Source organism: Cololabis saira, chromosome 8 (genome assembly GCF_033807715.1).
Source record: "Cololabis saira isolate AMF1-May2022 chromosome 8, fColSai1.1, whole genome shotgun sequence".
NCBI lineage: Eukaryota > Metazoa > Chordata > Actinopteri > Beloniformes > Belonidae > Cololabis > Cololabis saira.
Window position 1 is genome coordinate 4,592,756 of NC_084594.1, and position 70,428 is coordinate 4,663,183.

Sequence of the window (70,428 nt, forward strand, 5' to 3'; positions counted from 1 at the left end):
AAATGTCCTGATCAGTCAGACATGATTCCTCTCTGTTTTTCATATGGAATCTGGCTGAATTATAGAAAACCTCGATATTAGGAAAAAGTTCCTCTAGGTCAGGGGTTCTTAACCTTTCTGACCTTGGGGCCCAATTTTTTCAGTACAGAGTGGCCCGGGGCCCATTAAATATTAACACTGTATAGCAGGGGTATTCAACTAAAACTTTAAGAGGTCCATTTAGAGAAAATTTACTCAAGCGACGGTCCAGAACATCATAATAAATATATATATATATATATATATATATATATATATATATATATATATATATATATATATATATATATATATATATATATATATATATATATATATATATATATATATATATATATACGTGTGTGTGTGTGTATATTCAAGTAGCCTCATAGTTGTATCAACATCTGCATCTGACTGTTATATTAAAAAAAAGTACATATTTGCCAATTAACATGTTTAACTTGAATTAAACATATTTTTTTCTCTTAAAAATAAAGTAGATTTTATTTTATTTTTCAAATGCTATCTTATTTTATTTCTCTACCAGCATAATCTTATGCCCCCACTTTCTGTCGTTCAGTGACAGAACTGAGCTCTAATTTCTCCTGTCAGGACTTAAATCTGGGCTGGATGGTGTCAGGTTCTCATATGCATGTGGAGGTGTTCATTGATGAGCCTGGAACGATATTTAGTTTTAATTATGTTCACTGTGGAGAAATCTGCTTCACAGCTGTATGTGGACTCAAACATGGATGTTTTAAGATGGTCAGTTTATTTTTCTGTGACTTCAGTTCAGACTTGAGTGGATATGTTTGATGAAAAACTTTGTGTTTTGTTTCAGTGGCGTTTCACTTTCGCACTTTGAACGCCACGGTCTCTGAACGTATGAGACACTGGTTTTGTCCCAGTGGGAAGACTGAACAAGGATGAATCTGTCCATTCCGGGTTGCATATTTAAAAATACAGTGAGGACAAAACTTAGTTTGATTTTACTTTAAGTTATTTACATTAATAAGTTGTCAGGACTCAGTGTGTCGGGTTCATCCGAGCCTGATCAGCTGCGACGGGCACAGCCCGCACCGCAGCTCTCTGGTCGCGCTGCAGCAGTTACTTTCCGATGCTTTTTTGAAAGCCCGAACAGTCCAGTCCAGCAGACACGACAGTCCACGCATCTACATCTACCATCCTTCAGCAGTAACGACGGAGCCCACCGCCCGAGCGGCAGCCTCAGCCGACCTCCCCGGCCGCGGGGACGCGCCGGGATAAATGATCACGCCGCGCTCGCTTGCTCTGGGCGCAGACCCAATTAATTGATCCCTAATCCTGGCGGATCTAAACCTACTCTGTGCAAAATGAAGGATTCTCTCTGTAAAGACACACCATTTCTCTTACTATTACACGTACAGCTAGCTGAGTGTCTTCTTCTCCTCATTTGGTTGGGAGTTGCTATGCAGTCCCGCGGCCCTCGCGGCCCACACGTACAAAACTGAATTTTTTTTCGCGGCCCACTAGATGGCGCTCGCGGCCCAAGTGTGGGCCACGGCCCTATGGTTAAGAATCACTGCTCTAGGTCAGGGGTCGGCAACCCGGCTCTTTAGCGCCGCCCTAGTGGCTCCTGGAGCTTTTTCAGAAATGTTTGACCTTTTTTTTCCCTTTTTTTTTTCTTTTTTTCTTTTTTTCATCTTTTTTCCTTTTTTCTTTTCTTCTTTCCTTTTTTCCCCTTTTTTCTTTTTTTCTTTTTTTAATCTCGACATTTCAACTTTTTTCCTGAAATTTTCACTTTTTTCTCAACATTTCAACTTTTTTTACGACATTTTGACTTTTTTCTCAACATTTTGACTTTTTTCTCGACATTTTGACTTTTTTCTCGAAGTGCATAATGAAAATAAATCTCCCCCAGTTCTAACTAATATAGAAACATGCAGCATGTGTTGTCTTCATTCTAAGGCTTATACAAGACTTTTCATTTTTTGCGGCTCCAGACATATTTGTTTTTTGCGTTTTTGGTCCAATATGGCTCTTTCAACATTTTGGGTTGCAGACCCCTGCACTTGGTTAACTCCCTTTATGTTTTTTGTCTCTTGAAGAAAGGATTTGATACTTTCCGCAGCGTAAGCCTTTCTTTCCTGACTGCTAGTAATTTTTACAAGAGACACGTCACTATCAGACACACACTCTGCTGTCTGACTACACCTGTACTTTACCTGTTTGCCTGTCTTTCTCTAAACACACTCTACTCAATCTGGCATCACTGTACACATTTTTAGGGCCCGAGCACTTACAGTGCGAAGGCCCTATTGTATCTGTAGGAATTTTTCTTCTTTCTTTCTTTCTTTTTCCAACGAAAGGAGGGCCTTTTTTCCCCCTAAACGTTGCCCCAAAAGTCACCAAATTTTGCACCAACCCAGGCCTGGCGATAAATGTGATATTTAATGGTTTGCATTAATGGGCGTGGCCTAAGGGCTCAACAGCGCCCCCTAGAAAACTTTGTGCCTCAAGCCCCACAATACGGTTTGACATACATGCACGAAAATCGGTACACACCTGTATCATGTCGCAACTTAAAGAAAAGTCTCTTGGCGCCATGGCCGAAACCCAACAGGAAGTCGACCATTTTGAATTAATCGGGTAATTTTGGCGCAATTTATGCCATTCCTTCGGTCGTTTTTGCGGCCCGAACCGTAACGTGCACCCAGGTGTGTTATATATCAAAACGTGCGTCTCCATCCTGCGACGATGCGCATTACTTTTCTCAGTCAAAAGGGTTACTGTGGCGACGATAGACGCCAAAAAAGCGCACCCCCCCTTCTTCTGATTGGTCGATATTTGATAGTTCCTACTTTCTGCCATAACTTTTGAATGGTTTGATATAGAGAGTCATGGGTGGTTTCATCCGCTAAATGTCCAGGCCTGAAGAATTTACATCAAGTCATACAAGCTTCCACTGCAGCCTGAACGTGCACAAGGGCGCGAGGGCCCGTTCATCACTGCTTGCAGCTTTAATTATTTTAGTTTTTACGTTTACGTGGTACAGGAGTTTTCATCATCCACACATCTTCAACCTGTTCACTCCGTGTGTTCCCAGTCTCACCTGCCTCCTCTGCCTGCATCTCCCCCAGCTCACCTGTCTTTACTCTCTGTGCCTCACCAAGTTCCCCAGTGCTCTCTACCCTTGTCTCATCCACACCATTTACACTTGCCGACTTTCATCTTCAGGACATTCTTTCCCACCGTCTGGCCAGTCTCGGTTCTACGAGGGTGCATCAGCGTTGCACCCTCAGTTTATGTGTTTGCATGCTCAGTTGAAAAGACGAAAAAAAAACTGACAAGTGCACGCGCTTAGTGTCCGTCACTCATCTGCGTCCAGCGAGCAGTTTCCTGCACCAGCAAGACGCTGCTCTCTGCTGCTCCGTTAACACAAAGTAACAATGGATATTAAGAAGTGGTTCAAGCACAACCACGTTATATTTAGGGCCCGAGCACTTACAGTGCGAAGGCCCTATTGTATCTGTAGGAATTCTTCTTCTTCTTCTTCTTCTTCTTCTTCTTATTTTGACAAATGTAAGGCCTTTTTGCCCCCTAAACGTGCCCAAAAAGTTACCAAATTTTGCACGCAAGCCAGGCCTGGTGAAAAATGTGATATTTAATGGTTTGCATTAATGGGTGTGGCCTAATGGCTCAACAGCGCCCCCTAGAAAACTTTGTGTCTCAAGCCCCACGATACGGTTCGACGTACATGCATGAAAATCGCTACACACCTGTATCATGTCGCAACTTAAAGAAAAGTCTCTTGGCGTCATGGCCGAAACCGAACAGGAAGTCAGCCATTTTGAATTAATCATGTAATTTTGGTGCAATTTATGCCATTCCTTCGGCAATTAATACGGCCCGAACCGTAACGTGCACCCAGGTGTGTTATACATCAAAATGTGCGTCTCCATCCTGCAACTACACGCATTACTTTTCTCTTTCAAAAGTGTTACCGTGGCGACGATAGACGCCAAAACGGGCGCCCGCCCTTCATCTGATTGGTCCATATTTGATAGTTCCCCAAAAGTCACCAAATTTTGCATGCAAATCTGATATTTCATGGTTTGCATTAATGGGCGTGGCTTAACGGCTCAACAGCGCCTCCTAGAATACTTTTCTCTGCCATAACTTTTGAATGGTTTGACATAAAGAGTCGTGGGTGGTGTCATCGGACTCGGTATTGAGTCCTTGACCATAATTGGCTTGAATTAGCCCCGCCCCTTCTTCTGATTGGTTGTCCCTTTTTTCTGCTATAACTTTTGAATGGTTTGACATAGGAAGTCGTGGGTGGTGTCATTTCTGATATGCTTATTGTGAGCGGTGGCCATGAGTGCGAGGGCCCGTTCATCGCTGCTTGCAGCTTTAATTATTTTTGTTATTTATTTTGTATGTTTTATTTTCTGTTCCTAGATTGTCTGATGGGTGAGGTAGCCCAGACTAAATGTAGCATTTTCTTTGTTCTGCAGCAATATTGCTGCAAAAATACACTTGAAAGACACTTTAAATATTATTGCTTGACTGGTATCATTCCCTTTGAAATGACTGTCATGTTTAGTGATGGTTTTGAGCTGTATATGTCAGTGTGTGACATTTCCCCCAGTTTGTGTTTCTGTTCTGCCCCGCCTGTCTTCCATCTGCCCTGATTGTTCACACCTGTGTCTCGTTACCCCCTTGTGTATATCTGGTCTTGTCTTTCCCTTGCTCCTTGTGGTTCCGTACTGTTTGCTCCCTCCATGTTGTCCCATAGTTTTGTTATTCATGATCCTGGTTCTTGGTTTGATCCTGCTCTGCAGCATTTTTTGTTCTTTTGATTTTGTGGAATAAACCCTTTTTTGGAACTCCTGCCTCTCGCTCTCCTGCATCTGGTTCCTCATCCAACCACCCGTGACAATATAGATCAAATTAGTTTGAATTTCTATGTTTTATTTTCAGGGTCAGAAACATCTGTTGCTAGATTGTCTGATGGGTGAGGTAGTCCAGACTAAATGTAGCATTTTCTTTGTTCTGCGGCGATATTGCTGCAATAAAGCATTTGAAATACACTTGAAATATTTTTGTTTTGCTAGTATCATTCCGCTTGAAATTATGGGAAAATGCATAATTTAGTGTTGAATAACGTGCCAGGCATGTTCAATTTTCAATTCAATTCAATTTTATTGATATAGCGTCTAATACAACAAAAGTTGTCTCTAGACGCTTTCCAGAGACCAGAACATAAACCCCCGAGCAATTATTACATAAACAATGGCAGGTAAAAACTCCCCTAGTGGGAGAAAAACCTTAAGCCAAACAGTGGCAAGAAAAACTCCCCTTTAGGAGGGAAGAAACCTTGAACAGGACCAGGCTCATAAGGGGGGACCCTCCTGCCGAAGGCCAGACTGGGGGTCGGGGACGTCAACAGCACAGCAGGCAGGTGGAAGCAGCAACGGGATGACCGGGGGTGGGGACAGCAGGCCAGCACGCAGCTCCCGAAGCTCCAGCCCAATCATCAAGTCCCAGGTTGGGGTGCAGGGTCGGTGAAAGGTTGAGATGGGGCAGGGCCAGGGAGAGGAGTCTTGACGGACAAACCTTCTCCCCCGCCCAAAAGGGGCCGTTACCCTGCCCCTCTCACTCCCACGCTGCAGGATCCGGTGTTTTGCATTCAGAGATGCTCTTCGCCACCGGCAGAGGATGCTGCACCAAGAAAAAAGAGAAAAAAGAGAAGAGAAGGGGGGGCCAGCACAATAAACTACAGGAACGACTCTGACACACTAAAGTTTACACTACCTAGAGATTTACCAACACCAGCTAGAGGTTTACTAAACACTAACTATAGGCATTACTAAACAGAAAGGTTTTAAGTTTAGTTTTAAAGGTGGAGGTGGTGTCAGCCTCCTTAACCCAGATTGGAAGTTGGTTCCATAGTAATGGTGCCTGATAGCAGAACGCCCGCCCTCCAAATCTACATTTGGATACCCAAATGTGCACCCCTTCTGATCTGAGATGCGATGCAGCCCTAGTCATCATTTTCTAGAACCGGCCCTGCATCTGGCTCCATAGCAGCCCCCCCTTGCTCGTCGGCCCCCGGCTGCGGCTCCTCAGTCTCGGTGCGCTGCGCACCAGCAGCCTGTTCAGCGGTAGCTGCAGTACTGGAGTTGAAGGGGGATGAGGGGGGACGGCATCCCCCCCTGAAATAAAAACTGTCAAAATCATCCCCCCTGTAAAACTGCCATCCCCCCTTTCCATCCCTTATGTCATTTCATCAATGAATGTGGTTTTACTGCTATTTCAACATTTAGAGTCATCACCAGAAAAATAACTTATTTGACAATTTTCACCTGTTTCAAGTAAATTTTCACTTGAAATAAGTAGGAAAATCTGCCAGTGGGACAAGATTTATCTTCTCATTACTAGCATAAAAATCTTCTCTCCACTGGCAGATTTTTCTACTTATTTTAAGTGAAAATCTACTTGAAACAGGTGAAAATTGTTGTTTTTTCCAGTGACGAGTCTCGTTTTAAGTGTAATGAGATTTTTTTTTTACTAAAATGAGACATTTTAACTAGAAAATAAGACAAATATTCTTGTTAAGATTGTGAGTTTTTGCAGTGATCCATTTTACTTATCCTGTGAAGGACAGAGTCATATTGATAAGTTCAGAAAACGGTTTTTTATTGTTGTGTTTTGATGTATTTGATGTAAGCCCAGTGGATATTTAAAGCTTACAGAAGGCTGCATTTAATTGCTGCTATGTCCTTCCTGCAGTATTTCTGCAGGTGTTTTGGTCACTGCTATTATTTGTAATGTTGTGCGTCTCGGGTAGCTTGGCTGTCCAGTTATCGAAGGCTAATGATAATTCTATTAAAGAATTATTAATAATTAATAAAGTGGACTATTTATCAAATTGTATTATCAAAAATGATAATTCTCGTAGGGGCACCACTCCGGGGGCCTTAAATCCGGAGAAATTTGATAACTAAACAGCAGAAAATCAGTCTCATAATGATTTGAATTATCCTGCAGAACAGCAAATCTTACTGTATCTTACAGAATAACAGTGAAGGCGTGATGTCCGAACACTAGGCTCTGCTTAAACAAATCAACTTGTGACCAAACTGCATGAAACAACAGAAACCACTCAGAAATCAATCAGAATTTATTTACATACAGGTGTCAAAGATGATAAACGCAACACCCCAAATAATTCTGATGGCACACTACGTAAACAGGGACAGAAATTATACAATGCAAAAGTTCCAGTCATCTGTGTGGGGTGTGACTAGTGTGTGTGTGCGTGTGCGTGTGTGTGTGTGTGTGTGCGTGTCTGCATGTGTGTGTGTGTGTGTGTGTGTGTGTGATCTCAGAATGGCTCGGGAATTTACGACCGAGGGGAGCGTCTGTGTGTGTGTGTGTGTGTGTGTGTGTGTGTGTGTGTGTGTGTGTGTGTGTGTGTGTGTGTGTGTGTGTGTGTGTGTGTGGGGGGGGGGGGGGGGGGGGGGGTTAGTACGAGAGGAAGAGAGGGAGAGATGCAGAAGAAAAGTAAAATAATAGACACTCTTAAATAATTCCTCATTACCAGAAATCCAAGACCTTCTGATCTTTCCCACACAGAAATGCCCCAATGTGAAACTAAACTTCACACGTGCGCTCTGGTCATCCAACCGGGAAATCTAGAAGGGCCTTGTTTTCGGTTGTCGAGAAGCATGTCATAACGATCCAGCAATGTGGATGCAGCCGTAAACAAATAAGAAGATAAACAAAACACTTAAGTTAATAAACACAACTATGACGGGATCAGCAGTCCAGCTCACAGCGTAAACTAACTTTTAAAGTGTATCACTAAGTTTTCTCTGCCCAGACACCAAAAACAGCCTCTTACGTGAACCTTTGCAGTTGAAGAAAAAAAGGGGTGGTCGGTCAGCGTTCCCTGGGGAACAGCTGGGTGTTTACGCTCAGCAGGCGATCCTGATAAAGCGGCTATCACTCCCTCCTGTGTCCTTGCTGCGGATGAGGGGAAAGGCAGCTGGATGAGGGGACAGCAGCTGGGCACAGCACTTGGCTTCCTTCAACTTCGGATCGGCGTCGCGTTCACGTCGAGTCAATGCAGGGTCCCTAGTTCGGCTTTCTGGGCTCGGAACTGCGTGGGTCGCTCGTGCAGCGCTGCAAAACGGACGCTCCTTCGTTCACGAAGGAGAAAGCCGGCCCTTGGCTACAGCAGAGACCTGTGGGTGAGAAGGAGGAAGCAAAAAAAAGAGAGAAGAGAGCGGAGAGAGGGCGGTCTTCTCTTTTATAGCTGCATACAGGAAGTTGATACCCCTTCCTGCAGCTTGGGGTCCTCGTCCAATCAAAGTGTGGTGCCTTATCACCAAGAGGGTCACATATGCAAATCCTGGTGTCCATGGGGTTTTTCCGTTCTCCAGACCACGCTGGAGGTGTCGTAAACTCAACATGAGGCAGGGATCGTGAGACTTTAGCTTGGCTTCGGCCCTTTACTGGTCCAAAATAAATGTTCACCCAATCATAAATGTCATGAATTCATAACCATATGGACGGTGGTCCAACATCCCCCCTTAGATTTGACGGCGGGAATGCAGGGTCTGGTTGTCAAATCTACCAACGGTACAACAGTCCATGTGATGCAGTCCTGGTTGGCAGAGGGGCACAGTACTTAAAAGTTCAGAGGTTAGCATAGCGCTGGAGGCTTTGTCTGGGCAGAGGTGAGGCACGTCTGGGCAGACGGAAATACGCTATGCTATACGAGACTAGGGTATAAAACATAACAATAAACATAAAACATAAAACATATAGAAACGATAAGGGATTCGATTATGCAGTTCAGTGTCATTACTAGCAGAATGAGGTAGATAAAGATAAAAAGAAGGGAGGTTAGTTAGGTTACGGACCCTCGATACGTAACTGCCAAAAGCAGACCAGGCTCAGTGGGTGTTCACTACGTGTTAATCCCTTGGCAGAGCGGTGCTGAGGAAGGAAACGGATCGGAGGGTGTCCGTCCTGTAACAGAACCGACCTCGGGTAACGGAAGAAGAAAGTCTTATTCCCTAACAATTTAATCATTCTGCGATTAATTGCTAGACCCGGAAAAACAAAAACAGAACAAATGAAATAAAATTGTGAGTGTAGGCCTGAGTTTTACTTCCCTAACACCCCAAGATCCCTGCCCCCCCTTTTTTTAGGGGTGGGGGGATTTGCACTTCTGGGTCAGAAGTTGTCAGTCAGCTGCAGACGAGTCATGCAGCTCGTTCAGTGCTCTGGCCAACAGGGTATATATGGCACCCCCCCGGCCTGCTGATCTACGTTGTCTGCGCCGTCTCTTGGTCGGTAACCTGGCGTCAGCACCGGGCCGGAACACCTCTCGGTCACTCTGTGGACCGTTCTCAGAATCTACGGTGGGACGTCTCTGTGTTTCCCACGCCAGCTCAGCGTACCCGCGGATTTCTCGCATTTTGAGATCTCGCCTCCTGCTGCAGTAAAGAGTTACCTTACATCGCACGCTTTCATGGAGGTTATGTAGGAATAGAGACTTAAAATGACGATCATTCTCCAAACCGGGAGTGTTGCGTCCCTGGAAAAATGCAGCTCTCAGACGCCAGTAATAATCTTTGGGGGTTTCTGACTCCTGGTGCTTAATTGAAGAAGCAGCCAGAGTAGCTGAAGCCCAGTCGGTTTCAGAAAAGTACTCCTCTAGCAAAGCCTGACGGAGTGCTTCATAGCAGTCTCTGGTTTTAGCTGGAAGGGATCTTATGAAAACACGAACGCTCCTGGCTGTGGTTTTCCAAAGAAGCTTTACCTTCTCGCTAGAGGATGCATGAGGTAAATCTCTGAGGCAATCCTGGACCTCATCGAGATAATTCTCAATATTTGACCCTGGATCATCCGGGTCAAAGTGTTCTATGTCATTGGCCAGGGACTCAAGGTCACGGAGACGCAAGCCTTGTCTATGTGGCGGGCCAGGGTCGTCTGGTCCACCAGAACATTCCTGATACAACCGGTCCCTGTGCCGAGAAGAATAATTAGTTCTTGTCTGGTGTGGAACAGGTAGGTCAAAGTGGGGGTTTAAACCACCTGACACAAGTTTTTGTCCATCAGGGAAAGGCTCCCGGAAATTTGGATTTACGGCCTTCAGATTATAAGGCTGGCCGCATTTCGGGCTCAGCACCTTATCTTGAACACGCGGAGCAGTGGGCCTGAGGGTGAACGGGGGCGCACGCTTTAAGTCTGACCCCCCTTTCCTCATTTTGCACCTGGGTGGCTGCACTTTCATTTCATCCCAGGTGATAAGGTCTGGAACGGTGTCAGTAGCGTTTGGGCTACTGGCTGTCCCCCTGGGCTCAGACGGGATCAGCTGGTTAACTGCTGGATCCTTTCTCTGGCCCCCTGCTGGCCGTGGGTCAGTGTGAGATTGGTCACGCCTTTCATCACACTGCTGCAAATTGTTAATGATCGGGACACTGGAGAGTTGATCTACTTTAATTTCTGATTCGAGCCGTGGCTCGCGGTTCACATGCTTGTTTTCAACCCAGTGCGGCTCCATTTTCTCTGAGCTTCGAGTGGACCCGTTACAGGAGTCCAGTGACTGCTGACGGAGGTCCAGCGACTGCTGGCGGAGACTAAGCGACTGCTCATTGAGGCTTAATGCCTTCTCACGGAGGCTAAGTGCTTGCTCACGGAGCAGCCATGACTTTTCATGGCGTTCCTCCACGTGGCTGAACTTATGTGACTGGAGCTGGGTTTTGCAACTAAGCACATCGGAGAAGAATGCTTCTCTGGAAGAACTTTTAATTAAAGAGATCAACTCCTGTATCCTATCACCAGTGTTACGTTCATAATTATGGACGTTATTCACCTCCTCTGAGGCGCATCGACTAGTTTCTCGGATTCGTGCTTGAGCCTCTCTTAACAGGCTTTTCAAGCGTTCAATCTCTTCCTGCGCCTCGCAGTGCGCCAACACTTCCCCCTCGTATTTTTGTCGCCACCTGTGTTTGTTTTCCCCAGCCTGGAGTTCTGCCTTACGTTGCCATAGCAACGTCAGTTTACCCAGGACGTTGGCTACACGGGCTTTTTTATACGGTTTCTTGGCGAAGCTAGTGAGCTCTGCTATCCTCCCTTCGCAGGTCTGGAGGTCATAGTTATTTATTATGCTCAGCTCATCTCTGGGTATTTCCATAATACGTGCAATTACTTCTTGAGTGTCGGTAAGAGTGACGCTGGGGGAAGCCTCGGCCCCCCCTTCATGGTTACCTGGGCTAGTCATCGTGCGTCTGGCCAGGGGACCCGGGACTGAAGGGTACCTGGCGAAAAGCTTCCTATTCAAACGGAACTTGCCTGACGGTCCTTCTAGTCAACCTCTGGTCACCTCTGATGGCTCTGCGTCCAAATGCGATGAGTTTCCTGCCTTGTACACCACACGCAGTTCACGAACCGGACACCAGTGTTTCGCTTGCGACTCTGCCAAGAGATTAACACTCAGTAATGAAGTAGATTCACGTTATCACCCAGATTAGGAGGAATGAGACAATAAATGAAGCACGAGAGACTGAACCAACTGATCTGTGCCTGAAAGCAGTTGGGTTCTTGGTTATCATAAAAGGAATCGAGATAACCTTGGAAGCAAAAAAAAAATTAAATAAAAGAATCAATAAGATGGATTGAAATTTGAATGCCACCCAAATTAAAGATTCAATTTAACAAACACGGTAGAAATTAATCCGAAAGATTAATAACTCACATGGGGTAATCCCGACAAAGTTCTATTAATAGAATTTAAAGAACTTGAAGCAAAACCAACCATTAACTTCAGTGAAGCAGTAGCCTTAGCTTCAGTGAAGTAAGGTTGCAGAGGAAAATTAATCAAACAGATTAATAAAGTAGTGATAAAAATAAAAGTTCAAGTTAATAAACTTAAAGAACTTAACAAAACAACCAACCCTTAGTGAAGCGAGGTTGCCATTAACAGGTTTTAAAATAACCGTAGGAATCAGATAATGAGAGGGGAAGAAAAATGGAAAAATAAAAATATTTTCTTTCCCGATCAAAATTAATGTTCTGTTATTTCATACAAAATCAGTCACAATGTCGTTATTAGAGCCTCACACGGGGCACCATTTATGTTGTGCGTCTCGGGTAGCTTGGCTGTCCAGTTATCGAAGGCTAATGATAATTCTATTAAAGAATTATTAATAATTAATAAAGTGGACTATTTATCAAATTGTATTATCAAAAATGATAATTCTCGTAGGGGCACCACTCCGGGGGCCTTAAATCCGGAGAAATTTGATAACTAAACAGCAGAAAATCAGTCTCATAATGATTTGAATTATCCTGCAGAACAGCAAATCTTACTGTATCTTACAGAATAACAGTGAAGGCGTGATGTCCGAACACTAGGCTCTGCTTAAACAAATCAACTTGTGACCAAACTGCATGAAACAACAGAAACCACTCAGAAATCAATCAGAATTTATTTACATACAGGTGTCAAAGATGATAAACGCAACACCCCAAATAATTCTGATGGCACACTACGTAAACAGGGACAGAAATTATACAATGCAAAAGTTCCAGTCATCTGTGTGGGGTGTGACTAGTGTGTGTGTGCGTGTGCGTGTGTGTGTGTGTGTGTGCGTGTCTGCATGTGTGTGTGTGTGTGTGTGTGTGTGTGTGATCTCAGAATGGCTCGGGAATTTACGACCGAGGGGAGCGTCTGTGTGTGTGTGTGTGTGTGTGTGTGTGTGTGTGTGTGTGTGTGTGTGTGTGTGTGTGTGTGTGTGTGTGTGTGTGTGTGTGTGTGTGTGTGTGTGTGTGGGGGGGGGGGTTAGTACGAGAGGAAGAGAGGGAGAGATGCAGAAGAAAAGTAAAATAATAGACACTCTTAAATAATTTCTCATTACCAGAAATCCAAGACCTTCTGATCTTTCCCACACAGAAATGCCCCAATGTGAAACTAAACTTCACACGTGCGCTCTGGTCATCCAACCGGGAAATCTAGAAGGGCCTTGTTTTCGGTTGTCGAGAAGCATGTCATAACGATCCAGCAATGTGGATGCAGCCGTAAACAAATAAGAAGATAAACAAAACACTTAAGTTAATAAACACAACTATGACGGGATCAGCAGTCCAGCTCACAGCGTAAACTAACTTTTAAAGTGTATCACTAAGTTTTCTCTGCCCAGACACCAAAAACAGCCTCTTACGTGAACCTTTGCAGTTGAAGAAAAAAAGGGGTGGTCGGTCAGCGTTCCCTGGGGAACAGCTGGGTGTTTACGCTCAGCAGGCGATCCTGATAAAGCGGCTATCACTCCCTCCTGTGTCCTTGCTGCGGATGAGGGGAAAGGCAGCTGGATGAGGGGACAGCAGCTGGGCACAGCACTTGGCTTCCTTCAACTTCGGATCGGCGTCGCGTTCACGTCGAGTCAATGCAGGGTCCCTAGTTCGGCTTTCTGGGCTCGGAACTGCGTGGGTCGCTCGTGCAGCGCTGCAAAACGGACGCTCCTTCGTTCACGAAGGAGAAAGCCGGCCCTTGGCTACAGCAGAGACCTGTGGGTGAGAAGGAGGAAGCAAAAAAAAAGAGAGAAGAGAGCGGAGAGAGGGCGGTCTTCTCTTTTATAGCTGCATACAGGAAGTTGATACCCCTTCCTGCAGCTTGGGGTCCTCGTCCAATCAAAGTGTGGTGCCTTATCACCAAGAGGGTCACATATGCAAATCCTGGTGTCCATGGGGTTTTTCCGTTCTCCAGACCACGCTGGAGGTGTCGTAAACTCACCATGAGGCAGGGATCGTGAGACTTTAGCTTGGCTTCGGCCCTTTACTGGTCCAAAATAAATGTTCACCCAATCATAAATGTCATGAATTCATAACCATATGGACGGTGGTCCAACAGTAATATATTATATTATTTGTAATCAGCACAAATTATCTGTCCCCATATGATCAAATCGATCAATTTGCTGGTTAAACTACAACTTCTGAGCTTTCTAACAAGCCCCTGATTGTATCTGTGTGTAAAGTACTTGTGTCAATAAACAAAAACACAAACACAAACGTAAAGTTTGAAATGACTTTTCCCCGGCGCGCTTCTGCATTAATTTACAGCAATAGTGTGTGATCCATGTAAGTGGTGTATAAAATTAACAAATGGAAACTGTACATACATTCTGCACATAATTTACCTACTTGTCGAGTAACATTGTCTGCTTTCAACTGACCCCAGGTGACCGTGGCTACCCACTGAAAACCTGGCTGATGACCGCTCTCACCAACCCCCAGACTGACCAAGAGCGGAGGTTCAATGACCTCCGCTCTCGTACTCGCTCAGTCGTTGAGAGGACAATCGGCCTGCTGAAGGGACGGTGGCACTGCCTGGACAGGACTGGGGGAGTGCTGCTATATCGACCTGAGAAGGTGTGCCGCATTGTGATGGCATGCGGCGTCCTCCACAATGTGGCACACCGGCACGCAATACCACTGCCAGAGCAGCATATCCCCCCACCAGACGAACCAGACGCTGGACCCTTTAATGTACATCTTACCCGGGAGGCCATTCGGGCCCGGCAACATGTGCTTTCAACGATATAAAGAGGCAAGGGCACATAATTCACTTATTGAACAAATTTATTAAGGCTCTACTAATATCTGTGAGTACGCCAATCAGTTGGTCCAGGCGATCAGTGATTCCGCTGATTGCTCTCACGATGTCCTCTTGTGAATCCAGCACAGCACGAGTGAGGACAAGGCCGGTCGGGCGGACATCAGCAGGCGGCGGTGGCGGCGCACTGGAGGACCCCATGACGCCGGAGACACCGGCGTCCCCGCCGTAGACACCAGCGGGGACGACGGTGGAATCCCCCGAGTCTGTGACACGAGGCCTAGGCCGCGTGTCCCCTCCTATCTCATCGTCTGTTTGGAAGACAATAAATGGAGTAATTAAACAAACACGAGTCAAACTCTTTGATATCCTCGCATATTTACGTATGAACTTTTATCTTATTGGGCTGTGAGCAGGCTAGTCTATGACCCGTATAATGAACACATTTGTTGTGAGTTACAAGAATTAATGGAGTGATCTTCTCATTCATTAGTAATTTCAGAAGGGAACTTGTGCTTATTTCATTACAATTCAGACCGAATGGGATAAGCACTCATTTAAATAACATATATAGCCTATTATTTATTTACCTTGGGGGTAATCGGAGTCACCCGCATGTGCTCCCACCACCCCTGTGAGAGCAGTGTCACTGACGATTGCGGCGACCCTCTGCTCAAAAGGGGTGAGATCCTCCTCTTCTTTCCCCCCGCCTGTTTTGGCCACACTTTGGTGGTGGGCAGCCGTCGTCCGCTTCACCTCCACCTTGATGTCGGACCACTTTTTTTTTAGTTCTGCATGTGTCCGCTGCTCCGACCCCACATTATTGACCGCCTCACACACACTGTCCCACTCACTACTCTTGCGTTTCCTCATTATGCCCGAGGACAGCGAGCCAAAAAGGACTCTCTTCCTCGCCTCTACCTCACTGAGGAGCGTCTCCACCTCACATTCCGTGAAATTTCTCTTCTTCCCTGTCTTACTCATCGTTTTCGTCTTATCTCCAGGCAGCTCCACCACCCGTCCCAGAGTGGACACTGAAGCCATCTGAAGACGCTGGGTCCCCCCCAACTGGGACAGTCCAGATGTCCCCCAAACAGCATGGGTTCCTCCAGTAGCCAGTCCAGAGAGTCCGCCACTCCCTTCCTCTGCTTCCTCAGCAAGCTCCACACAGAGAAAGCACTCCTGTAGAACGCCTGAAGCGACGACATGCTCGTCTTCTTCAGGTCCATGGAGAACAGAGACAAACCCAGTCCCAGTCCACCCAACCGCTGCAGGATGCAGCAGGATAGAGGTTTCCACAGCAGGTCTGTAGGCCCAGTGAGCATTCTCTGGATGAATTGAAGGCGGAAGGCAGCGCCTCTGCTGGCCAGATGGACCAGACCTTGTCCACCCTCCTCCTTTGGCAGAGACAGGACACACTATGGCAATGCCCAATGCAGCCTGTCCCAAAGAAAAAAAACACCAGCACCCTCTGAACCTGTGATAAAAGGGAAGACGCTGGAAGACGCCACAGAGCAGAAGCCACCAGGTTGTTAATGACCAGAGCCCGGCCTCGGTAAGACATATTGGGTGACAGCGACTTCCACCTCATGAGCCGACCTTTAACTTTTTCTAAAACGTTGTCCCAGTTTTTCTGCACAAAGGTCTGGTTGCCCAGAAACACTCCCGGATACTTCAGTCCTCCAGTTTTCCAGACCAACCCTCCAGGTAACCTGAGCCGACTCCCCAACCTCACCCCCACCACGACCGCCTCGCTCTTCCCCCAGTTCACCCTGGCAGAGGAAATGCCCCCAAACCGGGTCACAGTGTCCACCAACGCGTCAATGTCTCGTTGGGTGCTGATCAGGACAATGACGTCGTCGGCGTACGCTGACAGCTTGAAGGGGATGTCACAGTGAGGAAAACGCACGCCACTCAGATCCCTCCTCAGCCTGCGGAGCATTGGTTCTATGGCCAGAGAGTACAGCATGCCTGATAAAGGGCAGCCCTGTCTGACCCCCCTCTGGACACTAAAAGGAGCGCTCAGGCCACCATTAATTTTCAGAACGCTCGCAATGTCACTGTACATGACCTTGATCTTGGCTATGAACCCAGAGTTGAACCCAAAAGCAGCTAAGGTTTCCCAAAGATACTGGTGTTCAACCCGGTCAAAAGCCTTTTCCTGGTCTATTGAAATCAGACCAGTGTCAACGCCCAATGAGCTTGAGACCTCCAAAATATCTCGAATCAAAGTGACATTGTCACTTATCAACCTGCCAGGTACACAGTACGTCTGGTCCGTGTGTGACGGAAGCCATCACCCCCCCGAGTCTGGTGGCCAGGACCTTGGACAAGATTTTATAGTCCGTGCAAAGTAAGGACACTGGTCTCCAGTTTTTCAGGTCCTGTAGGTCTCCCGTCTTGGGCAGCAGCGTGATGACAGCCCTCCTGCAGCTCAGAGGCAGCCGTCCCCTCTGCAGACTGTCTGTGACGACCTCCAGTAGATCTCCTCCCAGCACAGACCAGAAGGATTTGTAAAAGTCCACGGGGAGACCGTCCATGCCAGGAGCCCTCCCACTCTGCAGGCTCATCAGGGCAGCAAACAGTTCAGGTTGGGATACTGGAGCTTCCAGCTTGGCGTTATCTCCAGCATCCACCTGAGGGAGACCCGTAAAGAAGCTCCCGCACTCCTCCGGGATCTCCGGCAGCTCGCTCCTGAACAGTTCTCTGTAGTAATCGGCTACAAACGCCCTGATCTCAGAGGCGTCTGAGATGGTTGACCCGCTGCTGGATCTCACTGAGTGCATGATCTTCCTCTGCCCGTTTTTCTTCTCCAGCCCGAAGAAGAACTGAGAAGGTGCGTCCATCTGGGAGACGTGGAGGAAGCGTGACCGGACCAGAGCTCCCTGCACTGTGACACCCAGCATGTTGGCCAGAGCAGACTTTTTTGACTTGAGGGAATCTAAAAGCCCTCGATCTCCTGTAGACTCCAGCAAATTCTGAAGGTCTACCACCTGAATCTCAAGCTCCCTCAAAGATCTGGCTATGTCTCTAGTGACATTGCGAGTGAACTGTTGACACAGCTGTTTGACCTGTGCCTTCCCAAAGTCCCACCACTGCTGTATACCATTAAAATGAGATTTGCAATCTCTGTGAGTGCTCCAAAAGTACTCAAACGCTAGTCTAAAATTCCTGTCTTGAAGCAGGGCGGTGTTAAAATGCCAGAACGCACTCCGTACACGGACATTCTTGACATAGACGGAGGCAAACACCAAGCAATGGTCAGAGAAGCCCACCGGGTTGATGTAACAACTCTTAAAAATGTTCAACTCGTGTTTAAAAACGTAAAGCCGGTCCAGCCTGGCCAGGGATAACACGTTGGCTTTGCAGTGACTCCACGTGTACTGCCGCTCATTCGTGTAAAAACTTCTCCACACGTCTGAGAGTTCGTGTGCTGCAGTCAGCCGTCTGAACCGGCCTGACGAAGCAGGACGAGGCTCCCGGTGATTTCTGTCCACCGTCGGGTTCTCAGTACAGTTAAAATCCCCCCCTAAAACCAAGTAGTCACTGTGACAGCTTTTGATGGTGTCACATAAAATCTCGAGCACTGCCATCCTCTCCACCGCGCTGGTGGGTGCATACACGTTTAAAAAGATAAAAGAGACGCTCTCGTACTGGGCTCTGACCTTAAGTAAAACCCCGGGGACAATCTCCTCCACCTGGCAGGAGGAAGGTAAGAAACCCTTGGAGAACACAATCCCCACCCCTCCACTACGGCTGGACTTGTGGCTCAGCAAAACTTCCCCATCATGTCCTGTCCTCCAGTCACTCTCATTGTCTGCGGTACTGCATGTCTCCTGGACCAGCATCACGTCTATCCCCTTAAGCTCCATCAACTTAAAAAAAGCAGCTCTTTTGCCGTCATCTCTAGCCCCATTCAGGTTAAGAGTGCCCACCTTGAAAGAAAGAAAGAAAGAAAGAAAGAAAGAAAGAAAGAGAGAAAGAAAGAAAGAAAGAAAGAAAGAAAGAAAGAAAGAAAGAAAGAAAGAAAGAAAGAAAGAAAGAAAGAAAGAAAGGAAAGAATTTTTTTGATTTTTAAAATACCTTTATTCCACAAACATAGAAAACTTCAAATCATTGAAGCTCTCACAAAACACAAACTATGCAACACAAAAAAGAAATACAAAGCACAAAAAAATTAAAACGCCAACACATCATCAAATATTGAACACCAGCTCGCCGTCGACCACAGAACAAATAACGTCATTAAAACACCATCTCAGGATAAAATCCTCCATATTGAACATCACCTTGAAAAATCTAAAATCCACCCAGACCCTGGCTTTTAAATTAGACATAAAAATAGGCAACACTTCCTGTCCAGATCTGTCCTCCACCCGGTTTCTCCTGCTGCAATAAATGGCCATTTTGGCCTCACCCGTCAGCAGGTTTATAAGCTGCCACCTAGAGGAGTCTGACTTTCTATATTTCTATATTTCCTCCAGTCACTCTCATTGTCTGCGGTACTATGTGTCTCCTGGTCCAGCATCACGTCTATCCCCTTAAGCTCCATCAACTTAAAAAAAGCAGCTCTTTTGCCGTCATCTCTAGCCCCATTCAGGTTAATCTAAGGAAGGAAGGAAGGAAGGAAGGAAGGAAGGAAGGAAGGAAGGAAGGAAGGAAGGAAGGAAGGAAGGAAGGAAGGAAGGAAGGAAGGAAGGAAGGAAGGAAGGAAGGAAGGAAGGAAGGAAGGAAGGAAGGAAGGAAGGAATGAAACCCCAAAATCCTTAACCGTCGTCTCTACTTTGTTTATGTCACTTTGATTCCTAACAAAAATGACCACGTCATCTGCATAGGCCGATAAAATGTGTCTCCTGTTAAAATCTTTTAAAAACATGCCTTCAGTGAAATTACGGATCTTACACAACATGGGTGAATATAACATTCCTGAGAGTGAACAGCCCTGTCACACCCCCCTACACACTTTAAAAGGGGCACTCAGACCACTATTAATCTTCAGCACACTCTCAATGTCCTGGTACAAAACTTTGATCATAGCTATAAGACCTGGGCTGAGGCCAAAACCCTCCATTGTTTTCCAAAGGTAAAGGTGCTCAACCCTATCAAAAGCTTTTTCCTGGTCTAACGAAATGAGACCAGTTTCAAAGCCCAATGAACCAGAGATGTCCAAAATGTCACGAATTAAGGACACATTGTCCAAAATGGACCTACCAGGCACGCAGTACGTCTGGTCCTGATGGACGACCAGGTCCATCACCTCCCTCAGTCTGTTGGCCAGCGCTTTGGACAGAATCTTGTAGTCCGTGCAGAGGAGAGATACTGGACGCCAGTTCTTGATCAGTTGAAGATCCCCTTTTTTCGGCAGCAGAGTTATCAACGCTCTCCTGCAGCTCAGCGGTAGGCACAAGTCTTTAAAACTCTCATTAAAAACAGACAGGAGATCTTCACCCATGTCTTTCCAGAATTCTCTGTACAACTCCGCAGGAATGCCGTCGATGCCAGGAGCCTTTCCTCCCTCCATGCCCTGCAGTGCCGCGAAAAGCTCCTCCAGCAGCAGAGATTCCCCCAGCCCAGCATTCATGTCATCAGGGACTTTTGGCAACTCGTTGCAGAACGAACCAAACAGTTCTTTGTCATCCCTGTACTCACTGCTGTATAGCTCGGAGTAGAACCCCACTGCCCGCCTCCTTATGGCGTTGGCATAGATAGATAGATAGATAGATAGATAGATTTATTATAGTACCCTTGGGTAAATTTGGTTCACAGTGAGTGCCTCATCATACAATCTAAAACCATACACTCAACAACACAGGATAATATAAAGTGACAACAGCTTTGGCTAAAAGAACAAAGAACAAGAAGGACGGCCCCAAGATAAGAATCAAAATAAGTTAAAACATCAGTAGACTAAAAACACAAAATATTAAAACCAAGCAAAAGGATAAAAGATGTGCCTTTTCATAAAAACAAGATAAAGGAAACAATACAAAACATAAATACAAAGTTATGTTGCAGTTCCCTCACTTATTTATGGCACTGATGGCTGCTGGTACAAAGCTATTTCTGTAGCGTTTCGTTTTGCCAGCAGGTACCCTGAACCTCCGACCTGATGGGAGCAGCTGAAACTCACATTTAAGAGGGTGGGAGTTGTCTTTTAAAATGGAGCCAGCTATCCTCTGTAACTGTTTAGAAAACAGAGTTTCTGGCTGAAGCTGAGACTCTCCAATCAGCTTGCTCGACCATTTCACAATTTGGTTTAAGCAGTTTTTGTTTTTAAGGGACGCATTTCCAAACCATGAAGCAAGACAGAAAGATAAAACCGATTCTATAAAAGCACGATAAAACAAGGTCAGCATGGTCCTGGAAATGTTAAAAGAAGACAGTTTTCTCAAACAAAACAGGCGCTGGCGTCCCTTTTTGTACACAGCTTGACAGTTTTCCTCAAAGTTCAATTTGTTGTCGATGACAGTTCCCAGATATTTATATGTGCTGACACACTCCACTGTCTGACCCTGTAAAACTGTAGCCTCTTGGTTGGGAGCACTGTTTTTACGAAAGTCAATGATCATGTCTTTTGTTTTAGAAATGTTCATTTGAAGATAAGACTTACTGCACCAGTCAAGAAAATCATTGACAACTGGGCCGTGGCTCGTCTCATTGTTTTTCAGCAGGCTGACAATAACCGTATCGTCAGCATACTTTAAAATAGTTCTATCCTCTCTGCTGCTACGGCACATATCCGTATAGAGGATGAACAAGAGAGGGGAGAGCACACATCCTTGTGGGGAGCCAGTGGAGGAAGAAACCTGCTCTGAAACAGTTCCATTCACTCTCACTTTCTGTCTCCTGTCAGTTAAAAAGTTCAGAATCCAGCCCACAAGATTTTTGCTCATGTTAAAATGTTCTAAAAGCCTCAAAGCTAAAACATGGGGTTGAATTGTATTAAAAGCAGATGAAAAATCAATAAATAAAAGTCTTGCAAGTGTTCCTTTCCCCTCCAGATGTTTAAAAAGCAAATTTAATAAAGTGACTGTGGCATCTTCTACCCCTCTGTTGGGCCTATAAGCAAATTGCATGGGATCCAGGTCATGCTCAGTTGTCTTCAGAATTTCTGATCTTACAAGTTTTTCAAAAGATTTCATTACAATAGATGTCAGTGCGATTGGTCTGAAGTCATTAAGGGTTTTGGGAGAACTGATTTTTGGGGCAGGGATAACCACAGCATCCTTCCAGACTACTGGCACGTGCTGCATCTTTAGAGACTGATTAAAAATATACTGAAAAATAGAGCTCAGCTCTACTGCACAAGATTTTAGCAAGCGGCCACAGATGTTATCAGGACCATGGCTTTTATTTGGTTTAAGGGAAAAGAAAGATTTTTCAACGTCCTTCCTGGAAATAAAAAAGTGCTGATCATCAATCACTTTATGACTCACTTCCTGTGTTTCCTGACTAAAATCAAAAGCATCAAAGCGAGTATAAAAACAGTTAAGAGCATTCGCAAGTTCAATGTCCGTCTCAAAGCCATCAAAAGAGATGATACTGCTGGTTTTGGAGTGTTGGAGGCCTGCAATGGCTTTCATGCTCGACCAGGCAGATCCAAGATTATTCATAGCCATCTTTTTCTCCAACTTCAGTTTATAGTCCTGCTTTGCTTTTAAAATCCCGATTTTCACGTTCTTAGTGGCTGTGTGCAGCTCGGAGGCTGCTCCATGTTTAAAAGCAAGTCTCTTATTCTGTATACAGGCCTTAACTGACCTAGTGACCCATGGCTTATTATTGGGAAATATTTTAACACGCTTACAAGGAATGATCATATCCCTGCAGAAAGCGACATATGAACAAGTAACATCAGCAAGTTCATCAAGATCATCACCACATGCTTCTTTAAATATGTTCCAATCAGTGCAGTCGTAGCACTCCTGCAAGCAAAGCACCGCCTCCTCTGTCCAGTCCTTAATGTCTCTTGTCTGGACCTTTTCCCTCTTTAAAACAGTTCTGTATGTAGGCAGGAGATGCACACAGTTGTGATCCCCTGAGCCCAGGGGAGGTAATGGGAGGGATTTATATGCATCCCTAACGGACCCATAGCAGAGGTCAATAATTTTATCCCGTCTGGTTGGACAGGTTACATATTGATGAAAGTCCGGGAGGGTTTTTTTAAGGGAGACATGGTTAAAATCACCCAGTAAGAGGATCGGTGCATCAGGTGAGGCAGATTGCAGTTTTTGCACTACATCATGGATGACACTGCAGGCAGAAGAGGCATTGGCTTTCGGGTGTAAATAGACAGTTATAATAAAAAGTTGCGGGAACTCACGGGGCAGGTAGAAAGGACGCAACGATACACATAAAAGTTCAACATCTGGAGTGCAGATGCGCTCTCTGACAGTCACAGATTTCGGATGACAGTACCGTTGGTTTACATACAGACAGACTCCGCCTCCCTGTGATTTCCCTGTTGCGTCGGCGTCTCTATCCAAACGGAATGGCGCGCCGAAGCCATCAATAAGCAGGTCTGCGTCCCGATCACGTTCAGTCAGCCAAGATTCTGTGAACGTCAGGATCCCACAGTCTTTAAAATCCTTCAGAAAGCGGACGTTTCCCTGAAGTTCGTCCATTTTATTCCGGAGGGACTGGGCATTTCCCAGGATCATGGAAGGCAGGGGAAGCCGGTTGAGCCTCAGCTTCCTCATACGTAACCGCACACCTCCCCTCTTTCCTCGCTTCCTTCTGCTTCTCTCCCTCCATTTTCCACCACCAGTTCTTATGTTAGGCAGTTTAAGGATGTGATCCGGAATCTGTGTCATTATATCTGACACGCTGGCCGGTACCATGTATTGAAGTCGAAGGAGTTCATTTCTGCTATACCGCAGCCTGTCTCCGCTGACAGTCCAGCTGTCATTCAGGGCGAGCAGTAGAAACAGTAGCCAGAAACACACCGTAGGGCGAAGAAGAAAGTCCATTTTAGCCACACTGTGCACCAAAAACTCCCCGAGAAGTTGAAAACGAAACATAAAACAGATCACAAACAAATAAACGCTTAAAGAGACCGATACGAGGACGCCAAACTCTCACTGACGGGTCGCTGCGTGCGCATGCGCCCCAGTACGTACTACTGTGTTAGAAGTAGTACGTACTGGGGCATCCCTGAGCATCCCTGAGTTCCTCCCCTGCAGCAGAGCGAAGAGCATGAATGGACCTGCTCTGTCCATTCTTCTTCTCGAGCCCGAAGAAGAACTTGGATGGTGCGTCCATCAGCTCCACACTTTGGAATCGTGACCTGACCAGCGCCCCCTGAGCTTTAGTGCCCAGTAGGTCCCTAAGAGCAGAAGTTTTAGACTTGAGATCCTCAATATGACCCCGATCTCCAGTGGAGTCTACTAGACTCTGCAGCTCCACAACTTCAGTCTCTAGATCTTGACCTGGTAATGTCCCGTATGACATTGAGAGTGTTGTCTCAAGCTGTTTTGAGCTGTTTTATCTCAGTCTTCCCACAATCCCACCACTGTTTCAAAGAAATAAAATCTTCCTGCCTGCTCCTAAAAACTCCCCAAAAAAACCTAAAAACATCCTTAAAATGTGCATCACATAACAAAGCAGTGTTAAAATGCCAATATGCACTTTTGTGCTTCAAGTTAGTGATTAAAACGTTGCAAGTGACTAAAAAGTGATCAGTAAAACCAACAGGAAACATTTTACACTCTTTAAAAATGTTAAAATGGTGCTTAAAACAGTCAAAACGATCTAACCTGGCCAGGGAAACTAAATTCCCCCTAGTGTGAGCCCAGGTATACTGTCTAGCATCCCCCTCCAACCTCCTCCACACATCCACCAACTCATGTTCTGCCAGCAGCTGCTTCAGTGCTCTCTGCGATGCAGCGTGAGGTTCAAGATGGTTCCTGTCCATAAAATCATTCTCAGTGCAGTTAAAATCCCCTCCCACAAATAAAAAATCCTCCACATTAACTTTGCTAAGAGCAGTACCTAAAACCGTTAAAAAGAGCACTCTGTCAGGTCCTGTGGTCGGAGCGTACACGTTCATAATTACTAAGTTAAAATGCTCAAAGGAAGCCCTCACCACCAACAGTCTGCCCTCCACCACCTGCTCCACCTCCAGAGATGTTGGAGTGAAACTCTTTTAGAAGAGGATGCCCACCCCCCCACTGGTGGTGCTCCTGTGATCCTCCACTCTCACCGCCTTCATGTTTTTGGTTTTCTGCAGGAACTGTTTAATCATTCCACCACTGTAACGCTTCTGAACCTGACTACCCATCAGCTTGGAGTCAGAAGAGTCTCCTTCATGGACAGAGTCCTACTCCATATCTGACCCAGACTCCTCCAGACTGGACTCAGACTCTGTGTGTCTCTGTTTCACTGTTCCCTTCTTCGCCTGAGAGCTTCCCCCACTGCTTCTGGTCTTCCTCTTCAGACGTGGAACTTTTAAGACCTCCTCGTCCTTTTCCATGTCAACGTCCTGACTCCCACTGTCATTTCCTCCTTCACCTATATGTCTGTCCTTCTGCTTTACACTCTCCTCCTTTCCTCCTCCACCATTTTTATCGTTATCGGGATAAATGCCAGAAATTACCGTGATACATTTATTAGTCCATACCGCCCATCCCTACTGGCCACCCGGGCCGGTAGCCCCGCTACCAAACCCACCCACACCTAAAAAACTGTCAGACACACCCGGGAAAATCCGGAGTAGAGAAAATAAAGAGAAAAGAAACACATAAAACACCCAAAAAGTTCGAAAGACGCACTCTCGCTGCAACTCACGCTGCACCTCCACCTCACTCCACCATTCACTCAGAGAGAGAGAGAGATTCACCTAGCTGGAAAGAACAATATTAAAGAGCGATTAATGGGGTTTTCCACAACAGAACAGATCAGACGTTTATGAAAAAGATATATCCATCAGGGATTATAATAAAGCTCATTCATCTGCAGCTCTGTGCAAAGGCCACCCGTAAATCAAAGCTTTAACGGCATCCACGTTTTTCAGTCAGTTCGTCAAGATCCTTTCATCAATTATCTACATTCAGGGTCACAGGGGTCTGCTGGAGTGCAGGGCTCTTTATTAACAACCACAGAGAAACTAAGGTGATCACCGTGCACAGAAATGACAAAGAACAAAGCCAGGTCTAAAGTGTCTGTAGTGCCTACCGGTGCGGACCGGCCCACTCTAAGCGCTGAATGTGCAGCAGGGACATTTGATACGAGCGTCCTCAGAGCAGAACTCGTTTTAAAGAGACAGTCCCACAGAGATTTATTTACCCTTGAAAAAGAAAAACACGCTTCTTGTATTTTCCGTTAATACCTTCAAAGAGATGGGAAATAAATATGGGATGTCCTTATTGTCGACGTCACACGTTGGCCCAGTAATCTGACTGAACACAGCGGAGGAGCTCGGGCAGTACTCGAGTTGTAAAAGAAAATCAGGAGTGGTGGTGTATTTTATCATATGGGGACAGATAATTTGTGCTGATTACAAATAATATAATATATTACAAATAATAGCACTGACCAAAACAGCTGCAGAAATACTGCAGGAATGACATAGCAGCAGTTAAATGCAGCCTTCTGTAAGCTTTAAATATCCACTGGGCTTACATCAAATACATCAAAACACAACAATAAAAAACACTTTTCTGAACTTATCAATATGACTCTGTCCTTCACAGGATAAGGAAAATGGATCACTGCAAAAACTCACAATCTTAACAAGAATATTTGTCTTATTTCTAGTTAAAATGTCTCATTTTAGTAAAAGAATCTCTTTACAGTTAAAACAAAACAAGACTCATCACTGGAAAAAACAACAATTTTCACCTGTTTCAACTAAATTTTTACTTGAAATAAGTAGGAAAATCTGCCAGTGGAACAAGATTTTTTTGCTTGTAATAAGAAGATAAATCTTGTTCCACTGGCAGATTTTCCTACTTATTTCAAGTAAAAATTTAGTTGAAACAGGTGAAAATTGTCAAATAAGTTGTTTTTCTGGTGTTATTTTTCTGGTGATGACTCTAAATGTTGAAATAGCAGTAAAACCAAATTCATTGATGAAATGACATAAGGGATGGAAAGGAGGGATGGCAGTTTTACAGGGGGGATGATTTGGACCGTTTTTATTTCAGGGGGGAACGATTTGGACCGTTTTTATTTCAGGGGGGGATGCCATCCCCCCTCATCGCCCCTCAACTCCAGTACTGGCGATAAGGAACCTGTGAACGGATCCATCTGAGGTTTATAACCAATTATCAATTATCGATTATAACCAACATGAACAGAGCGTTTTAGTTTTTAGCCTAGTGTCCTTATCTTTTAGTGTTTAGAGATTTTAGTGTTTTCATTGTTTTTATTACTTGCTTTGAGCCAGTGGCAACGGAATTTCGTTCCACTTACTTGGACTTTTGGAATGACAATAAAATGAACCTTGAACCTTGAATGCTGTTTGGATGTTCTGAACACACCTTGAATTCATTCATACTGGGCCGACCTCGCCTGCAGAACCCTGCACCAGTGGCCTGGTCGTCCTGTTTCTCTTTGCAACAACTTTTCTGTGACATCCACTGCCGATCCAGGAAGCAGGAACACACGGAGGCCTCACGTCAAGCACTGGAAATCTGCAACAAAAACCACAAACAAAACACAAAACCGACACGGAGCCAACCAAAACACGAGCAGCAATCGACCCAAATCTCGAGATCCGATCACAGTCTGAGCTAAACTACCGCTAACTAACCCCAAAACTACAGAGCAAGCGTGCAGGTGAACAAGCCAGTGTGTATGTCTATGTGTGTGTGTGTGTGTGTGTGCGTGTGCGTATATGATTATGTGTGTGTGTGTGTGTGTGTGTGTGTGTGTATGTGTGTGTATACGTGCGTGTGTGTATGTCTATGTGTGTGTGTGCGTGTGCGTGTATGTATATGATTATGTGTATGTGTGTGTGTGTGTGTGTACGTGCGTGTGTGTGTGTGTGTATGTCTATGTGTGTGTGCGTGTATGTATATGATTATGTGTGTGTGAATGTGTGTATACGTGCGTGTGCGTGTGTGTGTGTGTGTGTGTGTGTGTGTGTGTGTGTGTGTGTGTATGTCTGTGTGGCTGTGTGTGTGTGTGTGTGTGTGTGTGTGTGTGTATACGTCTGTGTGGCTATGTGTGTGTGTGTGTGTGTATGTATATGTTTGTGTGGCTATGTGTGTGTGTGTGTGTGTGTGTGTGTGTGTGTATATGTATATGACTGTGTGTGTGTGTGTGTGTGTGTGGCTATGTGTGTGTATGTGTGCATGTATAAATATATATATATATATATATATATATATATGTATATATATATGTGAATGTGTGCGTGAGTGTGTGTGTGTGTGTATATGTCTATGTGGCTATGTGTATGTAAGTGTGTGTGCGTGCGTGCGTGCGTGTGTGTGTGTGTGTGTACCTACTGGAAATCTTAATGAGTAACCATGACGATCAGAAAGCAGCTGCTGAGCTCTCCAAAGCCCCAATATGCTCTGATCCAGACGCTGAGGACGTTTCTGTCCACAACGCCGCGGTGATTTCTGTAGAGGCCGCTGCACGTCGCTTCGGATAAAAGTGTCTCCTGAATGTAATGAAATGTGAAATGAGTGTCGGGTGAAGGGAAAGAGGTCGGAGCCCTGATGAAGATCAAGTCAGCAGCTTTGGAAATGAAGTGCCACATGTTTCACCGAGATGCGACTATAGTTTGGGGCCCGATGCCAGCTTTCATGCGGGAAAGAGGGACTGAGACGGGAAACAGAGCAGCTGTGTGTGTGTGTGTGTGTGTGTGTGTGTGTGTGTGTGTGTGTGTGTGTGTGTGTGTGTGTGTGTGTGTGTGTGTGTGTGTGTGTGTGTGTGTGTGTGTGTGTGTGTGTGTGTGTGTGTGTGTGTGTGTGTGTGGACTGCCCCCTGCCTTTCAGGTCTGGGATTGGCTCCAGCACACCCACATGGACCAATAAGCAAAGATCCCGTATTAATTCCTTTTGGGGATTAATTAAATACAGGTTTTGGATACAACTCTGTCCATCTATACTTTTTGTTTTTGTTTTTGTCACTCTTCCCAGTGTATGTTAATTCTTTTTTATCGGGAAAAACCATTTCCAGGAGAAGCTTCAGTTAAAAAGTTCTTAATTCAGACCTTTTACATATTATGAACATTTTCTTTCTTTCCTTTAACAATTACTACAACATGCACCTCATTATGGTCATGCCAAGTAGTGGCATGACCATATTGCAATCGTCCAGAATGGCCCAAAGGGCAATGTTGCTAGCATTTTGCTAACAAGCTACAGTCGCAAAAGTCCCACTGCGCACCAGCGGGTGTACACCATGAGCTCTGATGTGGAAAAAAAAATGTTGCCCGACTCAGCACGCTGTGGACTTCAACATATTCAAATTTCATGAAGCTGTGATTTAAGAAAATTTTATGTCAAAATCCATGCCAAATGGCCCCATTCATTCGGGTGGGGTTTTTTACCACGGTGAAAAAAAAACCTATCCGTTAATGTAGCCTGAACCGGAACGTGCACCCATGCATGGCATATATCGTTAGATGCGTCTCCATGTTAACTCGATGGGCATTACTTTTCTCAGTCAAAAGCGTTACAGTGCGGACACTAGATGCCAAAAAGTGCGCCCCAAAATAAAGTTAAAAAAATAAATAAATAAAATAAAATAAAGTATTACATTTATTTAAAAAAAAAAAGTACTTAATTCGATAATTTTTTACGGAATAATAATAATTCACAGCAACATCCAGCTGGTCCAGACAGTGGCGCCACCAGAAAAATGAATATGTAAGTATATATATCAATAGAATATATCATAATATTTCAGGTATAAAAAAAATCAGGTATAAAAATATATAAATTAATAAAATAAATATATATGATATATTAAAAATATATATGATCTATATTATATATTAAAAATGCATATATATATAATTCATATATATATTTTTTTAGTTTTGGTTCCACCCCAAGAATTTAAGTGGCCCCATCTGGCCCCCCTTATGATACATTTTTGGAGGCGCCCCTGCATATCCAGATTTGGTTTTGGTTTTAGTAGTTTATTTGGTCGATCAGTTTCAATTGATACAATACATTGCATTTCATTTCCTTTCGTAGGAAAGAAATAATAAAAAAAGAAGTATAAAAAGAAGTAAGGAATAAACCGACCAAAAGGTGTAGGCTGAAGCCTAAGATTATTGTGCCTTCCCTTTTTAACTTTGTTTACTTCATAGTTGATACTAATACAACAAGTACAAACAATCTACAACAACAAAAAACAGCAAAGTAAACACACATGCAAAACAAGAAGGAAGACAAACGTAAATATGACAGAAAAATCAAGTAAAAAACAAACAAACAGAAGACGGATCTCAGAAAAACAACTAACAGATATATAAATATTATTATTACAACAACAATAAAAAAATCCGGTATAAAAATATATAAATATATATATTAATAAAATAATATATATGGTATATTAAAAATATATATGATCTATATTATATATTAAAAATGAATATATATATATATATATATATATATATATATATATATATATATATATATATATATATATATATATATATAATGTATTTATTATATGTATATTATGTTCGATTATATTGGATTTATTTATTTATTATTTATTTATTATCGTTTTAAATGTATTTATTGAACTACAGTTTTTTAATTCATTGTTTAGGCTGTTCCATATTTTAACTCCTGTAACCGATATGCATCTTTCTTTAGTATTCATCCTAGTTTTGGTTCTATTATATATGGCAGTCTCTCTAGCCTGGAACAGACGGGGGGGGGGTTTGCACCAGCGGGGGTTTGCACCTATGCAGAGCTCCAGGAGCGGACCCGCCCCCCCGACAGGCCGCTGGAACAGTCCGCTGATAGGCTACCTGTGGACGGCTGCGTGGAGCTGCACCGACCGAGCAGCGCGTTCCTGAGAGGAGACGACGCGGAAGAAGAGCCGAAACTTCCCCGCGTCCGCAGACTGGACGGAGGCAGAGACGCACTTCAGGGTCCGGGGGAGACGCGCATCATCCATCCGTCCATCCATCCGCGCATCATCCATCCATCCATCCGTCCGTCCGTCCGTCCGTCCGTCCGCGCAGCATCCTCCAGGCCTTGGCCGCGCACCTGACCGGGTCCCCAGACCTCGGGATGCGTCGGCCGGCTGCAGCGGCTGCGCTCGCCGCGCTCACGGCGCTGGCGCTGGCGGGGTCCGGCCACATCCCGCCGCCCAACGACAGACCCGTCATCGGTAAGATCCTCAACACCTGGCTCAGGCCCGAGCCTGACAGTGTTATGTAACTCCCGACAGAGGTGAATAATAATCCAGGTAAAGTCAAATTCCAGTCCAGCAGTTGTTCCAACCGGTCACTAAACCAGCTCCTCTGCAGGTAGGGCAGGGGTCGGCAAACCAAAATGTTTTAGAGCCATATTGGACCAAAAACACAAAAAATAAATATGTCTGGAGCCGCAAAAAAATGAAAAGTCTTGTATAAGCCTTTGAATGAAGACAACACATGCTGCATGTTTCTATATTAGATAGAACTGGGGTTTTTCTTTTTTTTTAATTTTGCAAAAAGTTTAAATGTCGAGAAAAAAGTCGAAATGTCGAGAAAAAAGTAAAAATTTCTTGAAAAAAGTCGAAATGTTGAGAAAAGTCGAAATGTCGAGAAAAAAGTCGAAATTTCGAGAAAAAAGTCAAAATGTCGAGATTAATGTTGAAGTACAATTTTGAAAAACAAGTCGAAATGTCGAGAAAAAAGTCGAAATTTAGAGAAAAAAGTCGAAATGTCGAGAAAAAAGTCAACATTTTGTGAAAAAAGTTGAAATGTCGGGAAAAAAGTCGAAATGTTGAGATTAATGTTGAAGTACAATTTTGAAAAACAAGTCGAAATGTTGAGAAAAAAGTCTAAATTTCGAGGAAAAAGTCAAAATGTCAAGAAAAAAGTCAAAAATTTTGTGAAAAAAGTCGAAATGTCGAGAAAAAAGTCGAAATGTCGAGATTAATGTTGAAATACAATTTTGAAAAACAAGTCGAAAGGTCGAGAAAAAAGTCAAATTTCGAGAAAAAAGTCATAATGTCGAGAAAAAAGTCGAAATTTCGAGAAAAAAGTCGAAATGTCGAGAAAAAAGTCAAAATGTCGAGATTAATGTTGAAATACAATTTTGAAAAACAAGTCAAAATGTCGAGAAAAATGTTGAAATTTCGTGAAAAAAGTCGAAATGTTGAGATTAATGTTGAAGTACAATTTCGAGAAAAATGTCGAGATTAAAAAGGAAAGGAAAAAGGAAGAAAAAATGGAAAAAAAATGAAAAAAAGAAAAGAAAAAAAAGAAAAAATGGAAAAAAAAAGGTCAAACATTTCTGAAAAAGCTCCAGAAGCCACTAGGGCGGCGCTAAAGAGCCGCATGCAGCTCTAGACCCGCGGGTTGCCGATCCCCGATGGCAGGTCGTTAGTGAAAACCCCAGTTCTAAATGTACAGGCTGACCCAGAAACACAGCAAGGTTTTTACTTTATGGCACCTGGATTATTTTTTTACTTTTTTTTTTTAATTTTACCTTTATTTTACCAGGTTACTCCCATTGAGATCGAGGATTTCTTTTTCATAGGGAGACCTGGCCAAAAATGCAGACAAAGCAACAAATCAACAACAGAAATAGAAGGACAATGCAAAATACATCACAAAACAGTGCCAGTAAATAAGTTACAATACTTAAAGGAGCTTGAGGCTCCTTTTAAGAAATGAGACTCTCTAGCGCCACCTTTCACCACGACGGCCGTTGGAGGTACTGCAGCCAACAGTGAAGCCGGCACGGGAGAACGGGGAGAACGCGCATGCAGCGTCATGTGACGTCACATCCGCAGCCCAGCGCGGGAAATTCGGGACCTAATTGCAGCACATTTTGCAGCACACAGCCTGTTCAAGGCAACGGAGAGATACACTAGAGGGCTCATTCTTTTGGGTTTGGAACGCTTCATCTGACATTATTACTAGAAAACTTAAAATGTATACAGATTTTTTTCATAAATCTTGCCACAATCCGGCCTCAAGCTCCTTTAATGACAGTGACATGTACCAACAGAGTAATTTAAAAATGCATTTGTAAGAGCTTTAAAATCAGACAATGACACCAATGTGTGCACTTGACTTGATATGGACAGCAGGATAGTATAATTTGATCTCAGGCTGTAACTACTGAAGGTGTACACCTCTTGAATGTGCTTTAATGTTTTTTTTTTTTTACAAAATCAAAAATAGTTTTGAATCAATCTTAAATTAAGACCAATTTTGAGATGGGGTCAGTCTCAAAGCACCATTAGTCAAATAATTTTCTTTACATTAAGCTAATATTTGCTCATTAAAACATATACCTGTGGATCAGCCAGTACATTAAAAACAGGAGTTTTCACTAAGGACCATCTACCTGCAGCGGAGCTGGTTTAGTGACCGGTTGGAACAACTGCTGGACAGGATTTTTACTTTATGGTACCTGGATTATACACCTCTGCTGTTCCCGGGAATGTTCCAGAGAAGGTGCGCATGGGTGACTGGAGGTCCCGTGGGTGGGCGTGCGCGGTCCTTTCCTTTTTAATCTCGACCTTTTTTTCGAAATTGTACTTCAGCATTAATCTCAACATTTCGACCTGCAGCCACTCTAGACCCCCCCCCCCCCCCCCGACCCCTGTTCTAGGGGTTTTCCTGCTTGAATTCAATCAGAATCAGATTTCACGTCGGATTGGGTTTTTAATGATTGTCATTAACTTTAATAATAGTTGTAATGTTTGATTTCCAGTGCTGTCAGAGTTGGAGCTCCTGCATGATGAGTGAGGCTTCATTATGTGTCTTAGTTCAGTTATGATGTAAATTAAAAACGGATCAGACCAATCACAATATTGTATGAACTTAAAAGGCACATATGTAAACTGGGACATTAAGGAAATAAGTGTAAAATGGACTATATATGTTGTTGTAAAGTCTATCCAGCGTGACATTGGTGATAAATTTGGTTTTGTCATCACAGAAACATGAAACTACCATATTCTAGCTTCAGCCAATCAGAATCCAGCCCCACACTAACAAAGATGTTTGGTTGTCATTACATTGTTTTTGTATTTTGATTGTTGTACGGCGACCTTGAGTGCCATGAAAGGTGCCTAACAAATGAAATGTATTATTAGGGCCCGAGCACTTACAGTGCGAAGGCGCTATTGTATCTGTATCTTTCTTTCTTTCTTTCTTTCTTTCTTTCTTTCTTTCTTTCTTTCTTTCTTTCTTTCTTTCTTTCTTTCTTTCTTTCTTTCTTTCTTTCTTTCTTTCTTTCTTTCTTTCTTTCTTTCTTTCTTTCTTTCTTTCTTTCTTTCTTTAGGAGGGCCTTTTTTCCCCCTAAACGTGCCCCATAAGTCACCAAATTTTGCACGCAAAAATTTGATAATTAATGGGCGTGGCAAAATGGCTCAACAGCGCCCCCTAGAAAAGTCTCTTGGCGCCATGGCCGAAACCGAACAGGAAGTCGGCCATTTTGAACATTTTCAATTCATCGCGTAATTTTGGCGCAATTTATGCCATTCTTTCGGCAGTTAATACGGCCCGAACCGTAACGTGCACCCAGGTGTGTTATACATCAAAATGTGCGTCTACATCCTGCGACAACACGCATTACTTTTCTCTTTCAAAAGTGTTACCGTGGCGACGGTAGACGCCAAAAAGCGCACCCCCCCTTCATCTGATTGGTCCATATTTGATAGTTCCCCAAAAGTCACCAAATTCTGCACGCAAGCTGGTGATAAATTTGATATTTCATGGTTTGCATTAATGGGCGTGGCCTAACGGCTCAACAGCGCCCCCTAGAAAACTTTTCTCTGCCATAACTTTTGAATGGTTTGACATAAAGACTTGTGGGTGGTGTCATCGGACTCGGTATTGAGTACTTGACCATAATTGGTGCAAATTAGCCCCGCCCCTTCTTTTGATTGGTTGATATTTCATAGTTCCTTTTTTTTGCTATATCTTTTGAATGGTTTAACATAGGAAGTCGTGGGTGGTGTCATGTCTGATATGCTTATGGGGGACGGTGGCCATGAGTGCGAAGGCCCGTTCATCGCTGCTTACAGCTTTAATTATTATAACTGCTCTCTCTGGTGTTGTGTAAAACTGTCGGCATCATTGTGACTCAAAACCTGTTCCTGTGTAAACAAGGAACTCAAACACGGCAGGCTTGAGAGCTGCAACAAAGGTCTGCTTTGAGGCGGCTGACGCAATTTATACTTAATCTGCAACTTTTTTTAACTCTTACAACGTGACTCACCACTTTTCTAATCATATGTACAAATCTGCCGCCGTGAACAGTAGTTCTGTGTTTCTGCTATCTGCTGCCCTGGAGACGGTGAAGTGAGGTGGTTGTGTGTGTTGGATCTTCTCTCGACCCGCGAGGCCGTCCTAGTCCCACTGGAACTTTCCTTTCCCTCCAAAACACAATCAAAGTTGGGCCAGTTATTGTACTTTTATGGCACATTCAGCTGGACTGAAAACCTGCCTACCTGCCCCAGCGCTCTGCCCCGGACCTTTCACTCACAGGTGATGGAGGAAGCTGAAACGGGGAGTTTTAGGGCCAGTCCCAATCCCCCCCTAGTCCTACTTTTCAGTCCTACCCCTAAATTTTGCGCGTTCTCGTGAGGGTAGTGGTGTCCCAATTCCTCTTTGCATGTAGGGCTAGTGGACATATCGAGGGGTAGGAAGTATCAATCTAGCCCAGGGGTCGGCAACCCAAAATGTTTTAGAGCCATATTGGACCAAAAACACAAAAAACAAATATGTCTGGAGCCGCAAAAAATGAAAAGTCTTGTATCAACCTTAGAATGAAGGCAAATGGCGAAAGGCGAAATGTGGAGAAAAAAGTCGAAATTTTGAGAAAAATGTCAAGAAAAAAGTCAAAATTTTGAGAAAAATGTCGAAATCTCGAGATTAATGTTGAAGTACAATCTCGAGGAAAAAAGTCGAAATGTCGAGAAAAGTCAAAATGTCAAGAAAAAAGACGAAATGTCGAGATTAAAAAGGAAAGGAAAAAGGAAGGAAAAAAGAGGAAAAAAAGGAAAAAAAGAAGAAAAAAAGAGAAAAAAGAAGAAAAAAATGTCAAACATTTTTGAAAAAGCTTCAGGAGCCACCAGGGCGGCGCTAGTGCCGCGGGTTGCCGACCCCTGATCTAGCCCTTCACAGCGAGGGTTTTCAGATGCTGACTTTGTCATTACCCGATGTGAGTCGCTACCCGACTTGAGTCACACATGCGCAGTCGCGTCCAACAACAGGGAATGTTATGCTATATAAGGATATTGATGCAAAAAATATTTATATTATTTTTAGCAAAAAATATTTATATTATTTTTAGCAAGCATAGCTAAGCATGAAAGCCAAATTACCTTTCAAGATGTAATTACTCATAGAACGAGTAATCTTCCATTTGTCAGCTTTTCCCAAACTGGGATGAAACTTTCCGGATTCCATGTAGGCATGGAGCTGATGGAAAAAATTAAAGTCGCTCATTTTAATCAATAATCGGGTAATGACAACACTCTCTACTTCTCCACTGACTGACTGATTTCCTGCTGAAATGCACATGTTGGACGCGACTGCGCATGTGTGACTCAAATCGGGTAATGACAGACTTCGCGACCGAGGGCCTGAGAAAATTTCCCAGAATGCTTTACGTCATCATTTGCAGACTGAATCAAACAAAAAAACATGGCGGACATTTCTTATTTTTTAGTGAATAAAATCAATATTTTGAGTTAGTTTCTGCATAAAAATGCGTTTTGATTACATTTCTAGCGAGAAATATTTTACTTTCATAATATTCACTCAGTGAATGTACATAATCACTTGCTTGCCCGTTGTTGCGAAGATCTCGCCAGAATAAAGGCTGATTTATGGTTCCACGTTACACCAACGCAGAGCCTACGCCGTAGGTTACGCGGCAACGCGCGCCGTACGCCGTACCCTACGCCGTAGGCTCTGCGTCAATTTAACACAGAACCATAAATCAGCTCCCGGACCGGCGGCTCTTCTCATCCCCGAAAACATCAGAGCAAATTTCTTAACAGGCGTTATTTGGATAAACTGAGCCCAGGTTGGAGATCTTAACGGTTACTTTAACACCTGAAAAAATATTAAAACTTAATAAAGCAGCATATTAACAGCGCTACAGCTGAAATTAAAACAGCTTTTAGCTCTGGGCTTCCTGATATGGTGTGACGCAGGGCCGCCGCAAGGGGTGTGCGAACCGTTTTTTTTTTTCTTTCGTTTTTTCCCTTATAAATATCAACAGTCACGTTCCATTACAGACCTAAATGTGTACTAGTCTGTGCATATCAATAAATATATGTGCAATGATGCGCGTGTCTGTTGTTCAATACGACTGATCAGACCAAGCGCAGACACAAGCTGCTCTGATCCAGACGGTGGAGTTGGAACAAACTGTCACACAATGCCGAGAGAACGAGACAGAGTTTAATGCCTCTCTGAAAGGCTCGTTTGATAAATTTGTTAGAAAAATCACTGATCCGACCGGGTCTCAAGCAGCCGCGGGGCAGTCGCTTACGTACCCGAACGTAAACCACGCAGTGACGTAGCAAGTGGTGTCCCAATCCCTAGGGAACATTACAAGGGCCCTAAGGTTTGTGGCTTCATTTTTAGGGCTAGTGGTAGAAAGTAGGGGGGGGATTGGCCCTTAGTAGTCGCTTGCTTGTTCGGGTTCTCATGATGTACCGAGAGCTCCAAGCACGAGGAGCTGGTAGATCTTGTTATCGATAAATCCTTGTCAGATCAGGTTTGCATCAGATCTGACGCCTGAGGCGAGTTACCTACCAAATTCTGTCCCATCTGCAGGTCTGTACCTACTTTTAAGAGCAAGCTAAAGACTCAGCTCTTTAAGGATATATATATGGGTCAGTATATTTTCTGAAAAACACATTTTTTTTCAATTCAAAAAAGGTTTAAATGGATAATAAAAATACCATAGATATGACCTACCTGTCCCACATATGGACTCACTGGAATTTTACAAAAAATACTAGTTATTTAGGATTTTATTGTTGTTTTAAGCGTCAAAATGTCATGTGGTGCGACCGTCCGAGCATGACTCTTGTTTTGAAAACTTTTTTTGAAATCACTCTAAATGATTTTAAATCAATCTTCTGCCCTATCTGGCATGATTTCCTAACTGTCTTGTAGTGTATAAGATTGCAACACATTTGTATTTATATTTCCATCATAATATACAAACAAAGTTTGACTGATGACGTCCATTTAATGAAATATCATGTGGCGCGACCATTAAAAAAACATTTTTTTATAATAATGAAAACTTCCAAAAAAAAGATTTCAAGATGTTAAGGAAATTAATTTTAATATGAATCATGGTTGCACCACATGGCCATTTTTTAAGGTTAGTGCCAATTCATCTTGACAAAAATCACTTAATTTAAAAGTTTTATATGAATTTATGTGTACACAATATTCTTAATGTTGGAACTACTGCAATAGATAATCTTTTTATTATTTTAAAATTGATATATATATATATATATATATATATATATATATATATATATATACATAATGTTATGTTCGCATGTGTTAGCTAGTCATATTTAAGGAGAGGGGGTGAGAGTTTATAAGTTTTACTACTTCTCACTCCCTTTCGAATGTACTTTGTTATGTCTCATGTTAAGACGATTGTCTCTTTCTTTTTTTTATATGATTCATATTCGAAATAAAAACTATTACTACTACTACTATTATTTATATATATATATATATATATATATATATTTCTAGCACTGGCATGGCAGCACCTGTGTGAAACTGTTGCTGCATGTTTGCTGGGACAGCAGAAGGGAGTCTAGTGAAACTGTTCACTTCCTGACTGAACGTCTTGCTCAAGACGGGTCGGTGTGTAAACGTGGTGTTGAAATCCTGCGTGGTGAAGACAGCAGCTACCGCTAAAGCTTTCACAAAGCTTAATTCATAATTAATTTTTATTTTAAGATTTAATTCCTCTTTCCACAGGAAAACTAAGGTTTATAGTTTACAACTTGTATGTCTGCTGTTGTCTGTGTTGGTCACATGTACATAATTATTACCACAGGAAAGCTGAAGCTACTAAACTACACTTACTCTTTGTAAGCCGAGTCTTACACCTAATACCCTAATTTTTATACCTAATACAATATCGGTGTCGTGTACATGAGACAACAATGTTGACGAATTCATGGATTTCACGCTGTGATCGGTGATCGGCAAAATCGGGATCGGCCGATACTGGTTTTCGAGATCGGTGATCGGCCCTCAAAATCCTGATCGGTGCATCTCTAGGTTTTATTTGGTCTCGGCCTTGACCTGAACTAGTCTTGGTTTGATCCTCTCTGGTCTTGGTAGTGCCTTGGTTCTCGGATTAGGCGAGTCTAATTCAGGATCATCCCTCCATGATCCTTAACTCCTATGTGGGATCCCAGGGACCTGCTGGAGCAGTTCTCCCCTGGCCCAGACAGGGCCACATGTAAACAAACAACCACTCACTCTCACTCCCGTAGAGACACCAGTTGACCTGAAACACACATCTCATAAATATGTGCTGAGGTTCCCTCACATGTCCGTGTGAGGAGAGTGTGCAGTCTGGACGGCAGCTTTCGCCCTCGTTTAGCTGCACAGCAGCATCCGGGCCGGAGCTCGCTCTCACCCTGGACTCACACTGAAAGCGTCACGGGCGTCATATCCTACGGCTGCCATTCATTTTCTATGAAAGCGCACGTCGAGAGGCGTCGGAGATGTCGGGAGCAGCGTGTTGGAGGCGTCCAGAGCATCAATTTGAAGTTGAAAAATCTCAACTTTATGCAAATGAGCAGCTTTGACGCCGAGGCAGCGTCAAATCATAGACCGGGATTCCCGAAGCGAGAACTCTCAATGCAGATTGTACTTTTGTGTACCGTATTTTCCGCATTATAAGGTGCACATCAATAAATTCGTATTTTAAAACTTTTTCCATATATAAGGCGCACCGCATTCTAAGGCGCTACAGTAAAGGCTGGGGTTACGTTATGCATCCATTAGACCAGTGGTTCCCAAACTGGGGGGCGCGCCCCCTAGGGGGGGGGCGCTGCGCTATTGCAGGGGGGGTGTGGCGAGGTTGGAAGGTAGATTAATTAAAAAAAGAGAGACAGGAAATAGGGGGAAGAGAGAAGGGGAATGACATGAAGTAATGGTCTGGTCGGCGGGAATCTAACCGGGGACCTGCTGCTTCAGGCCCCACAACTACCCGGCGCTACTGAGGAAGATGCAAGTGGCAGTTTCTCACCTGCAACTGGTTTGAGAGAATCTGTAACATGAACAAACCCACCAAGTCACTGAAAAGGTGTGGGGATTAAAACTGACATTTTTGCAGAGCAATTGTTGACATTTTGATTTTTTTAGCTGTTGCTGCTGTTTTTTTTTCCTCAGGGAGCTGGTTATTTTTGGAAAAAAATATGTTGAAAGTAATGCATACTGTATTGTACAGTAAAAAGGAAAAAAAAAGAAATGTGTTGAACACATGAAGCAATCACTCACATCACTGAAAAGATGTGGGGATTAAAGGTGTAATTTTTGTAGATTGCAGATTTTGGCTCCTGTTTGTTTTGTTGTTGTTTCAATCTCTGGGAGCTGGTCAGGTTGAAAATCTATTTTTACAGAGATGGACAGTTTTTTCGCACATATGTTCAATATATGAAATAAATTGCAGTCGCATTTGAATGCAAAGTGTGTGTGTGTGTGTGTGTGTGTGTGTGTGTGTGTGTGTGTGTGTGTGTGTGTGTGTGTGTGTGTGTGTGTGTGTGTGTGTGTGTGTGTGTGTGTGTGTGTGTGTGTGTGTGTTGAGGTCGCGGGGGGGGGGGGGGGTTGAAAATTCTGTTACGTACAAAAGTGGGGCCTGGCAAAAGAAGTTTGGGAACCACTGCACTAGACCAAGGGTCTCAACCCGCGGCTCCTCTTTCATCCTTATACTGCGGCTCCGAGTGGCTTGGGAAAATAAATTACAAAAAAGAAAAAATATATCAGTTCTAAATTGGAAGATTATTGTGATCTTGACATATTAGAATGAATATATTTGAAGTCAAAATGTCGAGAAAAAAGTCAAAATTTTGAGAAAAAAGTCGAAATGTCGAGATTAAAAAGGAAGGAAAAAAAGAGGAAAAAAGAGAAAAAAACTGGAAAAAAAGAAGAAAAAAAAGGTCAAACATTTTTTAAAATGCTCCAGGAGCCACTAGGGCGGCGCTAAAGAGCCGCATGCAGCTCTAGAGCCGCGGGTTGCTGATCCTTGTGCTACATTGATCCAACGCAAAATAATTAAAAACGGGCTTATTAATCACAAAACACAGTTTAAACAATATGACCAAATCCGCTACGACCCGGTGTGTAAGTGTTCACCGCAGACAGACTGCAGCTTCACCGGGACCAACGATGATGGTTGATGTTGATCCAGGACCAACCTGGTTAAGGAGCATCAAACTCACTCTCATCTACGCGGAAATAACGCTAAAATATAAAGAAGGCTTCCCAAAGTGTGATCCATGGTGAAATAGGAAACTGAAGATGTGCAGCTATATAGAATAGAATAAAATAGAATACGGTAGAATAGAATAGAATAGAATAGAATACTATATTGTCAATGTACCTGGGTACAGTGAGATTGAAAGCAGCATCACCTCTCCAGTGCAAGACAGTGCAAACAATAAGAAATATAAGAAATATAAATAATATAAAAAAAAGTTAAGGTTCATTTGAATAGTGAAATCAAGACCTGAGATCCTATTTACAGATAATAACATATAGTTACACATGTGGTGGAATATTGCACAGATAATCCGGGAAAAAGTATTGCATGGTAAAAACAGCAATTGCACATGAAGGCATTCACATTTTGTTCAGAATGTTGTTATATATAGATATATGTAGGCTATATGCACTCTGTTCACTCCAATTCTGCAGCCACTGCAGGCGTGGACAGTGCGTGCAGCGTTCGGTGTGAATCCAGTATAATGGAGCGTCTTCTTCTCTTCCAGGCGTGCTGGCTCAGGAAAACCTTCCCGGGGACCAGTTCGCTCACGGCTCTTCCTACATCGCCGCCTCCTACGTCAAGTTCGTGGAGAGCGCCGGGGCCCGGGTGGTGCCCATCCGGTGAGACGACCTGGAACACAGCCCCAAACTCCACAATCCCACCTTCACAGAGGACTTTGAACGTCTCATATGCCCTTTACTCTCCACACTGCAAAAACTCAAAATCTTACCAGGAATATTTGTCTTATTTCTAGTTAAAATGTCTCATTTTTAGTCAAAAAACTCATTACACTTAAAACAAGAGTTATTACCAGAAATATAACTTGTTATTTGACAATTTTCACCAGTTTCAAGTACATTTTCACTTGAAATAAGTAGAAAAATCTGCCAGTGGAACAAGATTTATCTTCTCATTACAAGCAAAAAAATGTCATTTTTAGAGAGACTGTCTCATGTAACTTTAATTACGAGTGAATGATGCAGAATAAGCTGCGTTTGTATTTCTTCATCAGCACCATTACGGCATAACTGTCACAGGAAGTAAGCAGTAATGATGGAAAGAAGCTTCAACCCTCGATGGGGTCGTTTAGGGTCACAACCGCTAACGTGGTCCACAAGTGTCAAATAATATATTTTTATTTCCAAATAAAGTCAGAGATTTGTGGATAATTAATTTGTTTCTGAGGCACCAACAAAATCTTGCTTAGGGCCAACAAAATCTTAACAACAATAGTAACTGGATTACACTGCAAAAACTCAAAATCTTTCCAACAAGAGTCATTACCAGAAAAATAGCTTGTTATTTGACAATTTTCGCCTGTTTCAAGTCAATTTTCACTTGAAATAAGTAGAAAAATCCGCCAGTGGAACAAGATTTGTCTTCTCATTACAAGCAAAAAAATCTTGTTTTTTCCAGTGATGAGTCTTGTTTTAAGTGTAATGAGATTTTTTTGACCAAAAGATTATTTATGAGACATTTTAACTGGAAATAAGAAAAATATTCTTGTTAAGATTTTTAGTTTTTGCAGTGCAGTCTTTATTATGCACAGAGTTAGCATTTTCTCCACACAAAAACACATTTATATGAACCTTCAATGCTCTCTGTGATGTGTTGTAATGATTAAACTGCTAATATGAAGCATTAAGAAAACTTAAACCGGTGCTGTCATTTGTATCAGATTGGAATATTATGTTTCCTTCAGTAATAATTTCAGAATCAGAATCAAGTTTATTCGGCCAAGTCAGGTCAAACAAAACAGGGAATTTGACTCCAGTTGTTTCGCTCACTGTTACAGTAAATAGACAAATGACAGCTCTTATTAACATATACAATTAAAAAAAGTTCTTCTTCTGACGAAATGAGGGCCTTTTTTCCCCCTAAACGTGCCCCAAAAGTCACCAAATGTTGCACGCAAGCCAGGCCTGGCGAAAAATTGATATTTAATGGTTTGCATTAATGGGCGTGGCCTAACGGCTCAACAGCGCCCCCTAGAAAACCTCGTGCCTCAAGCCCCACGATACTGTTTGACGTACATGCACGTAAATCGGCACACACCTGTATCATGTTACAACTTAAAGAAAAGTCTCTTGGCGCCATGGCCGAAACCGAACAGGAAGTCGGCCATTTTGAATTAATCGTGTTATTATGGCGCAATTTATGCCATTTCTTCGGTCGTTTTTGCGGCCCGAACCATAACGTGCACCCAGGTGTGTTATACATCAAAATGTGCGTCTCCATCCTGCGACGATGCACATTACTTTTCTCTTTCAAAAGCGTTACCGTGGCGACGATAGACGCCAAAAAAGCGCGCCCCACCTTCTTCTGATTGGTCCATATTTGATAGTTCCTTCTTTCTGCCATAACTTTTGAATGGTTTGATATAGAGAGTCGTGGGTGGTGTCATCCACTAAGGCCCCGTTTCCACATAGCCGGGTATTTACAAAAACGGATATTTCCCCCTCTACGTTTTGAAAAATTCCATCGTTTACACAAGATCGTTTTCAAAATATCTTCATTTACACAAACCGCATAAATATCTGTTAAGGTGCTATGAGCAGCCAAACCTACAGGGGGCAGTGTAACGAGAAGATAAAGTCATGCTAGCCAATCAGAATCCTGGAAAAAAACGTCAACAAATGACACGTGTGAAGCCTGAATAATATGGTTCCGCGTTAAATCGACGGCGTAGCCTACGTACGGTGTGTTGCCGCGTACCCTACGCCGTAGACTCTGCGTTGGTGTAACGCAGAACCATAAATCAGCCTGGACTGCCAGTTACTTCCAAGACGGAACGAGAGTCTTTCGTTTGGAGTGACAGAGAAGTGGAGTTACTTTTAAGTGTGACTTTAGAATATAAAACAGGTAAAATACAAGAAAATATTGACGGTGGCCAAACTAATTGTAAGCACAGGTCGCACACATGACGCTGGTGACGTTTCTGTCTCATAATGCGACGTTCTGAAGCTTAAATCTCTGTTTTCCTCTGTTTAGACGCAAACGTGAAGACGGAGTTTTTGAAAATCTCCACTTTGGCCGGAGTTTTCAGAAATGATTGTTTTTGGAGACTTTGAGCTCCGTTTTCGTGTAAACGAACGGCCAAAACGCATGAAAACGCCTCAGTTTTTGCTACGTGTAAACGGGGCCTAAATGTCCAGGCCTGAAGAATCTACATCAAGTCATACAAGCTTCCACTGCAGCCTGAACGTGCACAAGGGTGCGAGGGCCCGTTCATCGCTGCTTGCAGCTTTAATTATTATTATTATTATTGCACAGTGGTTGATTACTCTGAGACTCTGAGTGATGAGATTCATCAGAGCAACAGCTTGGGGGAAGAAAGGAGGTTGTGGTTTAATTTAATGAAAACAGAGGGTGCTTGTTCTGGTAAAACCCCGGTACTGTTCTTCATTAGCAAAAGACAAAGCTTGTCCGAGTCAGTTTTGTTACGAGACGTTAAAGATGTCTTCTTAAATGTACAGATGTTGATGTGACCCGGAGCGACGGACCTCATGAATAACAGATATGATATGAGCGAATGTGGGCGGAGCCTGTGTGAATGGGAAGCTCAGTTTTACACCTTTGCACAGTTTGCAGGATTTATTTTTGTATTTCTTCTCATAAAACCAACATGTTCTATATTTTTTTGTTTTACTTTATATTTTATATCTCGCTTAATATTACTTGTTCTTTTGTATTGCACCAAATCACCAGAACAAAGGAAGGAAGGAAGGAAGGAAGGAAGGAAGGAAGGAAGGAAGGAAGGAAGGAAGGAAGGAAGGAAGGAAGGACGGAAGGAAGAAAAGAAGGAAGGGAGGGAGGGAGAAAAGAAGGAAGGAAGGAAGGAAGGAAGGAAGGAAGGAAGGAAGGAAGGAAGGAAGGAAGGAAGGAAGGAAGGGAGAAAAGAAGGAAGGAAGGGAGGAAAGAAGGAAGGAAGGAAGGAAGGAAGGAAGGAAGGAAGGAAGGAAGGAAGGAAGGAAGGAAGGACGGAAGGAAGAAAAGAAGGAAGGGAGGGAGGGAGAAAAGAAGGAAGGAAGGAAGGAAGGAAGGAAGGAAGGAAGGAAGGAAGGAAGGAAGGAAGGAAGGAAGGAAGGGAGAAAAGAAGGAAGGAAGGGAGGAAAGAAGGAAGGAAGGAAGGAAGGAAGGGGAAAAAAGAAGGAAGGAAGGGAGGAAAGAAGGAAGGAAGGGAGAAAAGAGGAAGGGAGAAGGAAGGAGAGAGCAGGAGGAAAGAAGGAACAGGAGAATTAAGTCATTTTGACCCAAAGACAGTACAAGGGTTAAAAAACTACTTGTATATAATAAACTTCTTTCTGATTCTGATTCTAAATTCTACTGACTGATGATTGAAATATTGTTGTGTTTCTGTCTCTCTTCTGCTCACCAGAATCAATCGCACAGAGGGAGAATATGCAAAGATATTCTACTCAATAAACGGGTGAGTTTTCTCCCTCTGGTCTGATGATAAATGATTCTCCCTTTAAAGCTTCTGCCAGCAGAGGGCGCTGTTACGCAGGTGCAGGCTTGTAGCCATGGCAACTGTTTAAATGACAGTCATCTGTTACATTCTTCTGGCCTCTGTTTCGTTGAGTTTGCAGAAATGTGGTCGGTTTATTTTTTTTGCAAACCTGCCATAGTTTATGTAATAATTGCTCAGGGTTCATGTTCTGGGTCTTTGGAAAGATCCTAGAGACAACTTCTGTTGTAATAGACGCTATGTATGAATGAATGAATGAATGAATGAATGAATGAATGAATGAATTTTATTTTTGTGTCATGTCCGAAGACCCATCCCTTACAGCAGGGGTCTTCAACTAGATTATTCGGGGGCCACATCTGCAAAAGGACTGTACGGAGAGGGCCGCACTGCATTTGTGCACAGGGATGAGCAGGAGATTATCTGTCTAGTTTACATAATAATTATGTATTAATTGTCTCCAGATTTAGTCATTGTGAATGTTAAATATAATATTCAGATAAAGAAATATTATTTTAAATGCAAGTTAATTTTGAAACCATGCATTGTGCAAACTTAATGAAATTGATATTGACCTACTTTTAATAAAACACGCCATAATGACAAAGCACCATTTTCCACCAAGATTTCCTTATTTGAATATTATATTAAGCATTTCAGTCCATAGTAGCCAGTTTGATGTTATAAATAAGCAACCAAAATATTAACCATAAGCTCCTTTATTTATGACACATCTGTGAATTATATCAGCAAAACAAAACAATCATGAAATTATAGGAGGTTTAGAAGTTCATCTGAAATGCAAAGTCCTCATTTAGAGATTCAAATGAAAACAATTTCAGGCCAATCCTAGAAGCCTAATGATGTAAACAAGTCCTCTATAATATATATATATATATATATATATATATATCGTTGCATTTAATGTCACTGAGGTTAATAACAAATAATGTGACAAACATCACTGTGCAAAACTGGCAAAAAATCTGAAGTAGTAAAAAATGTCTCCAACAGAGATTAACATGTACAAACACTGTCCAATTAATCATTAACCAACTGAAACGGCTACCAAGCATCTTAAACTTTTATTAATTAACAAAATGTGATATGTAAACCATGTTAGTTTCGCTTACTTCCTCACTTCCGCCCGCCGACCAGAAGTGACGCAGGCCGGAAGTGACATTAAATGCAACGATATATATAAAACGATTTAATATATATTAAAAACATTAATAACTAGGTTTGAAATATGACCAGGGGCCACATAAAAACTCCTGGCGGGCCGCAAGTGGCCCGCGGGCTGCAAGTTGAATATCCCTGCCTTACAGGATTATAAGACACCAGAAACAGAAAATCATCAAATACACAATATCACACGCACTTAATTGGGAGCTGCACAATGTACACCGGAAAAACAAAATGAATAAATCAAAAACCAGAATAGATATTTTTACATATATGTTACTTTTCTTCACCTATCCCACGCTTTCTCCAAATAGTCAGCAAGTGCAAATACTTTATGATCAAAAATCCATTTGAGTCTCTCAGCATCGCTTACCCACATCAGATCCAAATTCTTACACTTATCAAATAATTTTTGTGTAATTTTATGTAAATAAAATTGAATTGAATAGAGGTGCTGTGTCGCGCTCGTCTGAGGTTTTGAGTTTAAACCAGCGTTGATGTAAGAAAGCGACGTCACTTTGAGCTGTCATGGCGTCAAAAACAAAAAACCAAAGATGTAAAGTCACTGTGGTATTTTGAGCAGACAGTTGTTGATTTTCAAGTCATCCTTTGGAGAAAAGTCAGGTTTCCTCACACCACCCTTACAAGATATGATAAATGATGTTGGTGTGAGTAAAGTTCATCAGGCTCAGAAGCTGCTGCTGAAAGTCATTTGGTACTAGTGCTGGGCGGTATGACCAAAAATTTATATCACGGTATTTTTCAAAATGATATCGGTTTCACGGTATATCACGGTATTTTTTTTTTCATGCACAACTGGGTGTTAACCACATTTTCTAATGATTTGGAAAGGAATTGCTGCAGTAAATTGGCTTAGAATGGCCTATTTTACTGTCATGAGGAGGATGCATAAATCAAATAAATTTGATTTAGGCTTTTCAAAGAAAAAAATCTTTTACAAAATTACAAAGTAGAAAATATTTATTGAACATAAAAAAACTGAACATGTTTTAATTTCCAGCATTCTGTTGTTTTGGTTCCACCTCCTGGTGAATGTTAGGTAAAATTCTTATGTGGTTACTTTTTGGTTGGCCAACGATTTATGTTTGTGGTGCAACAGTTACAGGAGCGGCCAGTCTATTTCCTTATTTTACAACGCCGTTATTAATTGTTCGGTTTTTTTTAGTGATGCACCGAAATGAAAATTTGTGACCGAAACCGAAAATAATAATAAACACTTGGCCGAATACCGAACAATACCGAACATGGTTCTTCAGCAGTTTTTCATTTATTTTGCCAATTTTTTCACCATTGCATAAATCAAATAAATTAGTTTTATGCATGCTTTTGAAAGAAAAAAATCTTTTACAAAATTACAAGGTAGAAAATATTTATTGAACATAAAAAACTGAACATTTTTTAATTTCCCAGCATTATGTTGTTTTGGTTCCACCTCCTGGTGAATGTTAGGTAAAATTCTTATGGGGTTAGTTTTTGGCTGGGCAACGATTTATGTTTGTGGTGCAACAGTTACGGAGCGGCCAGTCTATTTCCTTATGTTACACGCCGTTATTAATTGTTCGGTTTTTTTCCCACTTATTCCACCGAACACCTAAAGTGTTTTTTTGCCATTTTCGGCCGAACTATTTGGGTTACCGAACAATCGGTGCAACACTGCTGCTAAACAGTCCCCTCACAAACAGTGTCCAGCGGCGCTACGTTCCCAACGTTGTGTAGCTACTGTACACACTCACCGGTATTACGGTATATGAAAAATTCATATCATAAGAAAAATAAACACCGGTATTCGGTATGAACCGGTAAACCGCCCAGCACTATTTGGTCCAACATCTGGATGACGTTAATCCAGCTGTAATGTCCAGGTATTCTGTAAAATCCAGGTTAGTTTTCTCCCTGACATGGTTGTGTTTCCTCAGACTGTTGCTGCCGGGGGGAGACGTCGACATCCAGACGTCGCAGTACAGCCGAGCCGCCAGGATCTTCTACCACTTGGCTCTGAGGGTAATAAACGTGCGTGGAGTTGGACCTGGGCGTCCCCCCGGGGCCTGTTTTTCACGTCCTCCCCTCTCGTCCTCCCAGGCCAACGATGCGGGCGACTACTTCCCCATCTGGGGAACCTGCCAGGGCTTCCAGCAGCTCTCCGTCCTCACGGCCAACAGGAACCTGCTCACGCTGACCGACACCAAGGCGGTGGCGCTGCCCCTCACCCTCACCGCAGGTATTCTTGGAGAGATTTGGCACCTTTGCATTGTTTAATCATTTATTATTAGGGCCCGAGCACTGACAGTGCGAAGGCCCTATTGCAGTGATTCTTAACCATAGGGCCGCGGCCCACACTTGGGCCGCGAGCGCCATCTAGTGGGCCGTGAAAGAAAATCAGTTTTGTACGTGTGGGCCGCGAGGGCCGCGGGACTGCAAAGCAACTCTCGACCAAATGAGGAGAAGAAGACACTCAGCTAGCTGTACGCGTAATAGTAAGAGAAATGGTGTGTATTTATAGAGAAAATCCTTCATTTTGCACAGAGTAGGTTTAGATCCGCCAGGATCAGGGATCGATTACTTGGGTCTGCGCCCAGAGCGAGCGAGCGCGGCGTGATCATTTATCCCGGCGCGTCCCCGCGGCCGGGGAGGTCGGTGCCGCTCGGGCTCACCAATGAGCACCTTCACATGTGCATGAGATTCTGACACCATCCAGACCAGATTTAAAGTCCTGTCAGGAGAAATTAGAGCTCAGTTCTCTCACTGAACAACAGAAAGTGGGGACATAAGATTAAGGGGAAGAAATAAAAACTGCAAAACTGTTCAATTGTTAAGATGTGTTTATATTCATTTATTATAAAAATGTGTTTAGACAATTAACAAAGAAAAGGGGAAATTCAAACTGCTGGTAAAGAAATAAAATAAGATAGCATTTGGAAAATAAAATAAAATCTATTTTATTTTTAAGAGAAAAAAATATGTGTAATTGAAGTTACACATGTTAATGGGCAAATATGTACTTTTTTAATATAACAGTCAGATGCAGATGTTGATACAACTATGAGGCTACTTGAATATATATATATATATATATATATATATATATATATATATTATGATGTTCTGGACCTTCGCTTGAGTACATTTTCTCTAAATGGACCTCTTAAAGTTGAATACCCCTGCTATACAGTGTTAATATTTAACGGGCCCCGGGCCACTCTGTACTGAAAAAATTGGGCCCCAAGGTCAGAAAGGTTAAGAACCCCTGTCCTATTGTATCTGTAGGAAATGTTTTTATTTTCGTTCTTCTGACGAAAGGAGGGTCTTTTTTTCCCCTAAACGTGCCCCAAAAGTCACCAAATTTTGCGCCAGGCCTGGTGAAAAATGTGATATTTAATGGTTTGCATTAATGGGCGTGGCCTAACGGCTCAACAGCGCCCCCTAGAAAACTTTGTGCCTCAAGCCCCATATTACGGTTTGACGCACATGCACGAAAATCGGTACACACCTGTATCATGTCACAACTTAAAGAAAAGTCTCTTGGTGCCATGGCCGAAACCGAACAGGAAGTCGGCCATTTTGAATTAATCGTGTCATTTTGGAAAAATGTATGCCATTCCTTTGGCATTTAATTCAGCCCGAACCGTATCGTGCACCCAGGTATGTTATACATCAAAATGTGCGTCTCCATCCTGCGACTACACGCGTTACTTTTCTCAGTCAAAAGCGCTACCGTAGCGACGATAGACGCCAAAAAGCGCACCCTACCTTCATCTGATTGGTCCATATTTGATAGTTCCCCAAAAGGCACCAAATTTTGCCCTAAGTCAGGCCTGGCGATAAATTTGTTTCATGGTTTGCATTAATGGGCGTGGCCTAACGGCTCAACAGCGCCCCCTAGAAAACTTTTATCTGCCATAACTTTTGAATGTTTTGACATAGAGAGTCGTGGGTGGTGTCATCGGATTCTTTATGGAGTCCTTGACCTTCATTGGCCTGAATTAGCCCCGCCCCTTCTTCTGATTGGTTGTCCCTTTTTTCTGCTATAACTTTTGAATGGTTTGACATAGAGAGTCGTGAGTGGTGTCTTTTCTGATATGCTTATGGGGGCGGTGGCCGTGAGTGCGAGGGCCCGTTCATCGCTGCTTGCAGCTTTAATTATTATTATAGCTGCTATTTTTTCTACCTGCTAATCTCTCACAGCTCACAGGTAGGCCTGTGTTGAAAAAATCGATTTTCTGATTCTAAATCGATTCTCATATTAATTCCTAAAAATCGATTTGTATGTCTAAAGATCGATTTTTTTTTATTCATTTTTTTTATACATTTTTTATTTTTTTCATCATTACATTTTTACCTGGTGAACTTTAATCCCAGTAGTTTTTAAAACTCCTGAATTAAATGAACTTTTCTTTAGAGAAAATGCTGGACATTTCAGCTTAAATTTCTAAATGTTATATTAGTTCAATGAAGTTCTTATTATCTATATTTACTAGAGCTTGTTTGGTTTCTCTGTTATCGGACACGGTTTGTCATGAAATACCTGAAAAATCAGACAAGCTAAAATAATCTGTTTACTGCTTGAGCTGTTGCAATTTCTTTCTTTTTTTGCACTTTAAATGGATATTGAAATGCCTATTTGAGTTATTTATTTCTTAGTTATTTCACAATAATTATTGTTACATTATTATTTCAATAGTTATTTTACAGTCATATAATCCAGGAAACACTAACCCAAATCAATATCGAATCGGATCAAATCAAATGGTGATAATCGATTCTGAATCTTAAGAATCGGAATCGAATCGATTCTTGACATTTGAATCAATACCCAGCTCTACTCACAGGTCCAGTTCACCAAAGACCTAAACGGTACGTAGCTGAAGAGGCGACTGCTCGTCTCCTGACTCCACAGACTGCGATGTAGCTGTCACTCAAAACAACAAATAATGAAAAGCTAGCTCCTGATTCTACAGATATATATACAGATATATATATATATATATATATATATATACAGATATATATATAGAGGGGACACGTGTGGACTGAGTTGTGCATCTAAACGCTGCTGTTTTCCGTCCCAACATCACTCCTGACACAAACGCTCCTCCGTCCTGCAGCCGCCCACTCCAGCCGTCTGTTCCGGGGCTTCCCCAAAGATCTGCTGCAGACTCTGACGGATCAGAACATCACGTCCAACTTCCACAGCTGGAGTCTTTCTCTTCAGGTATCCACCGCGTCTCCCCCGTTTCTCCTGTTTTCCTCCTGAGATGGTTGTTACGTTCTGCTCAGTGATCCGGACGGGTTTGGGAGGTTTCTCCTTTTCTCTTCCACACTGCAAAAACTCTAAATCTTACCAAGAATATTTGTCTTATTTCTAGTTAAAATGTCTCATTTTTAGTCAAAAAATCTCATTACCCTTAAAACAAGAGTCATCACCAGAAAAATGACTTGTTATTTGACAATTTTCACCTGTTTCAAGTAAATTTTCACTTAAAATAAGTAAAAAAAAATTTTACAGGCGGCAGTTTATGCAAATCCACCAGACCAACGAGCGCTGCTGCCGCACTGAAACATCTACACTTACAAAGTAATGCTTTATTTACTGTTTAAAGGAAATACCAATTTAAAAAAAAAATGAAATTCAGATTTAACAAATAATTGTTAAAAATAAGTGATCAAAATCTTTGTAAATCGCACTTCTCCTGAGACAAAATGTAAGCAGCAAAAAAGAAAAAGAAAATGGTGTTTAAAATGTATTTTTCTGTCCTGGTGACCTTAGTTTAATATCAAAGTTACAATAACTTGTGAATTTAACTTTTATTCAATGACTTTGTTGATGACACATCTCTACACTGCAGAACTCAAAATCTTAACAAGAATATTTGTCTTATTTCTAGTTAAAATGTCCAATTTTAGTCAAAAAAATCTCATTACACTTAAAACAAGACTCATCACTGGAAAAAACAACAATTTTTACCTGTTTCAAGTAGATTTTCACTTGAAATAAGTAGAAAAATCTGCCAGTGGAACAAGATTTATCTTTTCATTACAAGCAAAAAAATCTTGTTCCACTGGCAGATTTTTCTACTTATTTCAAGTGAAAATCTACTTGAAACAGGTGAAAATTGTTGTTTTTTCCAGTGATGAGTCTTGTTTTAAGTATATATATATATATAAGTATATATATTTTTTTTTACTAAAAATGAGACATTTTAATTAGAAATAAGACACATTTTCTTGTTAAGATTTTGAGTTTTTGCAGTGATCCATTTTACTTAAACTTAACAAAAAATTAGACATTTTAACTAGAAATAAGAAACATTTTCTTATTTGCAGTGTATAAATGAAAGAACAATGTGTCTGAACTGTGCAGAACTACAGCGGAAACGCCAAGCTGAGGAGGTTTTATAAAGTCCTGTCCACCAACAGCGATGGGAAGAAAGAGTTCATCTCCACCATGGAAGGTACAGAACTTCACGCACGGATCTGCAGTCAGAAAGATGTCGACGTCTTTGTCCTGCTGGACTTTAGTCACAAACACCAACGGTGACCCTGCAGTCAGGAAACGGGCCACTAGAGGGCGCCAGAGTCCCATGGAACCCTTTTAACCCTTTTGCTGTCTTTGGGTCAAGGGAGGGTGAAGGGAGAAAAGAAGGAATGAAGGAAAGAAGGAAGTAAGGAAGAAAGGAGAAAAGAAGGAAAGAAGGAAGTAAGGAAGAAAGGAGAAAAGAAGGAAGGGAGTAAGGAAGGGAGGAAAGATGGAAGGAATGGAGAAAGGAGAAAAGAAGGAATGAAGGAAAGAAGGAAGTAAGGAAGAAAGGAGAAAAGAAGGAAGGAAGTAAGGAAGCAAAGAATGGAGAAAGGGAAAGAAAGAAGGGAGGGAAGAAGGAATGAATGGATAAAATAAGGAAAGAAGGAAAAGGAAAAGCAAACAAGGTAATAAAGGAACGAATGACGAAAGGGAGGTAGGAAGAAAAAGAGAAAGGAGTAAAGGAGGGTAAAAAAGGAGGAAAGGAGGAAGGAAGAATTGGGTAATTTTGACCCAAAGACAGTACAAGGGTTAAGTGGAGCAACTGTAATAAATGTAATTTGTCATGATAATAAAAGCAGTTCTGTAATAGTTTAGTTTAGTTTTAGTTTAGTTTAAGTTTATTTCAGTCATATATACAACAACAACACGGAAGAGACAGGTTTTTTTTCAATTTGACTGAAAAAGGCTCAGGCAGAAGCAGAACTTATTAACGCTAAACTAAAGCTACACAATACATGGTGTGAAGACAAAAGAGCAAAAGAACAAACATATAATATATACATATAGTGTACATACACTTTCATACATACATGTACACACATAGATACATAAACACACACACATATCTCTTTTCCCCTTTTTTCAATTACAGCCATAACTCCCAAATATACAGGACTGTCTCAGAAAATTATAATATTGTGATTTTCTGTAATGCAATTAAAAAACAGAAATGTCATACATTCTGGATTCATTACAAATCAACTGAAATATTTCAAGCCTTTTATTATTTTAATATTGTTGATCATGGCTTACAGTTTAAGAAAACTCAAATATCCTATCTCAAAAAATTAGAATATTCTGGGAATCTTAATCTTAAACTGTAAGCCATGATCAGCAATATTAAAATAATGAAAAGCTTGCAATATTTCAGTTGATTTGTAATGAATCCAGAATGTATGACATTTTCGTTTTTTTTAATTGCATTACAGAAAATAAAGAACTTTATCACAATATTCAAATTTTCTGAGACACTCCTGTAAACTGTACATACACTTTCATACATACATGTACACACATAGATGCAGATACACACACATACATATCTCTTTTCCCCTTTTTTTCAATTACAGCCATAACTCCCAAATATAAATACACATAATGATTTTTTTAACATAACATAAAGGAAGTTCATTCCTTAAGTTTGAGATCAACACTCTTCCACAGCTGGACCCCTTTAAAAGAAATACATCTTCTTTTAACTTCTTTTATCGTTTTTAGTAACAAAAATCTGCCTCCACCTCTGAACTCATATTTACTCTCTGGTAGTGTTTTATTATTCCCTTTAACCTTGTACTGTCTTTGGGTCAAAATCACCTAATTCTTCCTTCCTTCCTTCTTTCCTTCCTCTTTTCTCCCTTCTTTCTTTCTTTACTCCTTTCCTTCTTTCTTTTCTCCCCGTGTACATTCTTTCCTTCTTTCCTCCCTTCTTTCCTTCCTTCCTTCTTTCCTTCCTTCCTTCTTTTCTCCCTTCCTTCCTTCTTTTCTTTCTCCCTTCTTTCCTTCCTTCCTTCCTTCTTTTCTTTCTTCCTTCCTTGGTCCTTTTCTTCCTTCTTTTCTCCCTTCCTTCTTTTTTCCCTTCCTTCCTTTCTTCCTTCTTTTTTCCCTTGCTTCCTTCCTTCCTTCCTTCTTTTCTCCCTTCCTTCCTTCCTCCTTCCTTGACCCAGAGACAGCACAAGGTTAAACATGATTTGTTTTGTTTTATAATAAACCAAGTCTCTAAACTTCAGAATATGAGTAATAATTTAATATTACCAGGGATTGTATGGAGTTAAACTCCAGTGAAAGACAGAGACTCCTCTCGTGACCGTGTTTCTGCTCTTCCTCAGCTTACCGATACCCTTTTTACGCCGTCCAGTGGCATCCGGAGAAAAGTCCCTTTGAGTGGATCGATAAAGCGGGGATGGTTCACTCCACGTCTGCTGTCAGAGTCAGTTTCTACGCAGCCAGCTTCCTCGTCTCTGAAGGTAACGCACCACACATAGACATATAAACGTAGACGCCCCATCGAGCGCTGAGCCGTACGTCAAGAGAAATGTCCAGACAAATCTATCTGATTTAATGTTAACATGATCATTGTGGAGCTTGATGGATAATTGACAGTTCATAAGAACCTGACCGAACGTTAGATCCATCATTGTCATCACACAAGCTTTTTCGGCTTTTGCGCAGCATCAATTATGATTGAGGTTATAGCAACAAGAGTAGCTGTGAGTGGCTCAAATAACACTAATAAATTAAAGCTGCAAGCAGCGATGAACGGGCCCTCGCACTCACGGCCACCGCCCCCCATAAGCATATCAGAAATGACACCACCCACGACTTCCTATGGCAAACCATTCAAAAGTTATAGCAGAAAAAAGGGACAACCAATCAGAAAAAGGGGCGGGGCTAATTCAGGCCAATGAAGGTCAAGGACTCCATACAGAATCTGATGACACCACCCACGACTTCCTATGTCAAACCATTCAAAAGTTATGGCAGATAAAAGGATTCTAGGGGGCGCTGTTGAGCCGTTAGGCCACGCCCATTAATGCAAACCATGAAATATCAAATTTTCTCGCCAAGTCTGGCTTGCATGTAAAATTTGGTGACTTTTGGAGAACTATCAAATATGGACCAATCAGATGAAGGGGGGGGCGCGCTTGTTGGCGTCTAGCGTCGCCACGGTAACACTTTTGAAAGAGAAAAGTAATGCGTGGTGTCGCAGGATGGAGACGCACATTTTGATGTATAACACACCTGGGAGCACGTTATGGTTCGGGCTGAATTAATTCTCGAAAGAATGGCATAAATTGCGCCAAAATTACACAATTAATTCAAAATGGCCGACTTCCTGTTGGGTTTCGGCCATGTCGCCAGGAGACTTTTCTTTAAGTTGTGACATGATACAGGTGTGTACTAATTTTCGTGCATGTACGTCAAACCGTATTGTGGGGCTTGAGCCACAAAGTTTTCCGGGGGGCGCTGTTGAGCCATTTTGCCACGCCCATTAATGCAAACCATTAAATATCAAATTTTTCGCCAGGCCTGACTTGCATGCAAAATTTGGTGACTTTTTGGGCACGTTTAGGGGGAAAAAAGGCCTTCCTTTTGTCAGAAGAAAAAGAAAAAGAAAAAGAAAAAAAAAAAATTCCTACAGATACAATAGGGCCTTCGCACTGAAGGTGCTCGGGCCCTAATAACATGAAATAAACAAAATTAATGAATGAAACAAATGAATTTAAACAATGAAAATAAGCTTAATATCTTACCAAGGCGAGTCCGTTTCGTTCAACACTGATGTGCTTTCTCTTCAAATGCATTACCGACGTGCTCCCGTGAAAAGCAAGGTCGGCTTTGCAAACCTTGCAAATCATCTTTTTATTCGCCGTATCGAGACTAAAATGCTCCCAAACTTTTGAAGTTTTATTACCTGCAGCTGCTGAGACGCTATCGTGCATACGCGACTCTGGGCAGAGATTGTATTGAAGTGAGACGCCTCACTCCGTTGGAAAAACACGTCTGGCGACAATTGTCGACAATGGAATTCATTGTCGACAATTTTGATTATCGATTTTTGTCGACAACGTCGACAAATCGTTGCAGCCCTACAGCATATAGCCTAACTATCCTACATATATATGCTACCTAGGAATGGGCGATATTTTACCGTTCACGATAAACCGTCAAAAAAATTCCCCACGGTAAGAATTTGTATCTCACGGTAAAAATGATAAATTCCCGTTGATGATGTTTTTGTGTAAAGCTGATTTATGGAAGGAAGGAAGGAAGGAAGGAAGGAAGGAAGGAAGGAAGGAAGGAAGGAAGGAAGGAAGGAAGGAAGGAAGGAAGGAAGGAAGGAAGGAAGGAAGGAAGGAAGGAAGGAAGGAAGGAAGGAAGGAAGGAAGGAAGGAAGGAAGGAAGGAAGGAAGGAAGGAAGGAAGGAAGGAAGGAAGGAAGGAAGGAAGGAAGGAAGGAAGGAAGGAAGGAAGGAAAAAGGATAAATTCCCGTTGATACGTGTTTGTGTAACAAACATGGAGGATCTGAGTCATTCCAGTTTTTAGTACAGATGTAACTCATTTAATTGTTTTTTATCAATTCAATGTAATTGGTGTAGTTTAGTATTTAGTATCTTTTAGAGCAGTGATTTGGCTCCAAAGACTGAATGTGGTGATAGATTTATAGTTACAAAGGTGGAGTTGAATTGGTATTTTTTTTAATCGTCATTTTTATCGTTATCGGGATAAATGCCAGAAATTACCGTGATACATTTTTTTAGTCCATACCGCCCATCCCTAGTGCTACCAATCCTTTGTAAGAGGATCCTCATCTACACACCCACACACAGCTACACACACACACACACACACACACACACACACACACACACACACACACACACACACACACACACACACACACCAGGGAGGTGATGAAACCTCTTGCTGGTGACCGGTCTCTCCAGGTAATTCTGTTCCCTGTTTTGTCTGTTTTCTCCCCAGCCATGAAGAACCAGCACCGCTTCCCGAGCCCGGCCGAGGAGGAGCGAGCTCTCATCTACAACTCCGCCCCCGTGTACCGAGGCATCAGCGCCGTCTTCGTGCAGAACTATTACTTCCACTGAGGAGCCGTCCTGCAGGGGACACGGACGCAGCGTCCCGTTCTAGCGCCGGCTCCGTGTCGTCGCTGCCTTTAGTCGCCTCCAGTCATTCGTGAAATTCAGAAATGCAAAACAAAACCATGTTAAAAACGTGGTGAGAAATGATAGAAGAACAAACTCACCATGACAGAAACATCTTAAACCAAAATAAAAACAGAAACATGTACAACTCTGAATGTGGAGAAAGTTGGGACACTATGGAAGAGATACAAAAGTATTACTTACATTTACCTGCAGAAAGTATGAACCCAAGATCTAAACGGTATTTTGTTGCATAAATCCATTTCTACAATATAGAAGTCAGAATTCCCAGCATGCACCGCTCTAGAATGTAAACGTCGCCGCCATATTGGATGTTCAAGACTGCGCTGTAAACTAATACAAGTACATGGACTTATTTTCATAAAGCATCTTTCTACAAAGAAATGTACGTTTTACGTCTCATTTATTCATTCACACACGCACTAATATACTTGGGAAACAGTTAGACACCAAATATAATATATTTAATTTTCTCAGATGGCAAAAATAAGAACTTTATTGTTCCCACATAGGAGTAATTCATGTTATATCAGCTATAGAGAACAAGGTAGTGCCGAAAAACAATATATATCACAAAAATAAGAATGTTATTTGTTGTCTGAAAAATGGTTCAAATGTTATTTTATTGTCTGAAAAATGGTTAACATATGTTATTTTGTTACTTGAAAATTTTACGTAAACATTTAAAAATTTTCAAGTAACAAAATAACATATTTGAACAATTTTTTATTTTATTGTCGAAAAATGGTTCAAATATGTTTTTTGGTTACTTTAAAAATTTAAAATTTGTTTTGTTGATGAAAAAATATGTTTCTCTATTTTTCTTATTTCTGTGAGGGGGATATATATTGTTTTTCGGCACTACCTTGTTCTCTATAGCTGATATAACATGAATTACTCCTATGTGGGATCAATAAAGTTCTTATTTTTGCCATCTGAGAAAATTAAATATATTATATTTGGTGTCTAACTGTTTCCCAAGTATATTAGTGCGTGTTGGAATGAAAAAACGAGACGTAAAACATACATTTCTTTGTAGAAAGGCGCTTTATGAAAATAAGTCCATTTACTTGTATTATTTTACAGCGCAGTCTTGCCACATCCAATATGGCGGCGACGTTGACGTATCGCAGCAGCTCCATGGGGCGGATACGGATTTATGTTTATACCAGGGGTCGGCAACCCAAAATGTTGAAAGAGCCATATTGGACCAAAAACACAAAAAACAAATATGTCTGGAGCCGCAAAAAATGAAAAGTCTCGTATAAGCCTTAGAATGAAGACAACACATGCTGCATGTTTCTATATTAGTTAGAACTGGGGGGAGATTTTTTTTTTTCATTATGCACTTCGAGAAAAAAGTCGAAATGTCGAGAAAAAAATCGAAATTTCGAGAAAAAAGTCGAAATGTCAAGAAAAAAGTCGAGAAAAATGTCGAGATTAAAAAGGAAAGGAAAAAGGAAGAAAAAAAGAAAAGAAAAAAAAGAAGAAGAAATGGAAAAAAAAGGTCTAACATTTCTGAAAAAGCTCCAGGAGCCACTAGGGCGGCGCTAAAGAGCCGCATGCTGCTCTAGAGCCGCATGCTGCTCTAGAGCCGCGGGTTTCTGACCCCTGGTCTATGCGATAGATGAACAGATTCATAAAACGCACAACCAAGATGGCCGACGCCTGAGCAGCCCTCACCTTCACCTGAGGGGAATAACTCACCGGGGGAAAAGAGGGACAGAACACACACTGAGATGCTGCAGAAGTTGACGGGCAGGAAGCCGCGGAGACGACCCGAGGGTCAGCGGCAGCATCGCAGAGCGGGAAATGCTCTACCGGCCCGGCTCTCCGTCAATTTTAGGCCCCGTTTCCACGTAGCAAAAAAACGGTGGTGTTTTCATGCGTTTTGGTCGTTTGTTTACACGAAAACGAAGCTCAAAGTCACCAAAAACCATAATTTCTGAAAACTCCGGCCAAAGTGGAGATTTTTAAAACCTCCGTCTTCACATTTGCGTCTAAACAGAGGGAAACGGACATTTAGGCTTCAGAACGTCACATTATGAGACAGAAACGTCACCAGCGCCACCGTCAATATTTTCTTGTATTTTACCTGTTTTATATTCTAAAGTCACACTTAAAAGTAACTCCACTTCTCTGTCACTCCAAACGAAAGACTCTTCATCTTGGAAGTAACTGGAAGTTACTCGTGTCATTTGTTTTTTTCCAGGATTCTGATTGGCTAGCATGACTTTATCTTCTCGTTACACTGCCCCCTGTAGGTTTGGCTGCTCATAGCACCTTAACAGATATTTATGCGGGTTCGTGGAAAACGTGGCTCTAGAGCTGCATGCGACTCTTTAGCGCCGCCCTAGTGGCTCCTGGAGCTTTTTCAAAAAAGTTTGACCTTTTTTTTTCTTTTTTTCTTTTCTTTTTTTCCTTTTTTCTTTTTTTTTCCTTTTTTTCTTTTTTTTCCCTTTTTTTCTTTTTTTCTTCCTTTTTAATCTCGACATTTTTCTCGAAATTTTGACTTTTTTCTTGACATTTTGCCTTTTTTCTCGAGATTGTACTTCAACATTAATCTCAACATTTCAACTTTTTTCTCGAAATTTCAACTTTTTTCTCGACATTTCGACTTTTTTCTCGAGGTGCATAATGAAAAAAAAATCTTCCCCCAGTTATAACTAATACAGAAACATGCAGCATGTGTTGTCTTCATTCTAAGGCTTATACAAGACTTTACATTTTTTGCGGCTCCAGACATATTTGTTTTTTGTGTTTTTGGTCCAATATGGCTCTAAAACATTTTGGCTTGCCGACCCCTGGTGTAAATGAGGGTATTATTCAAAACGTAAAGAGGGAAATTGCCGTTTTTGTAAATACTATGTGAAAACGTGGCCTAAATCACTTAAGAAACAAATATATTGGATCTGATTCTCTGTAGTGTCCCAACTCTCGTAGCTTTTGGTTTGCATGAACAACGACGCTGCACGGTGCCGGGATGTAGACGTTCACATTTTCATGTTTAATTCTGTCGGCTCCGGAGACGTGGAGGTTTTTCTGCCGATCCTGTTCGGATGGTCGGAGCGTAACATTACTGACTGTTGCCGTGAGCGAATCATTGAAGCGATGAATGTAACGTTTCTTCACCTGAAATGAAACGTGCTTTGCAGCCTGTGCTCCTGTGGCGTTGATAGTGTTGTCTTCACCTTTCAGCCTCGTACCCTCAACCGCTGTCTGTTCCACACGGTCTGTGAGCTCGTTTCAATGTTTTATCTTCAACAGAAACTATTTTTAAGAACATTTTGTCGGATGTGGTAAATAAATCTGAATAATTTCACTCATTCCTTGTCACTGGCGTCGTGTTTATTCTATTCATGACAAACTTTTCCCTGTTTTTCTCTGTCTCTTTGAAGCGAAGGGAGACCTGTGAAAAACAAATAACCAAAGTCAAGCTGAATAAGTGAATGACTTTTTGCTCTTTGTTAATAAAAGAAACGATACTCTTGTGCAGAACTTCCACGTTTCAGACATCTCCAAGGCTTTCTGGGTGGTAAAGACTTGGCTGCGTCTAATGAATCCCCACTGTTTAGGGGTAATAAACACACACTGCCAAAACTCAAAATCTTATTTAAAACTCAAAAGAATATTTGTCTTATTTCTAGTTAAAATGTCTCATAATAATAATGTCTCATAAATAATCTTTTGGTCAGAAAAATCTCATTACACTTAAAACAAGACTCATCACTGGAAACAAAAAACAACAATTTTCACCTGTTTCAAGTAGATTTTCACTTAAAATAAGTAAAAAAATCTGCCAGTGGAACAAGATTTTTTTTCTTGTAATGAGAAGATAAATCTTGTCCCACTGGCAGATTTTCCTACTTATTTCAAGTGAAAATTTACTTGAAACAGGTGAAAATTGTCAAATTTAAAAAAAGTTATTTTTCTGGTGATGACTCTAAATGTTGAAATAGCAGTAAAACCACATTCATTGATGAAATGACATAAGGGATGGAAAGGGGGGATGGCAGTTTTACAGGGGGGATGATTTGGACCGTTTTTGTTTCAACTTCCGTTTTTATGTGAACTTCCTACCTCTGTGGTTACAGATGTGACATGACAGATGACACCGCCCTCCAAAAGTTATTTATCTGGTAATGACTCTTGTTTTAAGTGTAATGAGATTTTTTGACTAAAAATGAGACATTTTAACTACAAATAAAACGGTGTTAACATGGGAACTAGTCTGCACTCAAGGTACAGTTCCACAGCAATTGTGCAACACATAGCAAAAGAGATGCAGAAAAAAATTGTTGACAGTATTGTGTCTTCTTCAAGCAAATTGTCTGTTCTTATTGATGAGGCTACATCTCTCAGCCACAAATCTGCCATGACTGTCAATGTGAAAGCCTCTATAGATGGAGCTACTCCTGAATTTTTGTTTCTGGAGCTGATTGAGCTGGAAAGCCAAAGAGCAGTGGGTATAGAGGACGCTCTGTTGAACTGTTTGTACACTGTAGGCTTCAGTGAAGAGTGGCTTCAAAAAAACTGGGTCTCATTTGTTACTGATGGTGCCAGTGTCATGCTAGGCAAGAACACTGGTGTGGCAACCAGGCTGACTGCAAGGTACCCTAACCTCTTCACATGGCACTGCATGAACCACCGTTTGGAACTGGCTGTAACTGATGCTGTGGATGAAGTCCAGGCAGTCAACCACTTCAAGGTGTTTATGGAGAAGATCCACAATCTCTACAGTCAGTCCAATAAGAATTCACGGGAACTTCTGGAGGCAGCACAAGAAGTGGGCTCACAAGTCCTGAGTATTGGCAGAGTTTTAAGTATGCGATGTATGGCCAGCAGCTTCCGTTCTGTAAAAGCTGTGTGGAGGTCATATGAAGCACTGAACAGACACTTTGAAAATGCTGCAGAAGACCAAACAAGAAACAACAAAGAGAGGCAGACTTACAGAGGCCTGGCACATCGTATGCAAAGCAAGGAATTTCTGTGTGACCTCGGACTCATGTATGATGCACTATCTGAACTCTCAAACCTGTCTCAGCAACTCCAGGCTCATTCAGTCACACTTTTGAAAGCAGACGAGCTTCTGAAGCGCACCATCCGAGTCCTGGCATCATTCAAAGACTCTCCAGGAGAGAAATCAGAAGAGGCTTTGCAAGCACAGGCTATGGGACGTTTTGGATCAGTTGCCCTGGAGTCAAATTCAAGGCTCACACCAATCAATGCAAAGCAATTCCTCCAAAGTCTGATCAACAACATGGAGAAGCGCCTCTCATTTGAAGGTGAATTGCTTCGTGACCTCAGTGTTCTGGACACCAACACTTGGCCATCAAGACCTGGCATACGGCATGGTGAGTTACAAGTGAAACGACTGTGCAGGCGGTTCAGTCTTTGTGAAGAACAAGCTGTTAATGGTATGAGAGATTTCCTTGAGCACCCAGACAGAGAGCCTGAAAGTCTAAAACCACTCATACGATGCATGCAGACCATCCCATGCAGCACTGCTGAATGTGAAAGGGGTTTCAGTCTGATGAACAATGTATGCACAGACAAGAGATCTACACTGTTGTTGCCCAACATCAGTAATGTAATGACAATCAGCATCAATGGGCCCCCTGTAAGCCTTTTTGAGCCAAGGAAGTATGTCAAAACATGGCTGAGAAGTCATCGCTCTGCCACACAGGCAAAGAGAATATGCACACCAAAGAAGCTTGAGTACAAACACATTTGGAAAGCTTTGTAGACTACAGGCCTACACCTCTTCCCTTTTTACCCCATCCTAAGAACAGTTGACCAGGGGAAACAACACCTGGATCATCTCTAAATGTTCCATCCTTTTCCAGGGCTTCTGGGCTAGGACACACAGTAACCATATTATGATGATGGTAAACGAACACAAACAGTTTTGAAATCATTCATTTAGTTTGAAAGATATTGAAAGTTGAGTTATTGAAGTGTGCACCAGTGATGTAATTAATACATTTTATGTTTATGTTTTATGTTATGTATGTTTGTGGAAAGCACTTTGTGTTACATTTTTTGTATGAAAGGTGCTTTACAAATAAAGTTTGATTTGATTTGATTTGATTTGAGCTGTGACAAAGTGACAATCTCATGATATCACTGAGTGATTCTTTGGGAAAAATGTTTGTTTTTGCATGTTTTGTCACATTTACACAGACTCAAACACACACAGAGTTTCTATGAGTTCATGTTTGTTCTAGTTCTGACTGGTTAAAAAAGAAAAGTACAAAGGCTGGAAATTTTTTGTTACTTTTGCTTAATACATTTTTTTTATTCTGTTATTTTATTTATTTAAGTACTTGAATTATTAAGATTATTTTAATTTAAGCTATTTTTTATTAGTTTTAATTTATTTTATTGATCTTATTTGCCTGAAGATGATTTATTTTGTACTTTTGTCTGTTTGAATGGTTGTGTTAAAAAAATAAATCAGACGTTACTCAACAGTTACTCAGTACTTGAGTAGTTTTTTCACCAAGTACTTTTTTACTTTTACTAAAGTAATTATTTGGATGACTACTTTTTACTTCTACTTGAGTCATATTATTCTGAAGTAACAGTACTTTTACTTGAGTACAATTTTTGGCTACTCTACCAGCTCTGACTATAACTGACACACACACACACACACACACACACACACACACACACACGTGCGCACACACAGTGTTTGACAGAGCATATTTGCTCTTATTTCAAATCAATTCATTCAATATTGCACTCACCAATGGCCAGATGAAGTCTGTGACCAAAACACTGCATCCTTGGCCACTTTGTAAGTTGCAGCGCTTTGACAACATTACTCCCGTCGTCCGTTGTTACGTGTCCCGCTGGGTTGAGACTCCAGCTCCTGAGAGCCTCCCGCAGGGCTTCCGCTATATGCTCCCCAGTATGATCTTGAGGAAAGTAAATGGTCTGAAGACAGGCACTTTTCGTCTCCCAGTCCTCCATGAAATCTACGGTCACACTCATGTATGGCTCGCAGGTCCTGCTGGACCACATGTCGGTGGTGAGGGCGAATTGAGACACGTTTGTGAGCCGGGCAGCAAGACTGGCCCTGACATCCGTGTACATTTTCGGTAGTGCCTCTCTTGTGAAGTAACTGCGACTGGGCAACTGGTATCTAGGATCTATTGTTTTTAGCAGCTGTATAAAGCCGTCCTGCTCCACTGTTGATATGGGTACCATATCTTTAACTATATAATAGGACACTGCCTTAGTTATATTGCGCCACTTTTCACTCGTTTTTTCATAAGGCACAGCATGGGCGAATTATTTTTGTAGCATGGTTTGTTTCGGGGCAGGAGGCTGGGAAGACTTTGTGGTCTGGGTCGAAGCACAGAGTTTAACACACTCTTCGTATTGCACTTTATGGCGCTGTTGCAAATGATGGAAGAGATTCGTGGTGCTCGAACTTTTGGTTGCCACTGGTTTTCGACAAACTTTGCAGAAAACGTTTTGCTGCTGGTCATCCGACACTTTAAAACCGAACCATCTCCATACTATCGATCCATTGTTTTTTTTTACTGACCAGCTCTTCTTCTGCGCCGCACTCTGTCTCCATGTTGTCGCTGCTGTGAGCGAGTGGGGGAGCGGGGGTGCTCAGAGAGCGAGAGGCGGGGCAGAGGGAAGTTGTGTGAGACGAGGAACAGGAGAAATGAGTGCGAACTGCCGGCTCAAGGGAACAAATGTACAGTCAATTTGTCGCAAAATAAGCTATATCGATATAAACGATATTGTTTCATGCTATTTCACGTTTGAAAATATATCGATATATATTACAATCTCGATATATCGCCCAGCCCTAGTGGAGATCAAACTATCACTGATTACACGCCAGCACAGGTGCTTTATAGGTAAACCTAAGGGCGTGACCGGGCAAGCCGGTGTGTCTTAAAGAAATATCCACGTACCTTGACAGCAGGGGGGTTAATCCCCGTACATAAGAAATATGTAACGGAGTGGAGAGATAGATGTTGACCAGGGAAAAACCTCTGTTATCTTGTTTCTTGATTTTTGTTTGTGATTGACCGAAATAAATATTAACGAACTGACTAACTAACTGATATCAATACGATAGAGAACATCCTAACCAATCTCGTTGTAACCTGAGCACAATGACAATAAAGTCTATTGTATTCTATTCTATTCTATTCTATAAATTCATTGAGTTTAATTCAATTGTTTTATGAGGAAGATATTTAAGTAGAAAGAGTGATTAAAACCATGTTGGAGGTTATAGCCTAAGTAAACCACAGGTCTTCATGTTATTGTCAAATTAATTCATTAGCGGCAGAAATAAATACATTCAGGTCAATTCACCAACTAATATCGTTCTTTGTTAATGTTCTATGTTGTGGTTTTGGGCTGTTTGTGTCGGGCTGGTTTTCAGAGTCTCGGTCGCTGCTTTTCCTCGTCAGACCTGGCAACCCTGTTTGTGTCGCAGATACTTTGGTCAAGTTTACTTTCACTCTCCCCTGGACGGGTTTCTGGGTGTGTGGAGCTCCGTGTGAAGGTCATCGGAGCAGTTTTTAAACTCCAGCAGCTCCGTTTCTGGACAAAAGATCATTCCCGTTAAAGGAGTCACAGCTGGAACTGAAGGAGAAGGAGCCGACGGTTCGACGCGTCCAGATGTTGGAGCGGAGTCGGTGAACGAGAGCAGCAGTTCAGGTAGATGATGATCGTGTTTACACATTAATATTTCAATATTTGCACAGTAAAATTGTTTGAAATTCACTGCCTGTAGTGATTCTATTTGTGAAGAGGGCTATGTGAGGCATTGGGTGAAATTATGGGAGAATTCATTTTTATAGTCTCTGCAACACAGAACCTTAAGCGAAAAAGGAGACTGGCCTTTTTAGAAAAGTGTTTGAAGAAGAAAAAAAAGAATGTGTTTGAAGTTTAGATCTTAAAAGAAATACTACTACTAATACTTTTCTTTTACAGTAAGAGTGTGTAAATATAACGGTGGAAGTTTGGGTATATGAAAAAAAATCTGCATTATCTCAAACTCAGAACTTCATATCTTTCTGTTTCTGAGCCGCATTCATTCATTTGCCGTAAAGGCTGAAATAGGAGCGCACATGAAATTTAGGAGCGGCTGATTTGACCACGTAGGTACGATACGAATGACGGCTGGCTGGAGCGCAGTCAGTCAGCAGGACCAGAGCTGTTAAAGTCCAAACGCGTGACGTCACACGTATCCTGCGTCCAAATCGGCGCGTCGACGTGCACGTTCTCAAAAAGACACTGAACGCGTACGTGACTTGCAGTTCTCGCTCTGGCCGCTAGTAAAGAAAGCAGTTTAAGGGCTTTTTTTTCTTTAACAAGACTCAAGGACTTACTCAAGAGCTTTAGCTCATTTCTCCAATGGGTCAAAGCCGGTTTGGTCTTAAAAAATCTACATTTGTGAATGAAGAACTTTCCCAATAACACCAAATTATTAAGGACAAATTCCAAATTCTTGTCTTCAACAAAATAATAGTATTCTAGTCTATTCCACCCATTTTTTGGAAAATCATATTAGGAACAATAAACCAGATGGAATGTCTATTTGTAAGGAAAGATTTTAACCATTTCAGTTTCAAGACACCATTCATAATATTGAAATCAATCACATTCAACATCATCATAGTTTTTTACCATGTTAATCTTTCTTATATTGACATCTATTTCTCCATATGAACTTAAAATTAACTGTATTTATTGTTTCGTCATTCTTGTTGAGATGGGTAAGGAGAATGCCGGATAAATTAGTCTGGACAGACTATCCATTTTTGATAATAAGCAATAATAATAAGATAAGATAAAATAGTCCTTTATTACTCCCTCAATGGGGAAACTCACGTAGCAGCAGTACACACACACACACACACACACACACACACACACACACACACACACACACACAGACACACACACAAAAAAAGTAATATAAATAAGTAATAAAAATTAATAAAGAGTAATAATAATAATAATAATAATGCTGTGGTTTTATATAGCTCCTTCAAGGCACCCAGAGCTTTACAGAGATCATTATTCATTCATACACATCCTCCCGGTAGCTCCGTCTGTAGCCACAGCTGCCCTGCAGACTGACGGAAGCGTGGCTGCCATATCGCTCCAAACGGCCCCTCCGACCACCACAAACATTCATACACACTCAAACACATTCACACGATGTTATAATCTCCTACATCATCCAATATTGTCCTGTAAAAGTGTTCGTTGTTCTAATCTGCTACCGCTGCTGCTGCTACTACTTCTGCTACTTAATATAAGTAGCTTTTCCAACTGTTGCTCTGCTTACTGCCCCCTATCGGTCACCACCGGTATCACGCGTTCTCGTCGTGTGGTACGCGAGGTACTCTGGGAGCCGAACAGACACGTACGCAGGCACCAACGGCGACCATATTTGCACCATTACTGGTGAATGAGGCAGCTTTACCGCCTCCGTCCGTGTGGAGGAGGCGGAGATTGAGCCGCTGTTCTCCCGCTGTCCGACACTCTGAACCCGCAGAGCGGAGACGCGGAGACGGAAAAGGAGCTCAGTATCAGGTCATTATTGTGTTTGTGGGGGAAGAAAGAGCTGCCGGCCCGAATAGATCAGAAATATGTGGAGACTAACGGTCCAAGTTCAGGTTCAGGCCTAAAAGGAGGAAATGAACGTGATCAGAAACTCCTCCTGGTCTCCATCTAGTCCAATCACCGGATGTTCTGGCTCCATTTTATGGAGGATGGACCCAGTTAAAGATTTAGACCAGAACCAGACTGTAAATATGTTTCTTTCTGCTGTAAAGTTGGACTGACGGAAGTCAGCGGAAATGAACTCGCTGTTGCAGCCTCTAGTGGTCAGTGGAGGAACTGCAACCAGCCTTCTGGACTCACCAGGGTCTAAGCTGCTTCAGTAATTCAGAGTCAATGATGATCTTTTGTCCTGAAGACAGAAACTAAGAGCAAACGTGTGATTAAATGGAGTGTAAATGTGGGTTGAGGGTGTGAGCTGAGCTGCAGCTCCATGACTCCATCTAGTGGTCGGATAGTAGAAGTGCAGCAGCTTCCTCACTGCTGTCGGACATGAAGCTGAAGAGAAGATCAGTCAGAGGCTCAGAGCTGGTGGTTCTACATCTACCATGACGTGTGTTTCCTCTGCAGATGAAGGTAGAAGGTGTGTGAGCTGATGTGAATCCAGCAGCATGGATCAGTGTGAGGACAGAGAGGAAGGAGTCCTTCCCTCCAAAACCTCCCCCAGGGGAAAACCTGAGAGAGAAGAAGAGAGGTGAGATGATCTAACTGTCCATGACTCCTCTGCACGTCACAGTTCAGCCCTCACGTCACCAAACACCTTTATTACAGGAAACCTGGACCTGGACCTGAACCTGAACCTGAACCTGAACCCAGCTGTGTGTCCTTGAAGAGTGACAGATCCAAGGAATTCATTATTTATTTTAAAGATCCCCGACGTTCTCCCTCAGTGAGGTGAGTTTAACATAAATGTTTCTGAAAAACGTAACAGATACTGAAATGTTTTTATCGTAACATGATTATTTTAGTTTTAGAAATATGTGTCTTGATAGTTTTCAGTTCAGTTTTATCTATAAAGCATCTATTACAATACAAGTTGTGTCTAGGATCTTTCCAGAGACCAGAACATGACCTCACGTCACCAAACACCTTTATTACAGGAGACAATCTGGACCTGGACCTGGACCCAGCTGTGTGTCCTTGAAGAGTGATGCATCAAAGGATTTCATGATCACTTTTAAAGATGCTCCTGGTTTTCCTTCAGAGAAGTGAGTTGTTTGTAAACGTTGTTTCTGAAAAACGTAACTGAGACTGAAACGTTTTCATCGTAACATGTTTAAAGTGAACATTTTTCTCTGTTTTGCTGCCGTTGTTAGTAGGGATGCAAATTATCGATTATTTCATTAATTGATAGTTGATAACCTTATCGATCGATCATCGATTAGTTGATA

The 70,428-nt window shown here is 42.2% G+C and overlaps 1 protein-coding gene across 1 annotated transcript; it reads left to right on the forward strand.

Moving 5' to 3' along the window:
- The first annotated feature begins 30,792 nt into the window (after positions 1-30,792).
- LOC133449233 (gamma-glutamyl hydrolase-like) lies at positions 30,793-58,750 on the forward strand. The gene is made up of 9 exons (XM_061728364.1): positions 30,793-30,943; positions 41,780-41,894; positions 45,653-45,703; positions 48,865-48,949; positions 49,028-49,166; positions 52,051-52,157; positions 53,307-53,397; positions 55,571-55,708; positions 58,227-58,750. The coding sequence occupies exons 1-9, from the start codon at positions 30,844-30,846 to the stop codon at positions 58,346-58,348; spliced, it is 948 nt and encodes a 315-aa protein (XP_061584348.1). The 5' UTR covers positions 30,793-30,843; the 3' UTR covers positions 58,349-58,750.
- Positions 58,751-70,428: the final 11,678 nt, after the last annotated feature.

Coding starts and splice junctions, on each gene's coding strand:
- LOC133449233 (XM_061728364.1), top strand. CDS start 30,844: ATGCGTCGGCCGGCTGCAGCGGCTGCGCTCGCCGCGCTCACGGCGCTG. Junction 52,158..53,306: donor GCTGGAGTCTTTCTCTTCAG/GTATCCACCGCG, acceptor TGAACTGTGCAG/AACTACAGCGGAAACGCCAA. Junction 53,398..55,570: donor GTTCATCTCCACCATGGAAG/GTACAGAACTTC, acceptor GCTCTTCCTCAG/CTTACCGATACCCTTTTTAC.